At 34.2% G+C, this 72,089-nt stretch overlaps 4 protein-coding genes and 2 pseudogenes across 4 annotated transcripts; 4 read left to right on the top strand and 2 right to left on the bottom strand.

Annotated features, from left to right (window-relative positions):
• Positions 1–20,150: 20,150 nt before the first annotated feature.
• LOC116111630 (thioredoxin Y1, chloroplastic-like) lies at positions 20,151–23,613 on the bottom strand. The gene is made up of 5 exons (XM_031397788.1): positions 23,132–23,613; positions 21,551–21,639; positions 21,089–21,266; positions 20,496–20,565; positions 20,151–20,406 (listed from the first exon to the last, which is right to left on the bottom strand). Exons 1-4 carry the CDS (start codon positions 23,306–23,308, stop codon positions 20,500–20,502), a joined length of 510 nt encoding a protein of 169 aa, XP_031253648.1. The 5' UTR covers positions 23,309–23,613; the 3' UTR covers positions 20,151–20,406; positions 20,496–20,499.
• Positions 23,614–24,010: 397 nt separating this feature from the next.
• LOC116111612 lies at positions 24,011–25,499 on the top strand (annotated as a pseudogene).
• A 931-nt stretch (positions 25,500–26,430) lies between these two features.
• Positions 26,431–27,584, top strand: LOC116111609 (transcription factor MYB80-like). Its single transcript, XM_031397773.1, has 3 exons — positions 26,431–26,563; positions 26,657–26,786; positions 26,873–27,584. The coding sequence occupies exons 1-3, from the start codon at positions 26,431–26,433 to the stop codon at positions 27,582–27,584; spliced, it is 975 nt and encodes a 324-aa protein (XP_031253633.1).
• Positions 27,585–28,563: 979 nt separating this feature from the next.
• On the bottom strand, positions 28,564–32,998 carry LOC116111626. The gene is made up of 4 exons (XM_031397783.1): positions 32,696–32,998; positions 29,986–30,380; positions 29,273–29,466; positions 28,564–29,180 (listed from the first exon to the last, which is right to left on the bottom strand). Exons 1-4 carry the CDS (start codon positions 32,992–32,994, stop codon positions 28,782–28,784), a joined length of 1,287 nt encoding a protein of 428 aa, XP_031253643.1. The 5' UTR covers positions 32,995–32,998; the 3' UTR covers positions 28,564–28,781.
• An 18,807-nt stretch (positions 32,999–51,805) lies between these two features.
• On the top strand, positions 51,806–53,269 carry LOC116111611 (UDP-glycosyltransferase 74E1-like). Its single transcript, XM_031397775.1, has 2 exons — positions 51,806–52,450; positions 52,544–53,269. Exons 1-2 carry the CDS (start codon positions 51,806–51,808, stop codon positions 53,267–53,269), a joined length of 1,371 nt encoding a protein of 456 aa, XP_031253635.1.
• A 17,848-nt stretch (positions 53,270–71,117) lies between these two features.
• Positions 71,118–71,810, top strand: LOC116111635 (annotated as a pseudogene).
• The last annotated feature ends 279 nt before the right edge of the window (positions 71,811–72,089 follow it).

Here is a 72,089-nt window from a genome sequence, read left to right as displayed (position 1 = left end):
AAAATAGGAGTCATTCAGGAATCTGATTCTGTTACATTCACGGCCTGTTCGATCGGGTTGATACTTGGGGCCTCGATAAATCGGACAAGAATGCTATCCGATGCTTCTAAGTCTAGCGATAAGGCTATCCTTGCCAAGGCGTCTACCACAGAGTTGCTATCTCTGGGAATCTGAGTGATCGCGAAGTGTTTGAACGGCTCGAGTGCGGCCTTAGCTTCCTTCAGATAGTGGATCATATTTTCTTCCTTGGCTTGGTACTCTTCTAAGATCTGGTTAACGATCAGCATGGAGTCGCTGTGGATGCTGATCGAGGTTGCGCCCATTTCTCTGGCCAACCGCAATCCGACGAGCAGAACTTTATACTCGGCCTCATTGTTGGTTGCCTTAAATCCAAACCGGAGGATGCTGTGAACGCAAGCCCCTTTGGGACTCAAAAGGAGAAGACCTGCACCAGCCCTCTTTCTGTTCGATGATCCATAGACGTAGAGCCTCCAGGTCGATAGATTCTGAGCAGTTTCCTGAATGGCTTCGTTGGGCTGTTGCTTCGACTCACTTGGAAGATAGGAGAATTCTGAAATAAAGTTAGCAACAGCTTGCCCTTTGATAGTCGACCTTGGCTTGTACTTCAGATCGAACTGACTCAATTCCATGGCCCATTTAAGCAATTTACCCGATGCCTCTAGCTTCTGGAAGACCTGCCTGAGCGGGTAATTAGTCATTACATGGATCGTATGGTCATAGAAGTAAGGTCACAGCTTTCTGGAAGTGATCAGCAAGGCATAAGCTAATTGTTCCATTTTTTAATACCACATCTCGGCATCCAACAGACGCTTGCTCGCGTAGTATAATGGCCATTGGACCTTTTTCTCTTCCCAAACTAAGGTTGCACTGACCGCGAACTAAGAGACGGACAGGTACAGGTACAGGAGCAGGATCTCTTGCGGAAGAGGCTTGGACAGGAGAGGTGGCTTCTCGAGGTGTTCTTTTATCCTTTGGAACGCTTATTCACACTCGGGAGTCCACTCGAACTTCTTAGTGGCCTTCAGAGCATTGAAGAATGGCAAACAACGATCTGTTAGCCTTGATATGAAGCGACTTAACGCCGCTATTTGCCCATTAAGGCACATGACCTGCTTTTTGCTGGTTGGGCTTTCCATATCGAGGAGAGCTTGGATCTTCTCGGGGTTGATCTTTATTCCTCATTGGTTAACCATGTATCCTAGGAATTTTCCCGAGGATACTCCAAACGAGCACTTGAGAGGATTCAGCTTCATTTTGTATAGTCAGAGGATATCAAACATCTCAGTGAGATGCGCTATGTGATCTAAAGCGACATGGGATTTGACCAGCATGTCATCTACATAGACCTCCATTGACTTACCGATCTGGTTGGAGAATATCCGGTTAACCAATCGCTGGTAGGTTACGCCAGCGTTCTTAAGGCCAAAAGGCATAACTCTGTAGCAGTACAGTCCCCGATCTGTAATAAGAGATGCATGCTCTTCGTCCAGCGTATACATCAAAATTTGATTATATCCCAAGTACGCCCATAAAACTTAGCAGCTCGTGCCCCGAGGTGGCATCCACGAGCTAGTCGATTCTGGGTAGGGGGAATCTATCTTTAGGGCATGCTTTGTTAAGGTCACTGAAGTCGACACAGGTTCGCGACTTTCCATTGGGCTTCTTTACCAGAACCGGGTTGGCAACCCAGGTCGAGTAGAGTGCTTCTCGGATGGATCCGTTTTGGAGAAGGTTATCCACCTCTAGCTTTAAGGCAGCATACCGCTTTGGATCCATCGCCCTTCTTTTTTGGTGAACTGGCTTAGCTTCGTTGTCGATGTTCAACGCATGGCAGATGATATCTAGGTTGATCTCGACCATATCTGCGTGCGACCAAACGAACACATATATATTTTCTTTTAGGAAGCTGATCAGCTCGGAGGCGAGCTAGGGGTTGAGATTGCTCCCAATCCTTAACACTCCGCTCGGTTCGCTCATGTCGACCGACACTTGGGACAAATCCTCAACTGGCCCACTAGAAGGGCTTTTCTGAATTCGAGGATCTATATTATCCTCGGCTAGACCAAGCTGTGGCTCAATCCGGCTGATCGCCATAGCTTGTCGGGGAATGCCACGCGAAATACCCTTCCCTTTGCACGCCATCTGCACTGCTTTTATGTAACAGTCGCGAGATGCGCTCTGAGATGCGCTAACTTCCCCTATCCTCATCAGGGTGGAGAACTTCATCTTCAGATGGTATATCGAAGTGACTACCTTGAAGCTTTTTAGTAGAGGTAGCCCCAGGATTCTGTTGAATGCAAATGGGCAATCCACAACCAAGAATTCAGTAACCTTAGTCACTTCGTCATAGTCACCCAGCGTGATTGGAAGTTGGATCGTTCCTTTGGGGATCAGGTGGTCCCCTATAAAACCATAAAGAGGGATCGAGGCGAGCTTCAGGTTGGCCTTGTCCAAGTTCATTCTTTTGAAAGCAGTCTGAAACAAGATGTTTACAGCACTTCAGTTGTCCACTAGCATCCTACGGACGTTATGGTGCCCTATGAGGGGTAGGATCACAAGAGCGTCATCGTGGGGATGATTTAAATGGGCTGTATCCTTTTTGGAGAAGGTGATTGGCTCCTCCTTGTGAACCTTTTGTGGTCGCTGCGACGTGTTCACCACACTGATTGGGTCGTGATGAGCCGCGCGAGCATATCTTTCTTGGGGCCCCCCCAAAGATCAGGTTGACACTGCAATATCTTGTGTGATCACGATGCTTCTTTCCTTGCTCCCCTTGACTTTTCTCTTGTGCGGGAGCGGAGTCGTCAATATACTCCTTGAAATGCCTTGATGAGTTCTTCGATTGCCTGCTTGAGATCTCGGCACTTATCGGTGTGATGCCCGTTATCCCGATGGAAGCGATAATACTTTTTATTATTTCTGGCTGACACAAGAGTTTTCATGGGCTCGGACTCTCCAAGCAGGCTGGCTTCTTCGGATTTATCGAGAATAGCCGATATAGATGCATTCAGAGACGTATATTGGTCTCTGTCGCGATCGCGATGAGGGACAAGAGCATAAGACTTTTTAGGCTCATAGCGAGGTTTCTTTCCTTTTCGCTGATCGTCAGCGGCCTCTCTGCGATTAGCTCTTCTACTTTCCCCCCGACCAGGCGTACTACCTGAAGCATCGGGGTCGCGACGGCGAAGTGTCGCCAATGAATTTTCCATTCGGAGGTAAGGTTATAGAATCGGGTAAGGGAAACATTGTCCTCAGCCTGTAATTCTTTCCACAGGTCGGTTTGGGGACGAACTCCTGCTATGATGAGAGTCCGAACAAACTCTTCGGGAGTATGAGCCACCTTGTTGAGTTCTCTGTGGAAACGGTCGATGTAGGACTGGAGGGATTCATCCCTTTCTTGCCTTATATTGCTGAGGTAGCTCAAAGGCATCGAGAACTTTTGGTTCGCTTGAAAATGCCTTAGGAACGTCGCGCTCATCTGAGGCCATGAACTGATCGATCCCGCTGGGAACGACCTGAACCACCGTTTGGCATGGGAGGTTAAAGTCACTGCCAAAAAATAACATTTTGCTAGATCTGAGACCTGGTGAAGCTCCATCAGGTCGTTAAATTCATATAAATGATCATGCGGATCAGAATTTCCATCAAACGCCCGCATGTCGGGCATCCTGAATCTTGATGGGAGTGAAGCGGCTAGCACTTCGAGAGAGAAAGGGGACGTAGACGCGACCTGCCTTTGCTCATTTTGCTGAGCTCTTAGTCGGTCTAGAGCTCGCTGCAGCTCCTCAATTTGTGGCAATGGAGCCACTTGGGGATTGCTTTCACCTATGCGAGTTTGACCCTCGCGATTACAATTGAAGAAAGTCTGGAGATCGGGTTCCTCTTCGCCTCGGCCCGCGGTTCTGGCCACTCTCGACACATGCTGACTAGAGCCGTGTGATGGCGATGAATGGTGCAAGGTATTTTCATGACCTTCGCGGTGGTAAGAACCGCCCCGTAAAGTGTGGGACCCTCTCGTACGGTGATGATCAGGATCGTTTTGCTGGCGGTGATAAGAATCGCCCCGCCCAACACTTTTATGGGGGTGTACTTGCGACGTGGCATGGGACAGCTCTGGCTGCGTCCTTTCATCGAGTCTTAACGACATTGGTATTCTGCTCGGGACGCGGTCGGTGTTCGCTGGCCCTTTGGAGCCCGTGGGCCCCTTTTTTGCCACTTGCTTACCCTTTCGTCCATGCGCTGCAGTGCTCGCGATACAAGCTATTTCCCTTTGCTGCGCTTTCGCACGACCTGTAGGCATTTTTGGCGGTTGCGTCGCCCCAGCTGATTTGGATGGCGCGACTTGGTCCAAACGGTCCAACCTTCGGTTGACCATCTGGAGAGTATTGTCGAACCTCTCCAGGTAGCTTCTAATGGCAGGGTCAAGCTGTGAACTTGATGGGATATCCCCTGCAGTAGTTTGCGGAACTGAAGGTATTTTGGAAGAGGTGTCCTCTTGGACTTGGGGGATCCCCTCAGCACCTTGGTTGGTTCGCTCAAGTTCAGATTGGTGGGCCATTTGCTATTGCAGGACTAGTAAGTTAGAGATTCTCCTGATGAAGGATGAACACTAAATCAGGCCTTCCTTCTAGCGTCAAACTATTGATGCGTGATATTTACACCAACGAAAAGCACATGTAAAATGCTGAGCTGGCTCAGAAGACACACGTGAATGCAAGAAAAAGAGAGTAAATACAATGAGAAATGCGTTTTTAAAGTGGTTCGGATGCTCAACAAGCGAATCCTACATCCACTGTTATTTTATTAATGATAGGGGTCAGGTCGCATTAGCTGACTGACTTATAGATGATAGTACAAGCGAGTGAATGCTATAAATTATAGAGAGAGAGAGAGAGAGAGAGAGAGAGAGAGTAGCTAATCAAGAGTAAAAATGAGCGAAAATCCCCTGAATGAGAGAGGAACTCATAATTTATAGTGGGATGCATTGAGGCAATCATTACTGAATCTGTGAGTTGGTGGGATTATCCGTGCAAATCCTTCTTTATGTCACATTACCCACCTTCTAAAGTGATTTGCGTTATTTGGCGTAAGGATTGGACATGTGAGATCACCACAGCTTCTGGCTGGTCTGGCGCGCACCCTCTTTCTGACAAAAGCAGGCTGCGGGTGTACCCATGTTCTGACTTTTGCACGTTGACTGGGCCTTACGTCAGCCCTTATATTTTTCAGGTATAACACCAAATATATATATATGTTCCCGAAAAATCTATTTAAATATAAAAGTTTTGGTTACAAGTGTTTTTACTTTTTAGGTGGTTTTTATTAAAAAAGGAACTAACCATGTTTTCAGTAGATTCAAAAGCACACTAAATTTAAAGTTATCATATCCTAGAGAGTAAACGACTTTTTCCCACCCAAGGTTTGCTGCAATGACACTTTCCCACCCAACAAGGTTTCAAAATACTATATTTCTACCCAAAGTTTATATTCCGATAATACCCAAAATATACTTCATTTTCTTAGTCGGCGTTCAGTGAGTTACCAAGAGCCAAGGTAAGAAGGTTTTTGTAGAGTAGAGGCCGGTGGATTAAATGGTGGTGATCGATTGAATATTCGTTGCTGAAATTAGCTAAGAACAGGCAATCTTAGTTTTATGATAGTTGACAATCAACGAGAATTCAGTGTTGGAGTAAGAGAAGTTTTGTAGAGAGGAGACCGAAGGGTCAAATAGTGGTGGCGGAGATAATTTTTATCACCAGAATCGGTTTTGGATAGTAACGAAATATTAATTTTGGGTGAGAAAGTGGTATTTTAAAAAAAAAATTGGTGGAAAAGTGTCATTAAAGCAAACCCGGAAAAAGTCATTTACTCTATCCTGTACTTTAATTCTAAAAAATCGATTACATATTGCTAAGTTCTATAAAATCCTTAATCTTAAACTTGAGGCCTCAGCAAGTTTTCCAGAAGATAGACGTCTTTTTTTCATATGGTGGTCAACTCCGATGAAAGTTGAACCCTTGAGAGCATTAAGAATGAAGTTGATATTAGTGCACATCTTCTTAATTCTTCTAAATTCAGTAATTTACAATATCCAGAGTTCTGGGCCCATCCCTCCCCATTCAATCAGTCCTCAGCAACTTCAAATAATAGTGTCTTTTAAGATTTTCATCAGTAAAGGTGGAAAAGCAACCCGCCCGGCTCGACCCGACCCGGCCCGCGGCTGGTTGCTGCAAATGGCGGGTCGGTCCTGACCCGCCCGGCAACATTGGCGGGCCGGGTTAGGCCCGCCAACATTAGAGAATTGGTTGGCCCAACCCGGACCGCCAACCCTAACCAGCTAGGTTAGGCGCGGGTTAGGCCGGGGTAACCCGCTTTTTGACTTTTTTTTTAAATTTTGTTTTGTTTTATTTTATTTAAGTTTAAATGTTTAATTAACTTTTCAAATGAATAATTAACAATTTATAAATGTAATTGTTTTTAGTTAATTGTTAATTTCTTTTCAAATATCAATAATTAAATTAAATTAAATTTTTTTTTTGTTAACATTCTAAATATTAATTCAATTTTAATACATTAAAATTGTAATATAAGAATAATTAAATTTATTCATTTATTAAAAAATAAAATAAGAAATTACAATAATTATTGCCTTGTTAAAAACCTCACCAAGAAAAACTCAATAGGACAAACACTTGGTAAGTAAAAAAGAGTGCAATAATTGACAATTAATTTACAAGTTACAATTTACAAAACAACTAATTTTGGGGTTCACTAGGACCTCCCTCATCCGTATCATCTATATTACAAAATTGAAATGATTCTATTAAAGTATCGTCGACAACCTCGTATTGACCTTGATGGCGCGACCGTTTCCAATCTCGAAGACATGTGAGGACTTCAATCATTTGTGGTGTAAGTTTAGTCCTCCTTTCATTTAAAATTCTTCCACTTGCACTAAATGTTTGTTCGGATGAGACGGTTGAGACAGGAACAGCGAAAACATCCAAGGCAAGTCTTGATAATGCTGGAAAAATACATTTTCTGGCTCTCCAATAGTCTAAGAGATCAATGTTGGCTCTCTGTTGTGGATCTACTGGTAACATTTCAGGGGTTGCCAAATATTGTTGAAGCTCATTACTCTGCGACTGCATGGAAGACAGTACATTAGTTGTTGTTGTTGTTGGTGGTGGAGCCTCTGAAGAGGAGGTTGTGCTTCGGATTCGGGTCCTTTTTGGCCTATTCAGTGCACCCCAAGAGTAGAAGTCTTCATTTGTTTCTTCTGATGCAGCTTCCCTGGATGTTTCGCCTCTTTGCGGGTTCCCATACCTGTTTTCATACTAGAAATATACTTCGAAAAGTGTATTTTTTACCTCTCCTATTTGATTGGCGTATACTTTGGTTTGTAAATTTTCACATAAATTGTCAAAACCATTTTCTAAACCTGCTAATTTAATTCTAGGATCAAATATAGCACCTAAACAATAAAGAAAAGGAATGGGTTCCAATATTTTTTTTAAAAAAAATCCATTGCCTTTATTGGTGCATTTAAAATTACATTGTCTTTGTTTCTTATAAATAACTCAGAAATTTTGATAATTGTATGTATTACCAATGGACTAGTAGGATAATACACACCAGAAAGTTGTAAAGTGGATTGGTATAAAGTTTTAAGAAAAGAATGAAATACTTTAGCTATTTGCCAATCATTTTCTACCAAATAATGAGGACCTCTATTATTTGCTACAAAATAACTAATTATATTAGCATAAGGTAAACATGAATCAAGCATTAAATAAATATTATTCCATCTAACAGGCATGTCTAATGCAAAAGTTCTAGGAGACATATTTGATTTTATACAAGCGTCTTGAAATTCAGCATTTCTTTTATTACTACTAGTAATCCAAGCTAAACAATCCCTAATTCTATTAATATTTTCTTTAATTGTTTTCATACCACTTTTCATAATTAAATCAATAACATGGCATGCACAACGTTGGTGAAAAAACTTCAAATTGTTATATAAAGGATAATTATTTTGAAAATAATCTATAGCTTTACTATTAGAACTTGCATTATCTAAAGTTAAACTTATCACTTTACTAACAACATCATAATCTTCTAAAACTTCAATAATTTTATTATAAATTTGTTCACCACTATGATCAACATCCATTAATCTAAATCCTAATAAAGATTTATTTTTACATTCATTATCAAAATGATGACTAGTCACACAAATATAATCTTGTTTAGCTATACCACTCCAAATATCGGCAGTTAGAGCCACACTAACATGACAAGTATGTATTTTATTTTTTAATTCTAATTTCATTTTTTTAAACAATTTTATTAAATTATTTCTAGTTGAAGTTTTAGAATAACTTTTAAATCCTGGAAAAAATGAATTTTGAATAAATCTTTCAAAATATTTATCTTCAGCCATATTAATAGGTTGATCAGTTGCAGCAATATATAAAGCTAACTGTTTCCTATATACATCAGAACTATAACACCAATTAGTACCCATATTAGTTATTTGAGTTTGATTGCTTTCTCTATTTCCATGTTGATTAATATGTTTATTAGCATGCATTTTTAAAGTACTAGTACCATTACCTTAATCAGCTTTATAAATATTCCACAGTATTTGCATCTCGCTTTCTTCACTTGAACGCCATTTTCTGTCTCGTAAAACTTGTCGAAATGCGCCCAAACGTCTGATGTGTGTCTGTCTTCGCTTCCGACGGCAGTTGATGATCCCGCCTCAGCTTGAGATGAAGTTTGACGAGCACGACGATTACGAGGACGACTTCTAGAACCACCGAGAGCTGTTGGAATCGGGGGCATAGTTTGAGGTGTATCGGATTCTGAGAATGGGAAAGCGTGACTATTTGAATCTCCTCCTGCATTTATGTTAGTAAAATCAGCGGAACTAGGACTAGGATAGTAGTTTCCATCATCATTGTAATTGATGGGAGAGAAATATCTATCCATTGTAGTTGAAAAAAAAAATTGATGTAGAAGAAATAAAAATTAAAGAAAGAGAATTGGAGTATGGAAATTGGAATTTGGAAAATTGGAAATATGAATTAAAAATTGCAAAAACTAATAAAAATTAAAATATGAGCAAATTGCAAAAACTAATAAATGAATAATTGAGACTTGAGAGATTAGAGATTAGAGAATATGAGAGAATTTGAGTTGTGAGAAAAATGTGAGAGTTTAGGGCCAATTTATAGGAAAAAATGGGAAAGAAAAATGACGAAAAAGACCCCTCCAACGGCTATAACATGGCTATATTTTAAGGGTAAACAGGTAATTTGAAAAATAAAATAAAAATTTTTATTTTTATTTTTATTTTTTTTAGCCAACTCGCCGGGTTGGCTATTGCAACCCGGCGGGTTGGCCATTATAACCCGTCGGGTTGGTGGGTTGTAACATACAACCTGCCAGGTTGCACACAGCCAACCCGGCGGGTTGCCGGGTCTCTTGCAAAAGAGACAAAACAGCAACCCGGCCTGCTCGGGGGTCACTATCGGGTTAGGGTCAACCCAGACCGCCATCTTGGCGGTTCGGGTTTAACCCGCATTTTCTCGGGCCGGGTTAGGGTTGACCCGCCTAACCTGGCCCAAATTTTCCACCTCTATTCGTCACTAAAATAATAATCTATATGTTTCACAATTCAATTTCCTCCCATATCTCATTAACATAATTAATTATATAAAATAATTAGATATATAACCATTATCAATTTTTAAATGTTCGATAATTAAACAAACAATAAAAAATAAAAAACTACTTTTAAAAAACATTCTTGTTTAAATCTTTATAATCAAATTTCATCATTAGTTCGTAGATATGCATAACCTATGCAATACTAACAGTTAATGTTAAAGTAAAAATCACGTTCCAACTATCGATCAGCTGATTAATTTAAATCATGGTTAGAGCATGACAAATTATATCCACATTAACATCACTCAACCCTTAACACATGAAACTATAAACCTTGCATTTAAAATGGAAGGAACTTTGTATCTATAACAAGAGACTTGAAACTGCCCATTCAGGTAGTTAAAACCTTTTAATATGAAATTGGAACCATTAATAATAGTTGAAACTAAAGATTTAGTAAAGGAATTATATAATATTAAACTTTAATATTCTAACTTGATATCAAAAAGTACAAGTGACTTGAGACATTTAATGTGATTGAAATCTTTAATAGTAAAAATGATACTATTAACTTTATATTATACATTAGACTTGAAATGAAAAGAGTTTGACACTAAAATTATATAGTGATAAATTAATTTATTATTTTTTAAAAACAAATTACACTAAAAATAAATTTATTAAATATTTTAAATTAACTTTTAATTAATATCAAGCAATTACCTTTCTTTAATGAAATAATATGGCAAGTTTTAATTAATGATAAAAAATTTAGGAATTGCGTATCCTTACTCCAAAAAAAATAAATAAATTAATAATATGTTCATGAAGAATCTATTTAAATATAAAACTTCTGGTTGCAATTGTCTTTTAAGTGATTTTATAATAAATTGAAAAAAAAACACACAAAATTTAAAAGTTATCATAAACTTAAGACTTTAATTATAAAAAGTCGATTACATAATATCAAGTTTAATAAAAATCTTTGATCTTAAACTTAATTCTAGGAAATCAATGCAATTCCATTTCGTCAGGATTGTCTACGGATTGGCTTGAAGGGCCTCGGCAAGTTGTGCAACGTCTTCGTATCATATGCCGTTTAACCTCCGTTAAAGCTGAATCCTTGACAGCATTAAGGATGAAGTTGATATCAGTGCACATCTTCCTCATTCTTCTAAATTCAGCAATTGCTGATATGCAAACCCATCCCTCCCCATTCATCAGCGACTTCAAATAGTAGTCATCTCTAAGATTTTCATCGCTGAAATAGAACTCTATTTGTTTCACAATTCTCTCCTTCAATAGTGCTACTGTCTCTTCAGTTTTAGGATATGCAACAAAGGGAGGCACATGTGCATGAATGCGCTGTTGCATAGGAATATTTTCTTGGAGATGAAACGGTAGGTGATAATGCCAACCATGAGTTGGAATGGATCTTTTACCAGAGCAATTGACAGCAAAAGCATTATCGCCGTCAGTGACATTAGCTTGCAGAGGTGGAAAGAGTCTGGGGTAAGGTTGCCGGTAATTAGCAGAAGAATGAAACAATCCAGGGTAAGGTTGCTGGTAAGCAGAAGAATGAAACAAACCGGGGTAAGGTTGCCGGTAAGCAGAAGAATGAAACATACCAGGGTAAGGTTGCTGGTAATTAGCAGAAGAATGAAACAATGGAGACGACAGTGATGGCGGGTAATAGTAGGGTGAAGGGACAAGATCGTACGAATTTTTGTAACAGGGTTCGTTCACTAGGCCAATATTAGACATTTTACTCTTGACTCGATTTGGAAATTCGACTTTTTTCTTTTTTTGCAAGAGATAAAAACAGGAAAGAGAGGACGGAAGCTGAAGAGTTGAAGAAGAAATTACAGAAGAAAGGTAATGTAGAAGTAGAACACAGAACGTGTAGGAGCGATTAGGACTTAACATATGAAGGGTTAAAGGGTGTTATGAATATATAATATGTTGAGTCCTAATCATTTTAAAATTAGATTTCCTAATTCATCTTAATTAACTAATTTTAATTACATTACATTTCCTAAATGGACACTAACTTCGTTTATTTTAATTTGTTTTCTATTATTATTTTCATATGAATAAATACTGTTTTATTAATTTAGAAGGCGTTTTTGAAATTTGAATTAAACAACTCCATTTAATTACATCACTTTTCCTAAATCCATACTAAATTTGGAAATTCGGTTTTTTTTTCTTTTTTCAAGAGAAAAAAACACAAAAGAGAGGACGAAATGTTGAAGATCTTTAAAGAAGAACTTACATAAGAACGTAATGTATGAACACAAAAACTGTAGGAGCGATTAGAAATTAACATGTGGAGGGTGTTATGAATTTATAATATCTTGAGTCCTAATCATTTGATACTAACGTTGAACTTGGAATTCGAGATATTTAATATTAATGATATTATGTTTGAATTAACAATGTTATATTTGAAACTTTTAGAGTTAATTTGAAATCTAAAAAAACCTTAACCCACACCCAAAAACATTCTTTTGAAAGTCATAAAGGGTACTTGAAACTTTAACATTATTTAATATCTATATATAGTACTTGAAACCTTGAATATATACATGAAACTCATAATATAATTTTTGAAACTTAGAACAACACACAAGTTATGGAAACTCACAATATTTGAATTTGTAACATCAAACTTAATATTCTTAAATTTAAAACTATACTTTTTAATTTCTAAAAATAAATAAATTTTTAAATTTTTAGGATTGGTTGTCCCGTGTGTCATTTTTAGAATTTGATATTGTGTAAGTTAGGTTAAGGAAGAAAAGCGTAATTTACATTAAAATTATCCAAAGTTTGAATTATATTTCAACTAAAAGACTAATTGAAATTTGCAACTGATTTAACCAGTCGTGGAAAGATAAATTATTTTCCAACACTTAGATTACATACAGTCATCTAGATGGATTTTCGTAATTTAGTTATCCTATTACCTAATAAGCGAATGATCAAGTTTGAAAAATAGAAAAAAAAAAAAATTTAATGATTAAACAATAGTAGTATAATATATAGAGAGAGAGAGAGATGGAATTAAACTAATTATTTTAAAAGTGTAACTTTTATTATTAAATTAGTTGTTAATTGCTACCCAATTTCTAATGAAATCTATGTGAATAGTATGAGTTCGTTTTATAATATTATTGTGGTGCAAATAATTATTTTGTTGGTAAATATAAAAATTCTCAGTGAAAATGGTAAGCTTGAACTTGAAATTAAAATCCATCGTTAGAAATTTTTAACCTCAAATTGATACCCATGATATATTGAAAATTAAAACAATATACATAAAATATGAAACTAAGAACTTTTCATGTGAAATAGACATAATTTTGCATCCATAACAAGAGATTTGAAACTATTAGCACCAAGTTAGGAACGTTAACATACAATTAGAACCCATTAATGTACTAAAAATTAAAGATAACGTGAATGATATATACAATATAAAATTTGAATATTTTAACGTAAATAAAATTTTAGGAATAAAATGATATTGTTAACATAGAACATGAAATATTTCACATTAACCTGAAAAAAAAGTTTTGATACTGGAAACTAGAAATTTGAAACTTAAAATACTGTACTTAAACTTTTGAAAAATTATTAATATCAAGTTGTGCAGAAGCTGGATGTCTTCGTATATATGGTGGTCAACTCCGATGAAAGCTGAACCCTTGAGAGCATTAAGAATGAAGGTGATATTAGTGCACTCCTCTTATTCTTCTAAATTAAGAATTTATGATATCCAGAGTTATGGGCCCATGCCCATGGCGCCCCCCCCCCCCCCCCCCCCCCCACACTCAGTCATCCAGCAACTTCAAATAATAGTGTCTTTTAAGATTTTCATCACTGAAATAATAATCTTTTGTTCACAATTCAATTTCCTCCATATCATTAACATAATATTATATAAATAATTAGATATATAACCATTATCAATTTTTAAATGTTCAATAATTAAAAAAAAAAAAAGCACTTTTAAAAACATTCTTGTTTAAATATTTATAATCAAACTTCATCGTCCGTTCGTAGATATGCATAAACCTATGCAATACTAACAGTAAATGTTAAAGTAAAAATCACGTTCCAACTATCGATTAGTTGATTAATTTAAAGAAAAATGTTATCCATACAAAGAGAGCTACAAAGTGACATCATCCAGAAGAAAAAAACAAAGAAAAAACAGAAAAGAAAGAGAGAGAGAAATCATGAAAATCAAAGGTGGGGATTGTCTTGTATGTATTTCTAAAACTAGTATTGTTCTAATTTAAATCATGGTTAGAGCATGACAATTTATCCACACTTAACATCACTCAACCTTAAAACATGAAACTATAAACCTTGCATTTAAAATGGAAGGAAATTTGGATCTTAACAAGAGACTTGAAACTGCCCATCACGTAGTTAAAACCTTTTAACATGAAATTGGAACCATTAATAATAGTTGATGTTATGAACCTAAGCAACATCACACATATTTGATCTCACACATTCAACCAAACAAGAACTCAGGGATTACTGTGGTTCTCTATCCTTTTAGGATAAGCTACATCTACGTTGAACAGACAAAGTATGAGTCGTTGACATACTATTACTTCAAGAAACAAGATTACAACACCAAACCAACCAACTTAGAAACCTTACCCAGATACAATATCCCGTAATCAACCTCTAGAGAAACCCACTGAGAATCCCTAACCCCGAGAGAAAAACAATCGCACCAAAATGATTAAAAACCCCAACCATCTAATCAACCGATTACACAAAGCAACAGTAAAAACTTCTCAAACCTAACCGTCAATCGCACAAAGAAAACCCAACAGTGATTTGTTTGTTAATGAGAAAAGTTGAGTTTATATATGGTTGATTTAGTGACTAGATTCTGGCGTCGGATCTAAAGTGATCCTGTGGTCAGGATTCATCTGGTGGTATCTAAAACGATGAGTCGTCTCTTTATTCAAACGACACTGTTTCAGATTCCACCTCATCGGTTGAAACTAAAGATTGCGTAAATGAATTATATAATATTAAACTTTAATATTATAAGTCAAACTTAATTCTATAGGAACTTGATGTCAAAAAGTACAAGTGACTTCAGACAGTTAATGTGATTGAAATCTTAACAGTAAATGATACTATTAACTTTAAACATGAAATATTACATTAGACTTGAAATGAAAAGAGTTTGACAATAAAATTATTGTGATAAATTAATTTATTATTTTTTAAAACAATTACACTAAAAATAAATTTATTAAATATTTTAAATTAACTTTTAAGCAATATCCAGCAATTACCTTTCTTTAATGAATAATATGGCAAGCTTTAATTAATGATAAAAAATTTACGAATTGTGGATCCTTACTCCCAAAAAAATAAATTAATTAATAATATGTTCATGAAGAATCTATTAAATATAAAACTTCTGGTTTCAATTAAGTGATTATAATAATTGAAAAAAAAAAAAAACACACAAAATTTAAAAGTTACCATATACTTAGACTTTAATTATAAAATGTCGATTACATAAATCCAGTTCTATAAAAATTCTTAATCTAAAACTTAATTCTAGAAAATCAATGCAATTCATTCGTCAGGATTGTCTACAGATTGGCTTGAAAGGCCTCAGCAAGTTGTGCAAGTCTTCGTATCATCTGCCGTTTAACCTCCAAAGCGGAATCCTTGACAGCATTAAGGATGAAGTTGATATCAGTGCACATCCTCCTCTTCTTCTAAGAGGAACTTCTAATACTTCTACTCTGAAAAATCAATTACATATTATCTTCCGGTTGTGCCTTCCGCAACCAAGATATTGGAAGAAATCATCCTTCTTTCATTAGCAACTTCAAATAATAGTCACCTTTGAGATTCTCCGCACTAAAATAGTAATCTATTATGTTTCATAATTCAATTTCCTCCCATATCTCATTAAAAATTAATTATATAAATAATTAGATATATAACCATTATCAATTTTTAAATGTTGAATAATTAAACAACAATACAAAAGAAAAATATGCTACTTTTAGAAAGCATCTTTTTTCAAAATTTATAATCAAATTCACCATGAGTTTTTAAACATGCATAACTATGCAATGTTAAAGAAAAATTATGTTCCAACTATCAATTAGATGATTAATTTAAATCATGGTTAGAGCATGACAAATTGTATCCACATTAACATCATTCAACCTTAACACATCCAACTATAAACCTTGCATTTAAAACAAACAGACTTGAAACTGCACCACGTATTTAGAAACCTTTAACATGAAATTAGAACCATTAATAAAGTTAAAACTAAAGATAAGGTAATGAAATATAAAATAGAAACTTGAATATTCCAATGTCAAACTTGATATCAAAAAATACTAAAATAATATCATAATAAATTGAAACTAGTAAAAGGTTTCTCGAGGCATTCAAGCAATTGAAATCTGTATAGTAAAAAAGATACTATTAACATTAACATGAAATATTTTTCATTAATTTGACTTGAAATGTAGAGTTTGATACTAAAAACTAGAAATTTGAAACTTATAACTTTGTTCTTGAGACTTTTAAAAAATTATTTACTCTAAATTAATTTATTATTTTTAAAAATAAATTACACTAAAAAGAAATTTATTAAATATTCAAATTAATTTTAAGTAATAACCGGCAATTACTTTCTTAATGAATAATATGGCAAGCTTTAATTAATAAGCAAAATTTTAGGAATTGCGTATCTTATTCCCAAATATATATATTGTTCCCGAAAAATCTATTTTAATATAAAAGTTTTGGTTACAATTGTTTTTACTTTTTAGGTGGTTTTATTAAAAGAGAACTAACCAGTTTTCAGTAGATTCAAAAGCACACTAATTTAAAGTTATAATATCCGAGAGAGTAAACTACACTTTCCCACTCAACAAGGTTTCAAAATACCAATTCCTACTCAAAGTTATATTTCGATAATACCCAAAATGTACTTTTTCTAGTCAACATTCGGTGGTTACCAAGAGCCAAGGTAAGAGGGTTTTTGTAGAATAGAGGTCGGTGGATTAAATAGTGGTGATCGATGAATACGTTACTGAAATTAGCTAAGAACAGAAAATCTTAGTTTTATGGTGGTTGACAACAACGAGAATTTAATGCTGGAGTAAGAGGAGTTTTGTAAAGATGAGGTTGAAGGGTCAAATGGTGGGGACGGAGAGAATTTATCACCAGAATCGGTTTTGAGTAGTATTAAAATATTAACTTGGGTGAGAAAATGATATTTAAAAAAAACATTCGGTGGAAAAGTGTCATTAAAGCAAACCCGGAAAAAGTCATTACTCTATCCTGTACTTTAATTCTAAAAAATCGAAATATTCCTAAGTTCTATAAAATCCTTAATCTTAAACTAAGGCCTCAGCAAGTTGTCCAGAAGAAATATCAAGTTGTGCAGAAGCTGGATGTCTTCGTATCATATGGTGGTCAACTTCGATGAAAGCGAACCCTTGAGAGCATTAAGAGTGAAGGTGATATTAGTTCACATCCTCTTAATCTTCTAAATTCAGTAATTACGTATCCAGAGTTCGGGCCCATCCCTCCCCATTCAATCAGTCACAGCAACTTCAAATAATAGTGTCTTTTAAGATTTTCATCACTGCAATAATAATCTATTTGTTTCACCATTCAATTTCCTCCCATATCTCATTAACATAATAATTATATAAAATAATTAGATATATAGCCATTATCAATTTTTAAATGTTCAATAATTAAACAAACAATACAAAAAAAAAAAAAAAAAAAAAAAAGCTACTTCTAAAAAACATTCTTGTTTAAATATTATAATCAAATTTCGTCGTCAGTTCATTGATATGCATAACCTATGCAATAACAGTTAATGTTAGCATTGCATTAAAATGGAAGGAACTTTGATCTATAACAAGAGACTGAAACTGCCCATTCACATAGTTAAAACCTTTTAACAAGAAATTGGAACCATTAATATGTTGAAACTAAAGATTGCGTAAATAAAATATTAAATTAAACTTGAATATTCTAATGTCAACTATTCTATAGGAACTTGAACAAAAGTATATATATATATATATATTGAAACTAGTACAAGTTACTTGAGACATTTAATGTGATTGAATCTTTAATAGTAAAAATGATACTATTAACTTTAAACATGAATATTATACATTAGACTTGAAATGAAAGGAGTTTGACACTAAAATTTTAGTGATAAATTAATTTATATTTTTTTTAAAAATTACACTAAAAAGAAATTTATTAAATATTTTAAATTAACTTTTAAGTAATATCAAGCAATTACCTTTCTTAATGAAATAATTGGCAAGTTTTAATTAATGATAAAAAAAAATTAGGAATTGCGTATCCTTACTCCCAAAAAAATAAATAAATTAATAATATGTTCATGAAGAATCTATTAAATATAAAACTTTGGTTTCAATTGTCTTTAAGTGATTTTATAATAAATTTAAAAAAAAAAAACACAAAATTTAAAAATTATCATAAACTTAAGACTTCAATTATAAAAAGTCGATTACATATATCAAGTTCTATAAAAATCTTAATCTTAAACTTAATTCTAGAAAATTAATGCAATTCCATTTCGTCAGGATTGTCTACGGATTGGCTTGAAAGGCCCAGGAAGTTGTGCAAAGTCTCGTATCATATGCCGTTTAACCCATTAAAGCTGAATCCTCGACAGCAAGGATGAAGTTGATATCAGTGCACATCTCCTCATTCTTCTAAATTCAGCAATTGCTGATATGCAAACCCATCCCTCCCCATTCATCAGTGACTCAATAGTAGTCATCTCTAAGATTTTCATCGCTGAAATAGAACTCTATTGTTTCACAATTCTCCCTTCAACAATGCCCCTGTCTCTTCAGGTTTAGGATATGAACAAAGGAGGCACAGGTGCATTGATGCGCTGTTGCACAGGAATATTTTCTTGGGGATGAACGGTAGGTGATAATGCCAACCATGAGGTGGAATGGATCTTTTACCGGAGAAATTGACAACAAAAGCATTATCGCCGTACGTGACATTAGCTTGCAGGGTGGAAAGATCGGGGTAAGGTTGCTGGTAATTAGCAGAAGAATGAAACAATCCAGGGTACGTTGTGGTAATTAGCAGAAGAATGAAACAACAGGGTAAGGTTGCCGGTAATTAGCAGAAGAATGAAAAACCAGGGTAAGGTTGCTGGTAATTAGCAGAAGAATGAAACAATGGAGACGACAGAATGGCGGGTAATAGTAGGGTGAAGGGACAAGATCGTATGAATTTGTAACAGGGTTCGTTTACTAGGCCAATATTAGACATTTTACTCTTGACTCAATGGAAATTCGACTTTTCCTTTTTCAAGAGAAAAAAACAGAAAAGAGAGGACGGAATGCTGAAGAGTTGAAGACGAATTACAGAGAAAGGTAATGTGAAGTAGAACACAGAACGGTAGGAGCGATTGAAACTAACATATGAAGGGGAAAGGGTGTTATGAATTATAATATGTTTAGTCCTAATCATTTCAAAATTAGATTTCCTGATTCATCTTAATAACTATTTTAATCATTACATTTCCTAAATGGACACTAATCGTTTGTTTGAATTTGTTTCTATTATTATTTCATATGAATAAATACTGTTTATTAATTTAGAAGGCGTTTTTGAAATTTGAATTAAACAACTCCATTTAATTACATCACTTTTCCTAAATCCATACTAACTTTATTTAATTCAATTTGTAGATGTACTGATGATTATTATTTACTTCTAGATAAATATTGTTTATTAGTTTGAAGATACTTCTAATTAAACAAAGTTAAAGAATTTATTCTATAATATCCACTACCACCGCTGCGCTGAGAGATTTGGCAGTGTTTGAATTTAGTCACAATTGTCTGATTAATCAAATATTGATAATTCATCATAAGCACATAATTGATAAATTCAGCTCTTTCTTGATAAGAAAAAACTGGCTATATACCCATTCTTAATGAACATTAGGGGTTCAAGTAAATTATTTTCACCATTTGAGTTTTACTCAACAATTCACATAATTTCAAGATAAAATCAATAAATTATATTTAACTTAAACAAAATTACTGAGGAATTAATCATAATTGACGTAATCCCTTTTTTTCCCCCCTGTCCGATAGATTTTTACATTTATTTGAGATCCAAAAAAATTGGGATGTTTATTTTATAGGTATCGTATTACTCAGGCATCCTTAATATTTATTTATAATAATTACAAGTTAAAAACTAAATTACAATAACCCTATCCAATTATAGTTACACAAATTGTCGTCATAAAATTTGTCTAAAATTTTTTAATCGAAATTGAGTTCCAATGGTTACCTCTCAAGATCATTGAACGTAATAGTGCCAAGTGCTAGAATTCGACACCAAAATTTTGAAACAAAAAGCATCGTGCCAATTCTCAGGAGTCCTAGAAATAGTTCATCCAAAATTTTGTTTTCACAGAAATCAGCAAGATTGATAAGATGAACAAGTTATATCACGAACTTTTTTCTTTTGGTACAATACCAATTATTCAAATACACAAGAAAAGAAGAAGAGGTATCATCCTGCCAATTCTTCATTTACCAAATTCAATGTTCCCATCTAACAACTCGATTACACCAGTTTCCAGTAGAACCTGACCGTCTGCATGGGAGGGAGAAAGGCGAAAAGGTTGTTTGAGGGCATGATCAGTAAAGAAAAGGTTTTGCTATTTATACTTATTATGAACTCACCAGACTATTGCTTAACACTTAATGAATTTTCAATTCGTTCAATGAGCTGATCTTTGGTCAAAGCACCCTCCTGAGAAATAATCACATGAAAATCATTGATCAGCTCCAAACTCAAAAATAGATCTAAGAGTTCCCAATGGACAGAAATTTAAAAAAAGAAACAGTAATCGGAGAGGCAGAAAAAAATTCGACAATAAAATACATGCATGCTGCTGATGCAGCCTACAAGTGGCTTAAACTAGACAATGTACAAACCATTGGTTGATTCTTCATGCACGAAAGAGATCACCCATACGAAGCAACATATGCCAATCATTCTGGATCATCTCCAGAACTTACGCATTGAACATAACAGAATCCAAGAATGTGAAAGCTAATGTAGCAAGAATCACTTCCAGTGATCACGCCAGAAGCCACTAATCATGATACTCATAATTAAGGCGACTGACTAAAAATTCAACCATACAACTACGTGTAAGCAGGCATGGGAGAAAATTATCAAAGCTCATGCAAAGTACAATCAAAGGGTTATGTAAAGATGCAAAAGTTACAATATCCAGATAAACTAAAAATGAAATACTAATTCAACTTACAAAGCGATCAAAAGGTTTCCCATTCTTGAACAAAATGAAAGTTGGCAAGGCCTCTATTCTGTATTTATCAGCAATCTTTGGGTACTTCTCAGTATCAACTTTCACCACCTTAATCCTATCTTTTAAAGCAGCACCAACTTCATTAAGGATTGGAGCCATGAATTGACAAGGACCGCACCTGCAAACCATTATATGAGCTCTTTGCTTTTCAATATTTCTACCCTAGAGAATCTGTGCCCAAAGGATTAAAAACACAATCTTTCTTTATCTTTCCACTCAACATTTGCCAACAAGAAAAAACTCTATATTTGCAGATATATCACGGAAAAAAATCTATGAAATTGAGTGATCCAGCACACCATTCAAAAGAGAGATTATGTAAATTAAATATACTTGCATACCATAAAAAACTATTTTCCATGGAAAAGAAAAGAAAGAACAGAAAGGAAGAAAAGAAATTACCATGTTGCATAGAAGTCAACCAATACAGGGTTGTCAGAGTTTTCCAGCAAATCATCAAGGGAGGAAAATGTTTGCTTCTTTGCTTCAACCTACAGTAGTTATTTCACCCAAATAACGTGTCAGTGATCGTTTAACAAAAGCAGCTTGAACTTAAAAGTTCAATCAAATACAAATACCTTTTTTAAAAATAATATTTAAAAAAAAAAAAAAAAAAAAAAACAAATCAAAATATGTGAAATGTGCAAAGTGTCACCCACCAAGCATCCAACAAAGCCAGGCCTAATACAAACAACCAATAAAATCAATCCAAATAACTGAGCATATATATGCTCTCAAACAAAATAATTCTAAAAGAAAATTTACAAGAAGCTTAAAGAATAGAAATAAACATGTTATTTGGGATTCTTTTCCACAATGAAACCTACAGTAAAATCATATTTGCGTGAATACCCAAAATACAAAGTCAATATGTTGACTGCCTACTTTGATATAAAAAGCACATCACCACATGCTTGCAGTAACTGAGGATCAAACTTTATCAATATCATTAACACTGAATGGCATAACTACATCAGAGAGAAAAGTAATAACATACCTAACTGTTTCGAACTTAAGAACAACGATCAGCTTGGAATAAGTAGGCAAAATGAGAGAGTCGATGGGTACGTTAGTTAACATTTCATAGCCAAGAAATCATTTCCTTCCAGAAGATAAGGGATTAAGAGTCTTAATATACAAGTTTATCTGTACGGGCAACAAATCATTAATGAGGCAGATAGAGTCCATGCACTTGCAAGCACTAAAACATCACTTTGACATAAATGACTACTAGCAACAGCTCCCAAGATAAACTGAATACTCTCTTGAAACTGAGATATAGTTGTCCTTGACTAGATTCAAGCACATCAAACTTAAGCTAAGGCCCGATGAAAGATAACATATATCTCATCCTACAAAACTCAATATTAGAAGAAGACTTGAGGACTCGTCAAGACTAAAATTGAATAGGATGTTTGAAAATTTAAAAAAGGCGAATTCTCTAAACTTGAGGTACAATTTGACTCCTTCTGGTGAAGATATACAAACATCTAGAAAATGCCCAAAAGCTTTCCACACATGATGAACTTTACAGCTTATTTAAATAGCTATTAATGAAGCCATACTGTATTACTCTGGAACTCATCTCCACAAAGCCTTGATGCCAACAACTTCGGCCCTAATCCTATACATGGATCTTTCCTATCATTCATTGAATATAAACCAACATCACAAGTCAATACTAATATCATACATTCATACTATCTTGAAAATCATAGAAATTTACTCCCCGAGTTATTTTCTTTCACTGAATTACTTTTTCATCACAAGTAATTTCATTTATAGAGATTTTCGGCAATCTTGTGGCTAATATAGCTCCCTTTTTAGAATAAACGATTATTCACTATCCATAATGAATCTTTACATTACACATAATTCTATATCCTAAAAACAAAGCATTCTTCAGCCAGATGAGCTAAAAACAAGAATAATAGTAATAGTAATTATAATAACTGCCGAACAAAACACAAATCAAATAAGTACCGGAGGAAGGAAACGAGGCCCGGAGGGAGATGAAATCCGGCTGTTGTTAATAATTTGAATCTGACGGAACTGTACGGGGAACTGCAGAGAAGATAGCGACGAGAGTTTGGAGAGGTTTCTAGAAGAAGCTTTAGTGTTCAAGGAAGGAATTGTTGAAGCGGAAACTGAAATCGCCATTCCAATCTTTGAATTGAATCTCGAGAAAAGAGAATAAAAATATCTGTTTATTTGTTTGTTTGGTAGAGGGAGAGAGAGACAAACTGTTGCAGAGTTCAAAGCAGAGAGGAGGAGGTGAAGCAAAGATAAGCGTGTGCCAGTTGTATTGTTATGGAGCGACTGCTGGATTTGATGTGGGAGGGTGTTGAATAATTAGGTGGGATTGGTGGGTTGGGAGTCGTGGATGGTGGATCAGACGGTGGGAAAATGAGTAATTGATGATGATAGAGTGGTCGGTGGTTGGATTTTGGGACTATACTTAACTATCTCAAGTGAAGAAAATCTGTTGGAACGCACCAGTTTGGTGATATTTTGGCGCAGCCTTGGGCCTTGGCTCCGTTGATTTTGGAAAATTTCCTACTGCACGCGCTATCTAGACGTGTATTTCCATCATTTCTCTTTTATTTATTTAAAAAAAATATATTTTAAATAGTGAAAATGGCAGTAAATATCTCTATAATATGAGAATTGCGATATCACAGTAAATAGATAAAAAAAATTATAAGATATTATATATATAAATGAAATTGTGAGCTGATCTTATTCGAGATCTTATTAATTCACTAATAAACAATTAATAAAAATAAATTGTCATTGAGATAAAATTGGTGCATTGAAAAAGGTCACATCTAGCCATAGATCTAATATTTTCCAACAAGATCTATGGTAGATTTAGTTGAAAAATGTTATATTGGTATACGACCGACTAGATTCAGTCGATGGTACATCATTAGGATAGATTCCGCCCACCTTCCAATGATGGTAGTCAGAATCTGACAAATGTGGGTGGATAAGGGGTGTTTTTATCAATTTCTAAACTTTTTATTATAAAGAGTGTTTAGTTAAATTAATAAACTTAAGGAGTATTTTTATTAATTTTTAAATCCTACATCGTAATAACAATCCAACTCAACTTTTTAAAAAATCTTACTCTAAATAATAAAACAAATACAGTCATATATTTTTCAATAAAAATTTATAAATAAAATCAAATCATCATATTTTGTCGTTAATAATCTTAACATGTCCCCTAGATACACAAGTTTTAGGAGACATCGCCTTCACCTATGACCCGTATTCACTGATACCTATTGAGATTCAGGTGAGTTTTCGATACCATAGGGTACATCATCCATATAACAAGCCAATATATGCATGTAAAGACATTAAATAAAAATCTAGGCATTCGAGAGGCTGACTTGAATTATGAACTTTGCAAAAAATGAAGAATACCTTGAAGTCACCTCCACCAGAAAGCCAGACCATGAAAAAGGCCTCAACAATAGCAATAGTTGTGACAACCATTTTCTACCTCTTGTGTGGAAGCTTTGGATATGCAGCATTTGGGGACGATACTCCAGGAAACCTTTTAACAGGGTTTGGATTCTATGAACCATATTGGCTTATAGACCTCGCAAATGCCTGCATTGTGGCTCATCTTCTTGGAGGGTACCAGGTACCAATGCAATTATTCAATAGATTATATGTAATATGCTTATCTACCTCAATAGTAGGACTTGGAGCGTGTCCCACTATTTACCCACCTCAAATATTAGAGCTCAGAGTGTGTGCTCATTAGCTCGAACCCAACAACTTACTCAAATGATACTCTTGACTCATTTCCACGGACAATAAGCTCTGTTCAGTGTTCAAGTCAAGGGGATGCCCTCTGAGCCCCACTATTTAAGGTGGGTAAGAGACAAATCCAAGTTTCACTGGAGTTGTGGCAGTATAAATCAAAGTTTTTAAAATTTTTTTTCGGGGGTTTATATCTTTGTTGACAGGTTTATAGTCAGCCATTGTTTGCAACTATTGAAAAATGGATTTCTGGGAAGTTTCCAAACCATGGATTTTTATACAATGATTTCCATTTAAAACTTCCATTGATACCAGGATTCAGATTGAATCTTCTAAGGCTGTGTTTCAGAACAGTAAATGTTTTGTCAACAACAGCAATTGACTGATCAGAGCACTGAATCTTCAGCCTTTATCCATATATTTTCCGGTGGAGATGTACTTTAAGCAGAAGAATATTGAAGCCTGGACAAGAACATGGGTGACGCTTAGACTTTTTAGCCTTTTCTGCTTCATCGTCACATTGTTTGCATTAATTGGGTCAATAGAAGGCATTATAAGTGCCAAATTAAGCTAAGAAAAAAGGCATACTTGTCAATGATACGAAAGGAGAAATATCAGGATTGTATAGAATAGTTTGCTGTTGATATTCACATTCCTGCTCAAATTTCTTATGTTATGGGTTTGTTATTTATTTTTATTGTACCAAAACAACTATATTTGTAAAGATTCAATAGAGAATTATATTGTCATCCCTCTGGTTTTGCTCTATTTTCAATGATACTTATTTCAAATACTAAGTAACGTTTTGGTCTTTTAACTTGAAGAGAATTCCCCTTTATGAATTAACGAAAATTTGTTTTCTATACTATACCATTGCAAGTTAAACAATCAATGGTCAGCCAAATTTCGTTTAAGTCAAAGGATCAAAATGCTAATATTTGAAACAAGTGTCCTTAATGGAGTAAACCAAAACTACAGGGATCAAATGGAATTCCTTCAAGATTCACACGAGTCAAAGACTCAAAGGGCCCTTAAGATTTCCTTTGCTGTAAAGGTGTATATGAGCCTCACCTCACGTGCGACCTCCTAAACTGTTTATAACTAAAACCAAGTAGTTTATTTTGATTGCACGACGAGAAGGTGGCTTTGTGTGAGCAGGAGGAGAAAGTCAGCCACCCAAGAACTCAAAGCACAGTCAATGAAAGAGAGAGAGTTGACCAGGCGTCTCGTGGGTGAGCTACCGGCCTATCTCTCACACGCTCAATGGCGTTGAATTCTTTAATATAATCATGCACCTTTGATGTGATTTCTATCTTTCTTCGTACAAACAACAATTCCATGCACATTTCCTAACCCCATTTCACATATATATAACAATATCACTCACCATTTCTTTTCTCAGTGACCAAACAAACAATTCTTTCTCCCTTTTTCTTTACTATAACCACCATCAATATTTCTACTTAAAAATAAGCAAAGTGTTTAGAAAAAAGATTAAGTTAGAGATGGGACGCATACCGTGTTGCGAGAAGGACAATGTGAAAAGAGGGCAATGGACTCCTGAAGAAGACAGCAAGCTTTCTTTTTATATTGCCCAACATGGCACCAGAAACTGGCGCCTCATCCCCAAGAATGCTGGTTTGTTTACTCTCTAATTATAAAAGAATTTCTAAACCCAATTGAGTAGCTTGACTAATAAGTCGTTTTATTTTTATTTTTTTTATATGTTAGGTCTCCAGAGATGTGGGAAGAGCTGCCGGCTGCGCTGGACGAATTACCTTCGTCCTGATCTTAAGCACGGGCAGTTCTCAGACGCGGAAGAACAGGCTATTGTGAAGCTACACTCTGTTGTTGGCAATCGGTATGTCAATGCATATGCATGTTCTAAATGAGACTATGTAAATGACAGAGAATACTAATTGATTGATTCGAAAATGTGTAATGCAGATGGGCACTAATTGCAGCTCAGCTACCTGGCCGGACTGATAATGATGTTAAAAATCATTGGAATACCAAGCTGAAAAAGAAGCTTTCAGGCATAGGTATCGATCCAGTTACCCACAAGCCGTTTTCCCACCTGATGGCGGACATCGCCACCACGCTGGCACCGCCTCAGGTGGCTCATCTTGCGGAAGCAGCCCTCGGCTGCTTCAAAGATGAAATGCTCCACCTGCTAACTAAGAAAAGAATAGACTACCAGCTCCAACAATCAGCACCAATGAACACTACAGCCACTTACATTACCAGTAAAAATGATGAAAAAGATGACACTACCGTAAAGATCAAGCTAAATCTATCAAGGGTAATACAAGAACCTGAAATGCTGCCCTCGGACAAGCCCTGGGACCCTACAGGAGCAATGTCGGCAAATTTTGCCGGAGGCTGCAGCGGTTTCCCTATATCTGATAATGGATTTCACTACGGCACAGCATCATTTGGTAATGATGGAGCTGCATCATTACCATGTAGCCAGAGTATGTGTTCTGGAAGCACGTGTACAGCCGGAGAAAAACAAGGGCGGCTGCATGAAAAGGCTGAAGATGACAATGGCAAGGATTCCGAAGTTGGAAAAGGAATCAGGAATGGATCCACCGTATTCAATACAGAATGTGTCTTATGGGATTCACCATCTGATGATCTAATGAATCACATAGTTTAGGAATGCTTATAAAGCATAGGCAGAATTCCTACTATATGAAGAACAATAAACTCAACCTCAATGATAGAACATTTGTTGGTAGAGAGAGTGAGAGAGACAGACAAAATGTTGCAGAGTTGAAAAGGAGAGAGGAGGAGGTGAAGCGAAGATAAGCGTGTGCCAGTTGTTTTGTTATGGAGCGACGGTTGGATTTGGTGTGTGAGGGTGTAGAATAATTAGGTGGGATTGGTGGGTTGGGAGTCGTGGATGGTGGATCAAACGGTGGGGAAATGAGTAATTGATGATGATCGAGTGGTCGGTGGTTTGGGAGTGTACTAAACTATCTCAAGTGAAGAATATCTGTTGGAACCCACCAGTTTGGTGATATTTGGCGCAGCTTTTTTATTTTTAAACGGTGTGTGGAGTTAATTTATGCGAATCTCAAATAATTTTTTAAAATCTTAAAATTGATAATTAGATAAATTCCAGAATCATCCTTATTAAGGACTCAATTAATGAAAACATCTTGATAATATATCTAAAAATATTAATTGACCACTGCCCATATGGTTATTTTAGCGCAGCCTCCGTTGTTTTTTGAAATTTTCCAACCCCACGCGCTATCTAGTCGTTTATTTTCTATCATCTCTTTTCTTTATTTTTTAAAATATATTTTAATTAGTAAAAATGGCAGTAAATATCTTTGTAATATGAGATATCACAGTAAATAAATACAAAAATTATAAGAAAGATATTATATATATATATATATATATATATATAGACATTGTAAGCTGGTCTTATTCGAGATCTTATTAATTCACTAATAAACAATTAATGAAAATAAATTGTCATTGACGATAAAATTGATGCATTGAAAAATATATATTTTTCAAAAAAAATTATAAATAAAGTCGAAACATCATATTTTGTCATTGATAATCTTAACATGAAAACAACAGTTTAAAGAAAATTAACAAATGTTCAAGGATCCATCCGATGGTCAGATAAAATTTGCTACTAGTCATTCTTGTATGCAATAAATAAACGTGGTCAAGCCTCATAATTGACTCATTTCTGGGGCCATTTCTGACAAATACTCTAATGAAACGAACCCCATCAAACTTTCTGTAACAACAAAACATTGCATTACATAGAACTACAGTAAAGTCTAACCTCGAAAACCAGAGTCAGAATCCGTGTAAGACGACAATTAAATCATCCATCGCTTGTCCATGTGAAGGCAAGGAGAACGATAGCGAGAGCTGAGAAAATCGTTGCACAAGCGAACAACCACATGCCTTTGCTAGGGCCTTTGAGCTGGCTCTCTGGACTGCCCAACTCAACCTCTTTGAGAAACTCGTTGATCTTGTCCATGTCCGAGTCCTTAGCTGCCTGGAATAGTCTGCCTTGGATTTTCTCAAGTTTGTCAAGTCTTTTACCTTTGGCTGCGTCCTTGGTTGGCCAGATAAAACCAGTCATCTTCCAGAGCAGGATGCCCACATATATGGCTACAATACAGTCGACAGTGTAATGGTGGCGTTCACGTATTTCTCTCTGGGCACTGTGCAATACAAGTAGCCATATGAGAGCTGAGCTGAAGCCTCCATAAGCCTCCTGTAAACATTTTAATGACAAACAAAGGTTGTTAAGAATTGGCAATTACTCGTATAATGTTAGTGGCACTAGACAGTGGATGGGATAAATACCGTCCAAGCCATTGCGGTCAGTACAGCGACAAGCATGTGACCACTGTATATAAGGTCGTTGCAGCCACCTCCAGCCTTTGTCAGCAGACTGTACCATGAAGATCCTTCTGAAGCAGTAGGTCGTAGGAAGTCAATTAGGAAGCTCATTGAACCCCAATCTGGTTGGTAGTCACTAGGGTAGCTTCCAACGCCAGCTATCAACAGCACTTTCCAGTTAGAGTGAAACAACTAAAATGTATTTAAATATCACATACTATTGAAGGACATATGACTAAAAAACAAAATATTCATTATTTTTCACCAACAATAAAAATCAATTGACAGAAAGAACTGCTAGGAACTTGATTAAAAAATTTAGTCTATCTAAAAATGATAGGAATCTTGAATCTCAAACCAAACCAGAAAGCACTATCATAGCCATTATTAGATTGGATGAGTATTGACTGAACATTATAAGCAATTAATAAGGCACACATCTCATTTAGAAATTCACAACAAGAAACCAGCATGGCTTGATACATCCGAATGATCCAACTGTTTTTAGTTAAACTATAGTGGTGAATTAAAACAAAGACCACCATTCATTCATGTACTGCTGAAGTTGACTTGAGCACCGGCAAGGCAATTGGGGCCTATAGCAAATCAAAGAGAATCCAAACATATCCAGACAACAGAATAAAAAAAGTAAATTAATTTAAATAGAAAAGACATACCATAAGCTATATCCTGTTTTATTATCTGATTAATAGAATTAGCATCTTCAGCATAGGGGACATAATATTTCTGTGCCCAGGGATGAGGATAGTTAGGGACTCGAAACCGAGCTGAAGCACACCAAGGCCGAGCTGATGGAAGAATGGTAGACACAAATGTTATGGCCCGAAGGAGACGACCAATTGTCATGGTGAACATGTACCTTGCACCTAGCCCAAGGCCAGGAGCTTTCACAGAGTCAAATAAAACGGAAAAAGCTAGCATCATAAACAACATTAGATAATGATGCAACCCAATGATGCGAGCTCTCAATATCTTAACGACTGTTCCAGGAAGTTTCTCATTTAAAGCCAAGAGCAACCACTGACCAGTGTCAGGAAGTGGAGACGTTTCACTGTTGCAGATTGTGAAGCCAATCAATTATCTTGTTTTTAAGCCATAAAGTAATATTTGAAGAGGAAATAATTTAAGAACTGAAGGTATTTCCCATCAAGAAAAGTTGCAAGAGTAATGAAACATGAGATGACACTATTGTTCAAGCGCACAACACACAACAGAACAATTTGGGATCACTATGAGATAAAGATGCTCATTTGGCAATTTTTAAACAACTGAAAATGTTGTATGTTTGCTAATTTAAGCTGAAAAGTGAGAACTCAACAGTAAATGAACCAAGGGAATGAACATAAGATTACAAGGCCTATACTTATAGCAACTTACCAAGTGTTATGTTTAGTAAAATAAAAATATTGATGTCCTTGCTGGAAGTGCTGTGAAAAAGATATTTAATACAAATAACTGGACTTCCTTGGTAAACCTCATACTCAACACATGTGACCATGCCTACCATAGTAACACCATCTCATGAAGAGCGTGAAAACCCATAAATGCTCAACATGGTTCGCGATGAATCATGAAATTAAGTCCCTTTAGTGTATATTAATTGATACTTGGATTAATGAACAGTGAAAACAACAAATCAAGCTCCTCATCAAAGAGCTAAACACATAAATTTAAATCCAGCATCTCTAGTTCCCACCACTTCATATCTGTACAATCAGCCATCAGCCACTAACATTGATAATCCACAAAATTATGCCAAAAAAAAAAAAAATAAATAAAAAATAAAAAAAAACACCAAGGAAAAAAAACATCTCCGATGTCCTCTTTCACAAACCATTGAAAAGTGAAAGGCTTGTATTCTACTAAAAAACCTTATAAAAAACACAAATCAAACATGATTCCTCAAATTGAATTCACGATGACAGCAAGTTTTCTCTAACTCTAGTGGTGTTTAGAGTGCACTCAAAATTAGAGGAGGCTACCAAAATTGCCCCTAAAAAGACTAATGGCTACAGCTGGGGTCAAGTTGCAAAGACTACAAAGCAAATACCAGCACCTCAAATTTCACCATCTGGGTTACTCCACTTCCTGCTCGGAACCACTATTTTCAGCAAGAGAGACTCGGGCAAAGTCACAAAGAACAAATACAAATTTGAGCCATATAAGTGATCCAGAAACATTGTACACCAACACCTACCCAGATAATAATGCTAAAATCACACAAAACGAACAACCCTATTCTTCAAATTTATACTGATTCATCATCTAGTCAATTAATTTTCAACACAAAAATCATACCATAAAGTTCATACAAATAACAAGGACAAAATAGTAGGAGCAATTAACACTGGAAATCAGCACAGTGAGAAAGCATGAAACCATGAACAATATGGAAACAAGAAATGTTTTAGCTGCATTGGACTCAAAGGACCAGCAAATGTAAAAGGGAATGCTTTTGTGGCTACCATTCTCAGGCTGAGTCCTTGGCATTAGCTTTTTTGTTCCAGTCATGTTGAGATGTGCTTTAAGCCAAAAAAGCAAGAAATAAGAGAGAGAAAGAGAGAGAGAGAGAGAGAGAAGAGAACAAAAGGAGAAAAGCATCAATTGCTGCCCTAATCATAAATATTTTTCAGTTGTCAACTGAGACTTTCTCAATTCTTAAACAATCACACCCATGAATTTATCCATACACGGATATAAAACCCCCAAAATAGACATAATAACACTGTGGCGATCTAGACAATACCTTGAAATTAATGATTACAAAATGCCTTCAAAGATGCATGCAAATAAACAGTGGCACGATTGATATAAAACAAATAACCATGTGGGAAAAAAAATCTGGAAGAAATCATGATCCAGAAACTAATTACAGTCCATCAAGAGTACAAACGGTGGCATTGAAAGTCATTATAAACAAGAGTGATGCTTTGCAAACACATCAAATCTAAGTTCTCTCATCCACGCCCATAAAACCTCATTTTCCAACAAAATAAGATCAACCAAAAAGAATCAAACTCCACGCACCAAAACAAAATCCAAAACGAACACAAACCCAACTCAGACCACTGCAAGTAAGCGGCAAATAAACAAATATATAAACAATGCCACAATAATTTTCAATCAATTCACCATCTGGGTAGAAAAGCAGATCCGAAAATAACACAAAACAAAATTCGACCCACAAAATATCAAGCTTAACTAATCACAAAACACACAAATAAACAGGTAAAACTAGAACACAAATCAAGCTCGACACAGAGCCAAAAAAAAAATATACAAAACAAACTCGACCCACTTTAAATTATTCAAAACCAAACACAAAACAAAAACAAACTAAAAATGAAAGTCAAGTCAGTAATTTACCTGTGCCAATCGAGGCCAAGCACGGCGGTGACAAAACGTACGGACAAAGCCTCAAAGAGCAGAGCGGAGAGCATGAAAATCATAGAAGCGAGAAACGGAATTGCAGCTTTGAACTCGGCGGTCCAGTGTTTGTAAAAGGGCACGCGTGTTACGGCGATCAGAGCCAGTACAGTCCACAGCAACGGCTGCAAACGCGCGTGCCACGCCGGCGAAATGTGACGCAGGTAGTCTATTAAGACGTAAGACATGGCGGCGACGCCGAGGCCCCCGCCGGTTCTCGACGCCGCGGGGAACCGCATGGCGGTGCAGGAGAAAGAGTGTTGCTTTCTTAGTTAGTCGTTTAGAAGAGTTGAAGCTAAGGTCTGGGTCTTGTCTCTTAAGCCTCGAAGTCCACTTCTTGTAATAACTAATTAACTATCATTAATGGGCATTGGCATTGCTACCTTAAGGATACGGAGCTCCTAAATTTTTGCTCTTTAAGTAAAGCTTGCCATGGGCAATATTATTTCATTAAACAAAAGTTAATTTAAAATGTTTAATAATTTTCTTTTTAGTATAATTTATTTTTAAAAATAACAAATTAAATTATGAGAAAATAATTTTTTTAAACTCTTAATCACAATGTTACAAGTTTCAAATTTCTAGTTTTTAGTGTCAAACTCTTTTCATTTCATGGTTCTTAGTATCAAGTTTGGATAATTTCATATTTTGTTACATGTGTCAAGAACTTAGTTGAAAATTTCATAGAGTTTATTCTTTTTTTCAATTAAAGTTCCATTTAAAATATTAAAATAATTTAATTTAATTTTTTAAAGATAAGGAAAATAATTTTAGAGATTATAAATTAAATTGGAATTAGTAGGTTTTCAAAAGTTTCAAATTTCTAGTGTTTAGTATAAAAGCCTTTTATTTCAGGTTTAATGCGAAACATTTCATGTTTAACACAGTTTCAATTTAAATGTTCTTTGTATCAAGTTCATATAATTTCTTGTTTGACATTAAAATATTCAAGTTTTATATTGTATATTTCATTTACGTTGTCTTTAATTTCAAGAACTATTAATGGGTTCTAATTCTATGTTAAAGGTTTCTAACTTGGTGTTAATAGTTTCGAATCTATTGTTATGGATACAATTAAGTTCGGTCTATTTCATATGCAAGGTTTTTAGTTTCATGTCTTATATTAAATATTTCATGTATATTGTTTTAAGTTTCAATACATTTAATGGGTATCAATTTGAGGTTAAAAGTTTCCAATGAAGGATTTTTAATTTCAAGTTTAACATTACCATTTCCAAAGAGTTTTTTTATATGCACCCACGAAATAATTATTTGCACCACAAAGTATATATATTTTTTTATGCACCAACTTTTGTATTTTTCAAATTCACATAGAACTTTTTAGTATGAGCAAATATTAACATGTTTGGCACTAAATCAAATTTTTTTTCCTCAAATTAATTTGATATTTTTAAATACCTTTTCAAACATATTGAAGATATTAAGTAACAATAAAAATCTGTATCTATTTTTCATGATATTATGTATGAATCAGATACATCATATAATTAGTATTTATTTATGCCCCTTTTTGTTATGGAAGCTCAATAGGTCCAAATAGACTCTATCCAAGAAAAAACTTAACAAAAAGGAGTTTCAAAGCCCATTGAACTGGATTCAATATTGATAACTCTAAGCCTAAGATAAAACTTGCCCATAAATTTAATCGTAATCAATTAAAAGAACTTAATCCTAATATAACTAAAATATAAAAGCAATGGTAATAAATATATTGCATTTTTAAAAAGTAGTGAGGATTTTAGATTTTTGGTAGTAGTTAGCGTTTTAGATTTTGTGTGTGGTGTCATGTATATGGTTTTTGGTTTGGGCTTTGGCGACTATAAGCCTAATTTTTTAAGTAGTCCCTTTACTTGCCCTTGTTCAAATCAAAAGATTAGGGACGGGCATTTTTACTGAAGCCCATTCCTCAAATTTTATAATGGAACTCCTAATCTTTATTTTCTATTAACCATATTGAATTATAAATTATTTATTCATTTAATCTAATACACAGTAACTCTATGCTTTTACACCGTTTTATCCTTATTATATTTATATGCCAATTTAATTTACTTATTATGATATAAATATGTTAAATAATCTAATACACTTTTAAATGTTTTTATGGTTTTTTTTTTTTTTTTACAAGTTTAATCTTAATGAAAATTACTAGAAATGACATTATAAAATTCTAAATACACTTATACTTCATTTTATATTTTAGTTTTGATTTTTAAACTTTTAATTCTTATATAAAGCTCTAACCCTAAATTTTAATAATCATTGAAACTTTTGTTTTATTTCATGGAAATATATTACTAAAACTATGAAAATAAAAAAATGTAAGCTTCAAGTTTTAAATTGGGGAGGAGGGATGTAACAAAAAAAAATTGAATTAAGTTTAAAATTGAGGAAAATGACTAAACGAAAAATCTAATCAAGCTTAGGCTGCGTTTGGTTCAAGGTAAAATAAGATTACTTCGATAATCTTCGTTTAATTTTCAAAATTTCCTTGTTTGGTTTGTTAGTAATAAAATATTATGGTAATCTTTTATTGCAAATAGTGTTTACTATTGACAATATTGGGGATAATCAAATTATCTTACTAGGGGATGTTATTAAAAGATTATTGAGGTAATATGATTTTATACCTATTTTGCCCAAAATTAAATACCATTTAGATACAATTGCCTTCAAATATCTACCAAATAACAATTAGCCTAGACTCACTACATTTGAGAATTTTGCTAAAACACCCTAGCCACAAAAAAGTTTAAAAATTAACAAAATACTCTTAAGCACCCAAGACCATCGCCAGCCGTCGGTGGCAATTGCCATATCGGCACATGATCAGCGAGATCTGGCCAGCCGTGCACCGATTTGACAAAAAAAGATCAGATCTACGGCGATTTGGCCGTTTTCGGCCTTCGTTTTGGCTGGAAACAGCCAGATCATGGCCAGATTCGTGGCCGTTTCATGACCACATGTTTGGCTGTGAAACAGTCAGATCTGACCGTTTCTGATCATGAATCCTGACCACATCTTTGGCTGTGAAACAATCAGATTTGACCGTTTCTGACCATGAATCCCAATTGGTTGTACACCATTCAAGCGACTTCTAACGACGTCGACAGTAGTGGCTGGTTGCTAGCAATGGCTTGGGGTGGGTGCGAGTAATTTTGCTACAAATTAAAGTTTTATATAGTTTGAGTGTTTTAGCAAAATTTCAAATGTAAAGGTTTAAAAAAATGATAATAAAAATAATATTATATTAATATTTTAAAAGGACTACCCACCCATTTACCTCCCAACCAAAAATATGAATATAATATACACACCAATTTATTCCAGTCAACCAAACACATTTTCCTAAACATTCTCAATAATCTTCAATGTAATCTATCTTTCTATTAATATAACATTCCCAATAATACTACATTCCCTTAACTAAATGCTAGGGGTGTGCAAAAGATCCGACTGAAATTGGAACCGAGGGGTACTCTAGTTTTGGTTTCGGTTCCTACTCGGAATCGGCTCTCATAGGGTAGGTTCTGATTCTAGAAATTAGGAACCGATACTGTACAGGTTTGGTTCTTGTTCCACCACCTCAGGGACTGGGACTAAAAAATATTAGAAAAATATAGGGACCATTGTAAAATTTTACGATTCAATTGAAGTTCTACCTGATGTCTTCCGGAATTTTGTCATGTTTTGTTTGCTTTTTTTCAAAACTTAATTTAATGGATGTCCTTACCTTGTTATTAAAATTAATTCACCACAAATAACCTTTATTTCTTTATAAAAAAACTTTATTGTTCTATTCATATTATTCTCACTTATATTGAACACAGCAACACAAAAACCAATTTTTAAATAAAAATGACTCTATTTTTTCCTTCCATTTTCTTCTCATCATATTGAACACAACACACACAAAAAAAATAAAGTAAATAAATAAAGGAAAAACCATGAAATCCAAATCCAACAAATTCTGCCATTTAACATCAATATTAACAGAATGTTCATCACTCATACAAAAAACCAATTTGGCATAAAAAAATTTTCATTATTCATACAAAATATCAACAAAGCATAAAAAAAAATCAATTTGGCCAGACATTCAAATTCTTCCTGCTATATTTTAAAATTCGGCACAAATCCTCTTTTAATAACTACCAAAAAGGAGAAGAAGAAGAAGATAAGAAAAGAAAAGAGATCTACAATATGGGGATAGAACTTGGCTTAGTTTGTTTACAAGCGGTGCTTAGGGTTTTAGCTTATAAGAAAGCTTTTTCAAAGTGATTGGTACACGAGTTATAATCCAATGGTCAATATTCGTTGTGAGATGGGGGTGTATTTGTAACTTTTAAGGGTTTATCTGTTATTTTTTAAACAAATAGGGACCGCTTGAATTTTACCAGGTACCCAAACCAGAACCAGAACGTGTAAAACAGGTTTCGGTTTCAGCTATTAAGGAACCAGAACCGGTTCCTTCAAAAAAGGGCCGATATCCGAACCCGCACAGGATTATTTTTAATAGAGTAATACTACCCTTACAAAGAGACATACAAAGAGTCATACAAATAGTCAAATCCAACTCTTGAAATTCATGATTGCCTCTTTCTCTCTCTTTTTTTTTTCTTCTTTTAAGGGTTAGATTTGACTCTTTGTATAGCTCTTTGTATACCTCTTTGTACTTTTTTTTAATATTAGATAAAGTTTAAAGAGATATTTTAAATATAATAAATGTGTATTTAGTAAAAGTGATTATAAAAGGTCATTGAGCCATCAGCATAACTGGCATTCGCCCATTCAGAGAAATGCAGTGACACCGAATGAGCCGAATCCATGAAACAAACAAAAAGAAAAAGATAAATCCCATGAAACAAACCTCAATAGACACAGAAGAACAGAAAAACTTAAAAATGGCAAAGGACAAGCCAAACCGACAAAATACCTTAGCCATCTCCTTCAACTTAGACTATTTTAATCCAACAACTCTACAACAAGCTGCTGTTAATTAATTTGTCACTCATGGCTTCTCTATATATATATATATATATAATATATATATATAATATATATATATATATATAATATTATATATATATATATATATAATATTATATAATTGTATTTACGTACGTAACATCAATTTTAATACAAAACAAAAACATTATTGAAATTGACAAAGTATACCTCTTGTATATTTCATTTGGAGTATATGAAAACACCACAAATACAAATCTATCTCATGGTAAGTGCAAGAAATTTACCAAAACTAGAATAAAAAAAAAAAAAAAAAAAACAAAACTTAATTCGCCAAAATAATGTGAAAATTGGATTGTACACTTAATAGATTATATATGAAGACTTCAAGGAGGGGTGAAGATCACAAATTATAAAATATATATTATTGTAATTAATTCATACATTCCTAATTATTATTATTATTTATTCAAATCTCCATCTTGGCTTATATATTCTTCACTCGAAAATGAAAGCTGGGATATCTTCTTATTTGGGATATTGCTTACAAATTTAAACCACTTATTTTTTTGTTCATAAAATATGTGGCTTGCTGTCTTCTTTGAGAAATGTAATTGTTTTCTTTCTCAATTGAATTTGAATATGGTTTTGGAAAGTGGAAGGTTCAAATCATTTAATCCAGCTTGTCTACTATGATTAATACCATCTCTTCGGATAAGATTGTTAACAAAAAAGCAATAAATTTAATCCTTCCAATAATTTAATAAAATTTTAGAACAAGTTCATAATCAATATATATATACTGAAGATGGAGACATATATGAAAAAATTATATATACCTAGGAAGGATGTTAATTATATTTAAGTCTGAATTTTGTCTCTTCACGCAGTTGAATCCCATGGGACTGGGAGGCTAACTGTTTCTTTAGAAGGGGGAACGACTTATACATACCCAAAGTTTGTATAAAGACAAAGTAGTACTCAAAAGGTTTGAAAATGATAAACAACCCACTTTCTATCATGTTTTGTTAGAATTTTCATACTAAAAGACAAAAATGGTGAAAAGACTGAAATACCCACCGATTTTATTCCAACACAAGCCAGTAAAGGGTCAATGCCACTGTTTATTATCAAACTTCACAGAAAATGCTAAATCCGATCAAAAAATCGATCGATGATGCAAGAGGGCTGTGCAAACGGGCATGGGTTGAGAATAAAATTATATACATCTTTTAGCCTATATAATCCTTAACAAAATATGACAGAAAATATTATTGTCATTTCCAAACCTTTTGGGTACAATCTATCTTTATACCAACCTTTGGGTAGGTGGAACGTTCGGCTTCTTAGAATTATCTTTTGCCGTCATGACTATGGTGGTATTTATTTATTTTCTCTGAAATCTGAAATCTGAATAGGTCTAAATTTATCCAAAAATTGAATAAAGCTTAACATTTTACTGGACGAGTTATAAACTATAAATAAATACGAGCTCTACGATGAAGAAGAGAGTTCATTTCAAACTTCTCGATCTCTTGCTTTGTCTTCATTTTCTCTGCAAATTGGCTTCTCTCTGTACTAAAAATGGAGGAGAAACCTCACAAACCTCATGTTCTAATAGTTCCTTATCCAGCTCAAGGCCACATAAACCTATGCTTCAATTCGCAAACGCTTACTTCCCAAAGGAATAAAATCAACCTTAGCCACCACCGTCTCCACCTTCAAGCCATGCAGATAAACCCAGCTAACTCAATCGCCATTGAAACATTCTCCGATGGCTTCGACGAAGGCGGCTACAGCCAAGCCGAGAGCCTCGATGCTTATGTAGAATCTCTCAAGCGAGTTGGTCAGAAACATTGTCAAAGTTGATTAAAAAGCTTGATGAAAATGGTCAGCCTGTTACTGCTGTTGTTTATGATGGGTTCATGCCTTGGGCACTCGATGTTGCTAAGGAGTTGGGCCCTGGCGTCGTGTTTTTTACTCAAAGTTGTGCAGTGAACAATATTATTATCATGTTATTAAAGGGCTCTTCCTTTGCCACTCACGAGACTACTGTCTCCATTCCTGGATGCCGTGCTTCAAGCTTCTGAGAAGCCGTCGTTTATAAATGATTTTGGATCGTACCGGGTTTCTTCATACAGTTGTGAATCAATTCTCGAATATTGACGAAGAGATTGGTGTTTTTAACACTTTCTATAAATTAGAGGAAACGGTAAGTAGATATTTATAAATAATTCTCTATAATATATTGATTTTTTACAATCTTTAGGATGTGTTTCTATCGATTTTGTGGATCTTTGATAGGTGGTGGACTGGTGGCTAAGCAGTGAAACTGGGGACGATAGGGCCAACTCTCCATCAGTTTACTTAGACAAAAGACTTGAAGATGATAAAGACTATGAAATCACTCTATTCAAGCCAAAAACTGACGCTTGCATGACCTGGTTAAACGAAAACCTAAAAATTCAGGTTTACGTTTCATCGGGAGCATGGCGGAAGCCGAAGAGCAACAAGTTGAAGAGCTCGCATGGGGATTAAAATCAAGCAATGCTTCTTCCTGTGGGTGGTGAGGAGACAGAAGACAGAAAGCTACCAAAAAAGTTCAAAGAGGAAACATCAAGAAAGGTTAGTGGTGAGCTGGTGCCCGCAATTGGAGGTTTAACGCATGAATCGATCTGCTGTTTCGTTACGCATTTTGGGTTGAATTCGGTTCTTGAAGCTTTGAGCCTGGGGATTCCGATGGTGGCGATGCCACAATGGACTGACCAACCCACGAATGCGAAGTTGTGAAAGATGTTTGGAGGACAGGGATCAGAGCTTGGAGCGATGAGAGAGGATCGTGAGAGAGAGAGGTGTGGAGATTGTATTAAAGAAGTGATGGAGGGAGAGAAGGGGAAAGAGATGAAAGAGAACGCGAAAATCGGAAGAATTTAGCCAGAGAGGCTGTTGATGAAGGTGGAAGTTCTGATAAAGCATCGACGATTTATAGGTAAAATTTTATTATGTCCATGATCTTGTATGTACTATGATAAAATGTGTATGTTTGTACACCACATTGTATAGTTAGTATTATGGTATAATACTATATATACTATACGAGATTTTGTTATCTGTGTTTTTTTGTCGTCTTTATGCAATTGTGTTTTTATTATTAATTCAACTTTCAAGGGATTTTTTTAATTTTTCTATTTATTCTTTTTCTCAAGATTTAGAGGTTGTTGAATTTATTGATGTAGATTTGAAAAATAAAGATGTGAGAAAAAAATTAGAGAAATATATAGATCTAAATTGGCCAATTAAATTATTTTGGAAATAATCTTAAAGATTAATTTTTAATTTTTAAAAAAAATAAATTTGCTATATGTGTTATTCTAACAACCATATTTAAAAACATTCTAAATTCTTCTATTTATTTATTTGGTTTTTATAAGATGATGAAATGAGAAAAAAAATATTAGGATTTGGGCAAACCAAAAAAGCAGTTGACTGCAGCACAAAATAGAAATTTTTTTTATTTGAGATATTTCAAACAAATCGATAATAAATTTTTGGGAACCGAAGCCGAACGCGTTGTTAAGGTAAATGACACGTCATCCCTGATTAGTGTAAATATCACTTAAGTCCACTAAGATATCTCATTTTTTAATTTACTGAACCACAGGGGGTGTATCGATTAGCCATAAGAGGTATGATAGTCTCTTCTAAATAGTGAGCGGTTCTGGATACCCTGCATTTTTCGGGGAACAGAACCAGAACAGAACCAGAACCGCACATGCAGGTTCCCAAAAAGAGGAACCGGAACTGCCAGTGTAGGTTCTAAATTTAAGGAACCGAAACCTAAAATGCAGGTTCCGGTCTTTTCCGGGTACCCTATAAAAAATCAATTACCCCTTATTAGTTTAAAAAATGATAAAAATACCTTAAAAGTTTACAAATACACCCCTAACAATTTTGATACTCATTCATTTGTGTCCAATGTAACTCATAAATCACTAATCTCTAGCAACACTTGAATTCAATCAATTCATCACAATTTACATAAAATTTCTCAATCAAAACCAAGACACAAACAATTATTCATCTGTAAATTGTTAATTTAATGTTATAAATGTAATGTTATAATGTAATATATAATATTGTAATAATAAGTAATTATTTAGTTATAATGTAATATTATATAATTAAGTAAATATTATACATGTATAATATAATGTTATAATTAATTAAATTTCTAATTATTTATTAAATATTGTACTAATATTTATAATGTAATGTTATAATTAATAAGTAATCATACTATAAATTTATAATGTAATGTTATCAATTAATTAGATTTTTAACCATTTAATTAAGTAATGTACTAATGACTAATGGTAAATTAATAATGTTTATAGTAATGTTATAAATTTATAACTAATTAAGTAATCATTTAATATGTAAGCTATAATAATTAAGTGATCATATTAATATAACGTAATGTATAATGTTATAATAATTACGTAATAATTTGATTAAGTAATCATTTGTTTATAATGTAATTTACAATTAATTATAATCATACATAAATTTATAATGTAAGTTAATATGTTTAATTAATTAAATTTCTAATAATTTAATTAAGTATTGTGTTAAGTTTATGTAGTAATTACTAATGTTTATATATAATGTCATGATCAATTAAGTAATCATTAATTATATAATGTTATAATTAATTATGTGATCATAACCATAATGTAATGTATAATAAATTAAGTATTATACTAAATCTATAATTAATATTGTAATTAATTAAATTTTAATCATTTAATCAATTACTATTATAATGGAATGTTATAATTGATTAAGCAGCATCTCTAAATCTATAATGGAATATTATATGAGTAAGTAATCATACTATAACTCTATAATGTAAGTTATAATTAATTAAGTAATAATAATGTAGTAAATTACTAATGTTATAATGTAATGTTATAAGTTTATAACTAATTAAGTAATCATTAACTAGTAATGCTATAACAATTAAATACTAATATAATGTAATGTAATAATGTATAATTTAATTAAGTAATTATTTAACTATAATATAATGTTTAATTAATTAAATTTCTAATCATTATTTATAATGTAATGTTATAATTAATTGTTATATATATAATGTCATATCAATTAATAATCATGTAAATGTAATGTTATAATTAATTATGTAATCATGCTATAATGAATTAAGTAATCATACTATAAATCTTTAATATATATTATAATTATTTTATTTATAATAGAATGTTATAATTAATTAAGTAATCTTTAATTATAAGTAATGTTATAATTAATTAAGAATGGTATTATAAATTTAAATGTACTGTTATAATTAATAAATTTATAATCATTTAATTAAGTATGTGCTAATGTTATATAGAAATTAGAATTACTAATGTTTATAATATAATGTTATAATCAATTAAGTAATTATTTAATTATATAAGTATAATTAATTATGTGATCATACTAAATATAATGTTATAGTGAATTAAGTAATTATGCTATAAATCTTTAATGTAATATTATAATTAATTAAATTTTAATCATTTAATTAAGAATGTAATAATATAGTAAATTACTAATGTTATAGTGTAATGTTATAAATTTATAACTAATTAAGCAATCATTAACTATGTAATGGATAATATAATTAAGTGATCATAATATAAGAATGTAATAATGTAACAATTAATTAAGTAATTATTTAACTATAATGTAATGCTTAATTAATTAAATGTATAATCATTTAATTAAATAATCATTGTTTATAATGTATGTTATAATATAATGTCATAATCAATTAAATAATCATGTAATTAATTATAATTAATTATGTAATCATACTTAATGAATTAAGTAATCATACTATAAATCTTTAATAAATATTATAATTTATTTATTTATAATAGAATGTTATAATTAATTAAGTAATCATTTAATATAATGTAATGTTACAATTAATTAAACAATCGTATTATAAATTTATAATGTAATGTTATAATTAATTAAATTTATAATCATTTAATTAAATATGTGCTAATGTTTATGTAGTAAATTAGTAATTACTAATGTTTATAAATATGTCATAATCAATTAAGTAATCATTTAATTATTATATATAATTATTATGTGATCATACTATAATGTAATGTTATAGTGAATTACGTAATCATACTATAAATCTTTAATGTAATATATAATTAATTAAATTTTCATCATTTAATTAAGTATTGTGCTAATGTTTGTAATGAAATGTATAATTAATTAAGTAATTAATAATATACTCTAAATCTATAATGAATGCATAATTAATTAAATTTCTAATTATTTAATTAAGTAAATACTAAATGTTATAAGTCAATTAATAAATAGTAATCAATTAATGTAATGCTATAATTAATTACTATAAATCAATTAAGTAATGTTATAACAATTATAATTAATTAACTAATCATTTAACTATAATGTAATGTTATAATTGATTAAGTATGATATTTAACTGGTAATTAAATTTATTAATGTTTATCAATTTATCATATATAATTAATTAATTGCTAATTTACTATAAATATACTCAGAACTTGATAATTGAAGTAAATAACTAAATATATTATTATTCAATCAAATATACTATTTTATTAAAAAATGATTCTTTTAATAACATTAAAACACTTTTAATTGGATCCTAATTCCAATTATACACTTAATTAATCAAAACTTTAATATTAATATGTTATAAAATATTAAAGTTTTTAATATGGTGTAGTTTATATGTAATAAGTATCATTGTATATTTATTTAATTAGGTTATTCTAAAATTTTAACCTTTTCTATTTTAAATTTTTTATATGTAAAATAATGGAACCCCCAATTATTCACAAATATTTCATTGGAGCTCAGGTTCCAAAACAGGTTCCAAAGCAGGTTCCAAAATAGGTTCCAAAACAGGTTCCAAAACGGGTACCCGCTACAGGTTCCAAGCAGGTTCTAAACCGGGTACCCCTTTCAGGTTCTTTTTCCAGGTTCCAGTTCCGGTTCCTCCACACATAAGAACCGAAACCGGAACCGCACAGTGTCGATTCCAATAAAATGGAATCGAAACCTACCCGCACAGTGCCGGTTTCAGGTAGGTTCCGGTTCTGATTCCAGTTCCAGTTCTACCCGCAGGTTCCAGTTCTACCCGCTACCCGTGCTCACCCCTACTAAATAGGCCGACAAGTTGTTTACTTTTATATTAAATAGGTGACCAGTTGCTCACAATAAATAGCTGACATGTCCATTATCTTTTAATTATAAGGATGATATTTAGTTTTCTTGAACGGACTAGATTGGTAGTGAACTTGGATGAGAGTTTCTCTTAAAACAATAACGTGTTGATCTAGCTGTCGTTTGAGTTATACAGGACTATGTAAATTGATTTTTTTTTTTTTTCTGCCAATAAACTCTTGTCATTTCTTTGAAGTGTCGTTCATTTGCTTAATATCAATATAATCTCCTTGTATTTGAATTATATTTGATAACCCCCTATTTTAGTCAACCTTAAGGACTTAAGTGATATTTATCATAAAGAATATTCTTAGATTCGTTTTCTGATGACATGTCGTTTGCATCTTGGATGACATGTAAACGACATATCATTTTATGGTGGATGTCACAACCCCTTGTTGATGTGGAAATATCTAAAAATCCCTAATCTTGCTTATCTTCGTTAGAGGTTGAAAATTAACGGCCCGTGGTGGGTTAGACCAAATTGTTGGTCAAGCCTAATTTGGCCCGCCTCTTTGGCCAAAAGGGTTGGCCCAACTCGGCCCACCAACCCTAACTCGGCGAGTTTTTGTGCATTTATTTTTTGTAATTTTTTAGCTAACTTTTCAAATATCAATTAAATTAAATTAATTTTTTTTGTTAACATTTCAAATATTAATTCAATTTTAATACAATTAAATTGTAATATAAGAAAATTTGGATTTATTCATTTATCAAAAAATAAAATAAGAAATTACAACAATTATTGCCTTGTTAAAAACATTACCAAGAAAAACCCAATTGGGACAAAAGCTTGGTAAGGAAAAAAGAGAGCAATAATTGACAGTTAATTTACAAATTACAAAGTTACAATTTACAAAATTACAAAATTGAAATGATTCTATTAAAGTATTATCGATAACCTCGTATTGATCTTTATGGCGCGATCGTTCCCAATCTCAAAGACATGTGAGGACTTCAATCAATTTTATTGAAAGTTTAGTCCTCCTGTCATTTAAAATTCTTCCACTAGCACTAAATGTTTGTTCGGATGAAACGGTTCAGATAGGAACAGAGAAAACATCTAGGGCAAGTCTTGATAATACCCGAAAAATATATTTTTTGGTTTTCCAATATTCTAAGACATCAAAGTTGGCACTTTCTGCTGGTAGCACGTTGGGGGTTCCCAAATCTTGGTGAAGCTCATTACTCGGTAGTTGCATGGAAGACAATATATGTTAGTGTATGCCCTAGGAACCAATCGTGTCATCGATTAAAAGGAAATATGTTTTGTATATATATGTGAATGTATATAGTTTGTATATACATTTTATCTTATCAATAGAAGAAAGTGTTCTTATTTCACATGTGGTTTATTGCTTCATTTATATATATGTATTACATGTGAAATGTCCGGATGATACAAATCTTTAGAAGATCAAAATCATCAAAGTATTCCGGTGGGGAGAGAACGAAGACGAAAGCTACCAAAAAATTCAAAGAGGAAACATCAGAGAAAGGTTTAGTGGAGACTGGTGCCCGCAATTGGGGTTTTAACCATGAATCGATCTGCTGTTTCGTTACGCATGTGGGTGAATTCGTTCTTGAAGCTTTGAGCCTGGGGATTCCGATGGTGGCGATGCCACAATGGACTGACCAACCCACGAATGCGAAGTTTGTGAATGTTTGGAACAGGGATCAGACTTGGACGATGAGAGAGGGATCGGTGAGAGAAGGTGGTGAGATTTGTATTAAAGAAGTATGGGGGAGAGAGAAGGGAAAGATGAAGAGAACGCGAAAATCTGGAAGAATTTAGCCAGAGGCTGTTGATGAAGGTGGAGTTCTGATAAAGCCATCGAGACGATTTATAGGAAAATTTATTATGTCCATGATCTTGTATCGTACTATATAAATGTGTATGTTTTGTACACCACTTGTATAGTAAGATATTATATGGTATAATACTATATAATCTATACGAGATTGTTATCTGGTTTTTTGTCGTCTTTATGCAATTGTGTTTCTTTTATTATTATATCAACTTTCAAGGGATTTTTTTAATTTTTCTATTATTCCTTTTCTTTCAAGGAATGTAGGTTGTTTGAATTTATGGATGTAGTTTTGAAATAAAATGGTGAGAAAAATTTAGAGAAATATATAGACTAATTGCCAATTAAATTATTTTGGAAATAATCTTAAAGATAATTTTTAATTTTTAAATAAAATAATTTGCTTATATGTTTTATTCTAACACCATTTATAACATTCTAAATTCTTCTATTTATTTATTTGGTTATTTAAGATGATGAAATGAGAAAAAAATATTAGATTTGGGCAACCAAAAAGCGAGTTGACTGCAGCAAAATAGAAATTTTTTTTTTTATTTGAGAATATTTCAACAAATACATAATAAATTTTTGGGAACCGAACGAACGACGTTGTTAGATGACACGTCATCCCTGATTAGTGTAAATATCACTAAGTCCACTAAGATATCTCATTTTTTATTATTACTGAACCACAGGGGGTTATCGATATTAGCCATAAGAGTATGATTGTCTTCTCAAATAAGTGAGCGGTTCTGGATACCCTGCATTTTTCGGGGAAACAGAACCGAACCAACCAGAACCGCACATGCAGGTTCCCAAAAGAGGAACCGGAACTGCACAGTGTATTTTCTAAATTTAGGAACCGAAACCTAATGCAGTTTCCGTCCTTTCGGGTACCCTATAAAAAATCAATTACCCCTTTTAGTTTAAAAATGATAAAATACCTTAAAAGTTTACAAATACACCCCTAACAAAATTTTGATTACTCATTCATTTGTGTCCAATGTAACTCATAATCACTAACTCTAGGAAACTTGAATTCAATCAATTCACAATTTACATAAAATTTCTCAATCAAACCCACCACACACATTCATCTGTAAATTGTTAATTTAATGTTATAAATTGTTAATGTTTAAATGTAATATAAAATATTGTATTAATTAAGTATTATTTAGTTATAATGTATATTTATTTAATTAAGTAATCATATTATACATGTATAATAATAATTAATTTAAATTTCTATTATTTAATTAAATATTGTACTAAATTTATAATGTAATGTTATAATTAATTAAGTAATCATACTATAAATTTTAATGTAATGTTAATTAATTAGATTTTTAACCATTTAATTAAGTTGTACTATGACTATGTAGTAATTAATAATTTTATAATATGTTATAAATTTAACTATTTAATCTATTTAACTATGTAATGCTATATTAATTAAGTGATCTATAAATATAACGTAATGTAATAATGTTATAATTAATTAGTAATAATTTGATTAAGTAATCATTTGTTTATAATGTAAGTTAACATTAATTAATAATCTACAATAATTTATAATGTAATTTAATATGTATAATTAATTAAATTTCTAATAATTTATTAAGTATTGTTTAATGTTTATGTAGTAAATTACTATTTTATATATATGTCATGTCTTAATAATCATTTAATTATATAATGTTATATTAATTATGTGATCATACCATATGTATTGTTATAATAAATTAAGTAATTATACTAAAATCTATAATTTAATATTGTATAATTAAATTTTAATCATTTAATCAAATAACTAATGTAAAATGGATGTTATAATTGATTAAGCATTCATACTATAAATCTATATGTGATATTATAATTGATAGTAATCATACTATAACTCTATAATGTAATGTTATAATTATTAAAGTAAGTGTATATGTAGTAATAACTAATGTTTATAATGTAATGTTAAGTTTATAACTAATTAGTAATCATTTAACTAGTATGCTATAACTAATTAAATACTCATCTATAATGTAATGTAATAATGTTATATTTAATTAAGTAATATTTAACTATAATTAAGGTTTATATTAATTTCTAATCATTTATTTATATGTAATGTTATAATTAATTTTTATAATATAATGTCATAATCATTAAATAATCGTAATATGTAATGTTATAATTAATTATGTAATCATGCTATAATGAATTAAGTAATCATACTATAAATCTTTAATATAATATATAATTATTTATTTATAATGAATGTTATAATTAATTAAGTAATCATTTAATTATAATGAATGTATATTAATTAAGTAAGGTATTATAAATTTATAATGTACTGTTATAATTAATAAATTTAAATCATTTAATTAATATTGTGCAATGTTTATATATAATTAGTAATTACTAATGTTTATAATATAATGTTATAATCAATTAAGTAATTATTTAATTATATAATGTTTAATTAATTATGGATCATACTAAATTATAATGATAGTGATAATTAATTATGCTATAAATCTTTAATGTAATATTATAATTAATTAAATTTTTAATCATTTAATTAAGTAATGTATATATAGTAAATTACTAATGTTTATTGTATGTTTAAATTTATAACTAATTAGCAATCTTTAACTATGTTGGTATAATTAATTAAGTGATCATATATATATGTAATGTAATAATGTAACAATTTATAAGTATTATTTACTATAAGGTAATGCTTAAAAATTAATGTCATAATCATTTAATTAAATAATCATTGTTTTATAATGTAATGTTTATATATAATGTCATTCAATTAAATAATCAGTAATTATGTAATGTTATAATTAATTTGTAATCATACTATAGAATAATAATCATACTATAAATCTTTATATATATATAATTTATTATTTATAATAGAATGTTTAATTATTAAGTAATCATTATAAATGTAATGTTACACATTAATTACAATCGTATTATAAATTTTATGTAATGTTATAATATTAAATTTATAACATTTAATTAAATATTGTGCTAATGTTTATGTAATAAATTATATATATGTTATATATATGTCATAATCAATTAGTAATCATTTATTTATTTAATATTAATTATTATGTGATCATACTATAATGTGAATGTTATAGTGAATTACGTAATCATACTATAAATCTTTAATGTAATATATAATAATTAAATTTTTCATCATTTAATTAGTATTGTGCTAATGTTTTGTATGAAATGTTATAATTATAAGTAATTAATATTACTATAATATCTAAAATGAATGCTATAATTAAATTTCTAATTATTAATTAAGTAATATACTAAATGTTATAAGTCAATTAATTAATAGTAATCAATAATGTAATGCTATAATTATTATACTATAAATCAATTAAGTTGTTATAAATTATATATTAATAATATCATGTACGATATCTTATTGTATTTACGTACGTAACATCAATTTTAATACAAAACAAAAACATTATTGTAAATTGACAAAGTATTACCTCTTGTATATTTCATTTTGGAGTAATATGAATAACACCACAAATCACAAATCTATTCCATGGTAAGTGCAAGAAATTTACCAAAACTAGAATAAAAAAAAAAAAAAAAAAAACCAAACCTTAATTCGCCAAAATAATGTGAAAATTGGATTGTACACTTTAATAGATTATATATGAAGACTTCAAGGAGGGGTGAAGATCACAAATTATAAAATATATATTTATTGTAATTAATTCATACATCTCCTAATTATTATTATTATTTTATTCAAATCTCCATCTTGGCTCTTAATATATTCTTCACTCGAAAATGAAAGCTGGGATTATCTTCTTCATTTGGTGATATTGCTTACAAATTTAAACCACTTATTTTTTTTGTTCATAAAATATGTGGCTTGCTGTCTTCTTTGAGAAATGTAATTGTTTTCTTTCTCAATTGAATTTGAATATGGTTTTGGAAAGTGGAAGAGTTCAAATCATTTTAATCCAGCTTGTCTCTATTGATTAGATACCATCTCTTCGGATAAGATTGTTAACAAAAAAGCAATTAAATTTAATCCTTCCAATAATTTAATAAAATTTTAGAACAAGTTCATAATCAATATATAATATATACTGAAGATGGAGACATATATGAAAAAATATATATATACCTAGAGAAGGATGTTAATTATATTTAAGTCTGAATTTTGTCTCTTCACGCAGTTGAATCCCATGGGACTGGGAGGCTAACTGTTTCTTTAGAAGGGGGAACGACTTATACATACCCAAAGTTTGTTATAAAGACAAAGTAGTACTCAAAAGGTTTGAAAATGATAAACACCCACTTTCTATCATGTTTTGTTAGGAATTTTCATCTACTAAAAGACAAAAATGGTGAAAAGACTGAAATACCCACCGATCTTTATTCCCAACACAAGCCAGTAAAGGGTCAATGCCACTGTTTATTATCAAACTTCACAGAAAATGCTAAATCCGATCAAAAAAATCGATCGATGATGCAAGAGGGCTGTGCAAACGGGCATGGGTTGAGAATAAAATTACTATACTATCTTTTAGCATATATAAATCCTTAACAAAATATGACAGAAAATATTTATTTGTCATTTCCAAACCTTTTGGGTATCAATCTATCTTTATACCAAACTTTGGGTAGGTGGAAGTCGTTCGGCTTCTTTAGAATTATCTTTTGCCGTCATTGACTATGGTGGTATTTATTTATTTTTCTCTGAAATCTGAAATTCTGAATAGGTCTAAATTTATCCAAAAATTGAATAAAGCTTAACATTTTACTGGACAGAAGTTATAAACTATAAATAAATACGAGCTCTACGATGAAGAAGAGAGTTCATTTCAAACTTCTCGATCTCTTGCATTTGTCTTCATCTTTCTCTGCAAATTGGCTTCTCTCTGTACTAAAAATGGAGGAGAAACCTCACAAACCTCATGTTCTAATAGTTCCTTATCCAGCTCAAGGCCACATAAACCCTATGCTTCAATTCGCCAAACGCTTACTTCCCAAAGGAATAAAATCAACCTTAGCCACCACCGTCTCCACCTTCAAGCCCATGCAGATAAACCCAGCTAACTCAATCGCCATTGAAACATTCTCCGATGGCTTCGACGAAGGCGGCTACAGCCAAGCCGAGAGCCTCGATGCTTATGTAGAATCTCTCAAGCGAGTTGGCTCAGAAACATTGTCAAAGTTGATTAAAAAGCTTGATGAAAATGGTCAGCCTGTTACTGCTGTTGTTTATGATGGGTTCATGCCTTGGGCACTCGATGTTGCTAAGGAGTTTGGGCTCCTTGGCGTCGTGTTTTTTACTCAAAGTTGTGCAGTGAACAATATTTATTATCATGTTTATAAAGGGCTCCTTCCTTTGCCACTCACGGAGACTACTGTCTCCATTCCTGGAATGCCAGTGCTTCAAGCTTCTGAGACGCCGTCGTTTATAAATGATTTTGGATCGTACCCGGGTTACTATCATACAGTTGTGAATCAATTCTCGAATATTGACGAAGCAGATTGGGTGCTTTTTAACACTTTCTATAAATTAGAGGAAACGGTAAGTAGATATTTATATAATAATTCTCTATAATATATTGATTTTTTACAATATTTAGGATGTGTTTCTATCGATTTTGTGGATCTTTGATAGGTGGTGGACTGGCTGGCTAAGCAGTGGAAACTGGGGACGATAGGGCCAACTCTTCCATCAGTTTACTTAGACAAAAGACTTGAAGATGATAAAGACTATGAAATCACTCTATTCAAGCCAAAAACTGACGCTTGCATGACCTGGTTAAACGACAAACCTAAAAATTCAGTCGTTTACGTTTCATTCGGGAGCATGGCGGAAGTCGAAGAGCAACAAGTTGAAGAGCTCGCATGGGGATTAAAATCAAGCAATTGCTTCTTCCTGTGGGTGGTGAGAAAGACAGAAGACAGAAAGCTACCAAAAAAGTTCAAAGAGGAAACATCAGAGAAAGGATTAGTGGTGAGCTGGTGCCCGCAATTGGAGGTTTTAACGCATGAATCGATCGGCTGTTTCGTTACGCATTGTGGGTTGAATTCGGTTCTTGAAGCTTTGAGCCTGGGGATTCCGATGGTGGCGATGCCGCAATGGACTGACCAACCCACGAATGCGAAGTTTGTGAAAGATGTTTGGAGGACAGGGATCAGAGCTTGGATCGATGAGAGAGGGATCGTGAGAAGAGAGGTGGTGGAGACTTGTATTAAAGAAGTGATGGAGGAAGAGAAGGGGAAAGAGATGAAGAAGAACGCGAAAATCTGGAAGAATTTAGCCAGAGAGGCTGTTGATGAAGGTGGAAGTTCTGATAAAGCCATTGACGAATTTATAGGTAAAATTTTATTATGTCCATGATCGTAGTATAGTACTATAATAAAATGTGTATGTTTTGTACACCACATTGTATAGTATAGTATTATATGGTATAATACTATATAATACTATACGAGATATTGTTATCTGTGTTTTTTTGTCGTTTTTATGCAATTGTGTTTCTTTTATTATTATATTCAACTTTCAAGGGATTTTTTTAATTTTTCTATTTATTCCTTTTCTCTCAAGGAATTTAGAGGTTGTTTGAATTTATTGATGTAGATTTGAAAAATAAAGAATGTGAGAAAAAAATTTAGAGAAATATATAGATCTAAATTGGCCAATTAAATTATTTTAGGAAATAATCTTAAAGATTAATTTTTAATTTTTAAATAAAATAAATTTGCTTATATGTGTTATTCTAACAACCATATATTATAAACATTCTAAATTCTTCTATTTATTTATTTGGTTATTTATAAGATGATGAAAATGAGAAAAAAAAATATTAGGATTTGGGCAAACCAAAAAAAGCGAGTTGACTGCAGCAAAAATAGAAATTCTTTTTTTTATTTGAGAATATTTTCAAACAAATAGCATAATAAATTTTTGGGAACCGAAGCCGAACGACGTTGTTAAGGTAAATGACACGTCATCCCTGATTAGTGTAAATATCACTTAAGTCCACTAAGATATCTCATTTTTTATATTTACTGAACCACAGGGGGTGTATCGATATTAGCCATAAGAGGTATGATATGTCTTCTCTAAATAAGTGAGCGGTTCTGGATACCCTGCATTTTTCGGGGAAACCAGAACCAGAACCAGAACCAGAACCGCACAGTGCAGGTTCCCAAAAAGAGGAACCGGAACTGCACAGTGTAGGTTCTAAAATTTAAGGAACCGAAACCTAAAATGCAGGTTCCGGTTCCTTTTCCGGGTACCCTATAAAAAATCAATTACCCCTTATTAGTTTAAAAAATGATAAAAATACCTTAAAAGTTTACAAATACACCCCTAACAAATTTTGATTACTCATTCATTTGTGTCCAATGTAACTCATAAATCATCTAATCTCTAGGCAACACTTGAATTCAATCAATTCATCACAATTCACATAAAATTCATCAATCAAAACCAAAACACAAACAATTATTCATCACAATTCACATAAAATTTCTCAATCAAAACAAAGACACAAACAATTATTCATCTGTAAATTGTTAATTTAATGTTATAAATTGTTAATGTTTATAATGTAATATAATAATATTGTAATTAATTAAGTAATTATTTAATTATAATGTAATATTATAATTAATTAAGTAATCATACTATACATGTATAATATAATGTTATAATTAATTAAATTTCTAATTATTTAATTAAATATTGTACTAATATTTATAATGTAATATTATAATTAATTAAGTAATCATACTATAAATTTATAATGTAATGTTAAAATTAATTAGATTTTTTAACCATTTAATTAAGTAATGTACTAATGACTAATGTAGTAAATTAATAATGTTTATAATGTAATGTTATAAATTTATAACTAATTAAGTAATCATTTAACTATGTAATGCTATAATTAATTAAGTGATCATAATATAATATAACGTAATGTAATAATGTTATAATTAATTACGTAATAATTTGATTAAGTAATCATTTGTTTATAATGTAATGTTACAATTAATTAAGTAATCATACAATAAATTTATAATGTAATGTTAATATGTTATAATTAATTAAATTTCTAATAATTTAATTAAGTATTGTGATAATGTTTATGTAGTAAATTACTAATGTTTATAATATAATGTCATGATCAATTAAGTAATCATTTAATTATATAATGTTATAATTAATTATGTGATCATACCATAATGTAATGTTATAATAAATTAAGTAATTATACTATAAATCTATAATTTAATATTGTAATTAATTAAATTTTTAATCATTTAATCAATATACTAATGTTTATAATGGAATGTTATAATTGATTAAGCAGTCATACTATAAATCTATAATGGAATATTATAATTGATTAAGTAATCATACTATAACTCTATAATGTAATGTTATAATTAATTAAAGTAATGTAATAATGTAGTAAATTACTAATGTTTATAATGTAATGTTATAAGTTTATAACTAATTAAGTAATCATTTAACTATGTAATGCTATAACTAATTAAATAATCATAATATAATGTAATGTAATAATGTTATAATTTAATTAAGTAATTATTTAACTATAATATAATGTTTAATTAATTAAATTTCTAATCATTTAATTAAGTAATCATTTGTTTATAATGTAATATTATAATTAATGTTTATAATATAATGTCATAATCAATTAAATAATCATGTAATTATGTAATGTTATACTTGATTAAGTATAATTTTACTGTATTAAATTTATTAATGTTTCAATTTATCAATATATTAATTAATTGCTATTACTATAAATATACTTAAAACTTAATATTGAAGTAAATAACTAAATATATTACTATTCAATCAAATATACTATTTTATTAAAATGATTCTTTAAATACATTAAAACACTTTTATTGGATCCTAATTCCAATTATACACTTAATTAATCAAAACTTTAATATTAATATATTAAAGTTTTTATATGATGTAGTTTATATGTAATAAGTATCATTGTATATTAATTAACTTTTTCTATTTAAATTTTTATATGTAAAATAATGAAATCCCCAATTATTCACAATATTTCATTGGAGCCCCGGTTCCAAACAGTTTCTAAAGGAGGTTCCAAAATAGGTTCAAAAACAGGTTCCATACATGTTTCAAATCGGGTACCCGCTACAGGTTCCAAGCAGGTTCTAAACCGGGTACCCCTTTTAGTTTCTTTTTCCAGGTTTTGGTTTCGGTTCCTCCACACATAAGAACTGAACGGAACTACACAATATCAGTTCCAATAAAATAGAACCAACCTACCACTTCCCATGCTCACCCTACTAAATAGGCCGACAAGTTGTTTACTTTTATATTAACGGGGACCAGTTGCTCACAATAAATAGCTGACATGTCCATTATCTTTTAATTATAAGGATGATATTTAGTTTTCTTGAACGGACTAGATTGGTAGTGAACTTGGATGAGAGTTTCTCTTAAAACAATAACGTGTTGATCTAGCTGTCGTTTGAGTTATACAGGACTATGTAAATTGATTTTTTTTTTTTTTCTGCCAATAAACTCTTGTCATTTCTTTGAAGTGTCGTTCATTTGCTTAATATCAATATAATCTCCTTGTATTTGAATTATATTTGATAACCCCCTATTTTAGTCAACCTTAACGACTTAAGTGATATTTATCATAAAGAATATTCTTAGATTCGTTTTCTGATGACATGTCGTTTGCATCTTGGATGACATGTAAACGACATATCATTTTATGGTGGATGTCACAACCTCCTGCTGATGTGGAAATATCTGAAAATCCCTAATCTTGCTTATCTTCGTTAGAGGTTGAAAATTAACGGCCCGTGGTGGGTTAGACCAAATTGTCGGTTAGGCCTAATTTGGCTCGCCTCTTTGGCCAAAAGGGTTGGTCCAACTCAGCCCACCAACCCTAACCCGGTGGGTTTTTGTGCATTTATTTTTTGTAATTTTTTAGCTAACTTTTCAAATATCAATTCAATTAAATTAATTTTTTTTTTTTGTTAACATTTCAAATATTAATTCAATTTTAATACAATTAAATTGTAATATAATAAAAATTGGATTTAGTCATTTATCGAAAAATAAAATAAGAAATTATAACAATTATTGCCTTGTTAAAAACATTACCAAGAAAAACCCAATTGGGACAAAAACTTAGTAAGGAAACAAAGAGCAATAATTGACAGTTAATTTACAAATTACAAAGTTACAATTTACAAAATTACAAAATTGAAATGATTCTATTAAAGTATTGTCGACAACCTCATATTGATCCTAATGGCATAACTGTTCCTAATCTCAAAGACATGTGAGGACTTCAATCAATTTTATTGAAAGTTTAGTCCTCCTGTCATTTAAAATTCTTCCACTTGCACTAAATGTTTGTTCGGATGAAACAATTGAGATAGGAACAGAGAAAACATCCAGGGCAAGTCTTGATAATATCCGAAAAATATATTTTCTAGTTTTCCAATATTCTAAGACATCAAAGTTGGCACTTTCTGCTGGTAGCACGTTGGGGGTTCCCAAATCTTGGTGAAGCTCATTACTCTGTAGTTGCATGAATGACAATATATTAGTTGTTGATGCTTCTAAAGAGGAGGCTATGCTTCGGGTTCGGATCCGTTTCGGCCTATTAAGTGCACTCCAAGAGTCGAAGTCTTCATTTGTGTTTTTTGAAGCTACTTTCTTGGGTATTTCGCCTCCTCGCTAGTTCCCATACCTGCTTTCATATTGCAAATATACCTTTGCAAGACACTATCTTATCTCTCCTAGTTGATTGGCATATGCTTCATCTCGTAAATTTTCACTTAACATGTCTAAACCATTTTCTAAACCCGTTAATTTAATTCTAGGATCAAATAGGGCAGCTAAACAAAAAAGAAAATGAATGAATTTCCAATATTTTTTAATTTTAATTTCATTGCCTTTATTGGTCCCGCTAAAATTTCATTGTTTCTATTTTTTTTAAATAAATCTGAAATTTTTATAATTGTATGCATTACCAATGGACTAGTAGGATAATACACACCATAAAGTTGTAAAGTGAATTGATAAAAATTTTTAAGAAAAGAATGAAATTTTTGAGCTATATGCCAATCACTATCTACCAAATAATGAGGACCCCTATTATTTGCTACAAAATAACTAATTAAATTTGCATAACGTAACATGAATCAATCATTAAATAAGTACTATTCCATCTAATAGGCGTGTCTAATGCAAAATGTTTAGGAGACACATTTGATTTTATACAAGTATCTTGAAATTCAGCATTTCTTCTATTACTACTAGTAATCCAAGCTAAAGAATTCCTAATTCTATCAATATCATTTCTAATTTTTTTCACAATTAAATTAATAATGCAACATGCACAACGTTGGTGAAAAAACTTCAAATTGTCACAATTAAATTAATAATGATAAGCCATGAATGTATATATTCATGGGTTATCATTAAATTGGAAGAGAAATAAGCTCAAGTATTTTTTGGCAAAATTGTGTCTTAATGCCACTATCTATTGGATTTGGAGGGAGAGAAACAATAGGGTATATGGAGGGGAGTGTAAAGATGCACTAACTATCCACAATATCATTAGGTTAGTGGTGAGGGATAAGGCCATGGGGCTTAGGAAGATGAAGAGGACCACGGGAAATAGAAGGCTTGCACAAATTTGGGGGTTACCAATGTCTATTTTTTATGGATGATCACTCTGGGTTTTGTGGTCTTGGTGGTGGTGAGGTCCTAGGACAAACTTGTTATTAAGGCTTTTGTAGTGAAGCTTTTTGTCGAGCACTTGGAGGGCTATGAAAGTAAGGGTGTTTTCTTTGGCTCTTAAGAGTTGGATTGGCCAAGGCAGGCAGGCCCTGGGGAAGGTTTCCATGCTTTGGGGAGGAGTGGAAGGTGGGCATTAGCTTTCTTTGGTTTTGTTCCTAACTCAAGGCATGTCCCGAGGTAGGAAGAGTTTTTTTGTGTTTTTCATAGTCTTGTATAGGCTATTTTTTGGGTCCTCACCCAAGGGATTTTCCTGAGGTAGGCTAGGCCTTTTATAGGCCTTTTGTACATTCTTTTTCTTTTTCTTATAAAAGCTTACTTATCCCAAAAAAAAAAAAAAAAAAAGGAAAATTACTTTAAAAAAAATTTATAGCTCTACTGTTAGCACTTGCATTATCTAAAGTTAAACTTATTACTTTGTGAACAATATCATAATCTTCTAAAGCTTCAACAATTTTATTATAAATTTGTTGATCCCTATGACCTACATCCATTAATCTAAATTTCAATAAAGATTTATTAATTTACATTCGTTATCAAAATAATGAATAGTTACACAAATATAATCTTGTTTAGCTCTACTACTCTAAATATCGATGATTAGAGCCACACTAACATGACAAGCATGTATTTTATTTCTTAATTCTAATTTCATTTTCCCAAACAATTTTATTAAATCATTTCTAGTTGCAGTTTTAGAATAACTTGTAAATCCTGGAAAAAATGAATTTTTAATAAATCTTTCAAAATATTTATCTTCAGCCATATTAATAGATTGATCAGCTACATCAATAGATAAAACTAATTGTTCCCTATGTACATCAAAATTATAATGCCAAGTAGTATCCATATTAGTTATTTGAGTTTGATTAGTTTCTCTATTTCCATGTTGATTCATATGTTTACTAGCATGACTTTTAAAAGTACTAGTACTATTACCTGCATCAACATTATAAATATTTCCACAATATTGCATCTTGCTTTCTTCACTTGAACTTCATTTTCTGTCTCGTAAAACTTTTTGAAATGCACCCAAACGTCTGATGTGTGTTTGCGTCGGTTCCGACTACAACTGATGAACCCGCTTCTGCTTGAGTTGAAGTTGGACGAGGATGATGATTATGAGGACGACTTCTAGAACCACCAGGAGCTGTAGCAGCATGGGGAGGAAGGAGGGAATATTATGAGGTGTATTGGATTCTGAGAATGGGTAAGCGAAACTGTTTGAATCTACTACATTTACGTTAGTAAATTTAGGGGGACTAGGATAATTTTCTTCATCATCAAACTTGATGGGATGGAAATATCTATCAATTCTAGTTAAAATAAATAAATAAATAAATAAAAATAAAGAATTAAAGAAAGAGAATTGGAATTTGGAAATATGAATTAAAAATTGCAAAAACTAATAAAAATTCAAATGAGAGCAAATTGACAACAAAGAGATTGAGAGATTTCAATGGAGAAAAATGAGAGAATTTGGGATGTGAGGAAATATGAGAGTTTAGGCTTTATTTATAGAAAGAAAAAAAATGACCAAAAAGACCCCTCCATCTGCTATAAAACGGTTATATTTCAAGGGTAAAATGAGTTTTTGCAAAAAAAATATTTAATTTTTTTTTTTTGTCCGCCAGCCCGCGGGTCAACCTGGCAGGTTGGATGGGTTTTGGGGAAAAAAAAAAAAAACAACCCATTGGGTCGTCGGATTGGCCTATGAAGGCCCAATCCGCTTGACGGGGTATACCCAGGTTGAGGCAGGGCCGGGTTAGGGTTGACCTGCTTAACACGACCCATTTGTTCCACCTCTAATCTTTGTGGACTAGAATGATAATCTGTATAGTTCCCCGCAAATTTAGCTTTACCAAAAGTATGGAGGGCAAAGTTAATTTCTCTCTTTCTGGTTGGTGAAGTGATTTTATTGAGCTGTGCTATGCATTCATAATTTTGGTTAGTGATGTTTTTGTAATCAATAAGTAGGCACCATTATTAGATCTCATTGCCTTGTATCAAACCCTGAATTTAAGTTCGATATTTGAATTTAAAGAGCCAAGATTCCTGGAAGGCCAACTATGGCTTTTTCGAGATTACTGATGTCTACTAGTTTCATCACCTCATCCACAAAAACCTGCAAATGGTATCCCAGTAAGTCATTTCTCTTATGAACCAAATCCTAATATCACATTTTGTTGATACGTGATTTTGACACCAACTAAACGCACGTGTGAAATGTTGAGCTAGCCCAGAAGACACACGTGAATAGGGATTGAGAATGTAGATGGTAGCAAGACAATGTTTAAAGTGGTTCGGATGCTTAAACAAGCGAATCCTACATCCACTAATATTGTATTTATATTTGAAGGATCAGGTCGCAGCTTAGCGAGCTGACTTTGGAGTGTTGAGAATACAAGTGAGGGAGAGAGAGCTATTAAAGAGCGAAATTAGCTAATCAAGAGTGAAAATGAGCAAATCCCCACAAACAGGAGATAAGCTCTCTATTTATAGTGAAATACATTGGGGTAATGATTGTTAAATCCGTAAAAAGGGGTCAGATACTGTGCAAATCCTTCTTTGCATCCTCTTCTTCACCTAGTCGCATGATCTCCTTGGTTCATGCAGGGATTGGACACGTGGACGACCTCCAACCTTTCGTTAGTCTGGCGCGCACCCACTGCACTAGTAGGAGCATGCTGCTCACGCTAGCATGCGACGTGGCCATGCTTGAATGGCTGTAGGATCTGCCAAGACTCTGACCACTTATGTTGACTGGGCTTTGCATCAGCCCTACTTTTTCAGGCATAACAAAAGTCCCCTAATTTTTAAGGTTTGAGAATAGAACCTTGGAAATTATAAATGCCTTGATTTGATGTGTTTGAACAGATGTTGTTCGAAGAGACTTGATTGCGAAGGAGGTCGAGAGGACGTCTCCTCGCATGCGACTTAGGATGATTTTTGCCCTTACAATCAACGACCTGGATTTGGGTACCTAGTGCTGTAATGATGATTCCGACCTGGATGGAATCCTCGACCTGTTTACACTTGGCAACTTTCTAGAGGTTAAATGGTCGCTGCTTCACAGCCAATGTCCGTCAAGGTCGAGGGATCACGTCGCTTCGCAACTGACATGAGACAATATTGAAGAGTTACGTCGCTTGACGACTTAAAAAAAAACGAAGTGTTTTTCATAACGACCTCTTTAGATGTTATCTGTAGCACTTTTGCAGCGGATACATTAAATGAACACCTTGTGCTCTGACAGACGTGTCTTGAGCATAATAAGTGCCAGCCATGCGCATTAAATACGAGCCATGCTTAAACGACATTCCCTATCAGAGCATTAAATAAGGACGTGGGCCCATTAAATGTGGAGGAGGGAAAACGTGCCATCGCTTGAGCGTTTCAACGGAAGGGGATGACGATCTGATTTCTTGAGGCGTGACGGTCACTCTTCCTCACTGATCTGTGACACGTGGTCGCGATCAACTATCGGATGTGTTTTTCGCCCAAACGTCGTTGGACTTCAGGAAACCAAAGTGCCACCTCCTCAGCTATATAAACCCCAAGCTCTCTGCAGGCAAAGTCACAATACTTTCATTCTTAGAGAGAGAAAGAAATTTTTGCAAATCTTGGTTCTTTGCCTTCCAGAGTGGCGTTTGTTTGAGATTCGGAGCAGAAGAGCCAATCTTTCTCATTTCAAGAGGTAAAAATGATTCCCTTCTCCTATTTTTGGTTTGATTTTGCTTTCGACAGTCGCCATGCAACGATTATCTGTTGGTAGCTCATCGGAGATGAAATATCCTCCGTTGGGTTAGGTCCATTAATGGTGGCTCTTTAAGTATTCTGTTAAGGTTTTTCTAGGGTTTAAGGGAGGAAATATTTATTCTCCTCCACGTCATCGTACGAGATAGTGTACGAGGACTGAATGGTTCCCTGCTTATCGCTTTTGCAGACATAGGAGAATGGACCCTTTAACGACCAGAGCCGAGGAAGGGACCAGTTCACCCATGCAAGATGCTCCTGCGAGTCCCATTCGAGAGATCTTCTCAGTACTTACCGAGAAGGAGCTTGAAAGGGTGATAGACCAGTACGCTATCAGCGTGGAGGTCTTCTGTGACAGGACATGCACAGCTTGGTATCTGCCACGAGGGTTGGCCGCGATCTCCAAGGACATTTTTAAGGGTGGGGGGTTGATCCCTTTCCACCCTTTTGTCAGGTCAGTCTTGGATCATTTCGAGATCGCGCCAATGCAACTCATGCCAAACGATTGTCATTGTCATGTACATTACGTGTCGTGAGAACGGGCTAGGCGAGCTAACCACAGTAGAGCTCGGTTGCTCGTATATCCTAAAAAAGAGCAAAGACAAGGATTCCTACTACTTATCCAAGCGAACTACCATAGAAGCGGGGATACATAGTTACCCGAGTAATGTAGGACCGTATGAGATGAAGTTTTTTTTCTTTCGTTATGACGCCCTTTGCCGTTTCCAAGAGACGAGTAGGTTCTTTTTCCTTTTGAATTTATTGACTTGATTTTTGCTCTTCACTAACGAGCTATTTATTTTTATGGTAGTTAACAAAACGACCAATTTGGATCTGCTCGCAAACCCGGACAGAATCACAACCTTCAATTTTTTGCCCGAAGCAAGTCGTGATGCGAGGCTGCTTGTGACAATCGCGAATCTGTGAAAATACGGTTTCTTCAATTCAGAAGCGACCCTAAAAACCATACCGAGTAAGCTTCTTGATTTTTTTTTTTTTTTTTGACTTCGTGTGTAGTGAACTGTTTTACTAACGACATCCATGTGCAGCGACCATGCCTCCCAGAGTGCCCAAGACATCGCGACCAAGGCAATTTTCCTTCCCCTGAAGGGGTACCATCGGACCAAATGGAACGGCTCCCAGCGGGGGCACATCGATGGCCGATTCGGCCCGACCTGAGGGCGCTGCTCTCCCTAAGTAGAAAACCACGGCCTAGAGGCCTAAAAAGAGGAGGCTGATTCAGACCGAAGAATCAGAGTCTGAACCAGAGGGTTTGGGCGTCTAGCCCGAATCCTCGCAGCCTTACCGATCCTTCCGCTTGGGAGGGCCAGCTATGGGTGCGATCGGCATCTCCATCACTCCCGAGGGTCAGCAAGTGAGGCAACAGGTGAACTCTATCCCCGGGAGGAGGTCTAGCAAAGAGCTGGTAGGGGGGACTCTACCCGCCACGGGCACTGGCACCCTTATCCTGGAGCCAATGGGACATCTACCGGACCATCTGCAGTCGGTGGTCTTTGCATTGCTCGACTGCGAGCTTGTAGAGGCTTTCCAACAGTTCATGGCTTTCGGTACCATGGACCTGATGACCACGTTCTTCCACCACCTGAGCCAGGTAAACAAGTTGCCCTTGGCGAGGACATTTGCTTATGCGATATAAATAACTTTATTCTCTTCGCTATGCAAGCCCTGCTCTCCATGCACCTGTTCCTGTAGAAGGTCCAGCTCGGGATTGCTGAGGGATTGGTGGATATGAGGGAAGAGAATGCGTGGCTTAAGCGGGACTTGGCGGTCGCTGAAGCAGAGAAAGATTTGTCCATCACCTCGGCGAACCAGTACCTGTACGAGAGAAATGCTGCTCTTCACATGATGGACTTTCAGAAGGCCAAGCTGGAGAGGCACATGGAGGAGATGAATGAGCTCCGGAGGACGGTGACCATGCTCACCAGGGAGGTCGGTGAGAAAGACTGGGAGCTGAAGACGGCCTCTGAGCGGGCCATGCGAGTAGAGAGGGAAAGGGGCGAGCTGTGGGAGAATACTGAGAAGCAGCGATCAGCGCTTGAGGCTGAGCTCCACTTTACTCGGGGCCGTGTCACTCGCTGAACGCAGAGATGCAGCAACAAGAGGCGGAGATCGAGAATAAGGCTGCAGAATGGACGATTCAGTCCATCTTTGCCCTTTTTTCGAGGAATCCTGATATGGATCTATCTGACCTCCCTAACGATTACCGAAATGAGCTTGCTTCCATGGCACAGGCTAAAGCTGAGGAAGTGGCTTGGGGTCCCAACCCGGAAGAGGAATAGGTTGAGTTCTTTCCACAGGAGCCTGCACCCGATCAGGTGGCTGGTGACCAGCCTGGGGAGGAGGATCAGTGATGGGAATACAAAATGTCATATTTACCCCCCCTTAATGTTTAGTATTTTATACATATTTGTTGCCTAAATGTACTCATTATTATTCTATTTTGATTTAGGATGCAAATGGAGGCGTTAATTGCAAAATGGAACTAATTAAGTGAATTCAAACAGTTTCGACGTTGTTTCGTAATCTGGGCCTAACTCTCTCATCCAAGCTTCGATTGAGATGATTCAAAATTCTTTGGAATGCTAAGAAATATATCTACAACTTTCATGTTTTGAGTTTTGAGAGATACTCACTGCATCAAGGTTGTAATCGAGCTTGAATTTGACACATCTGCATAAAGTGGTTCGGATCTTGTTCGCAAGGTCCTTGCTTCGACCTTGTCATTGGGCAAGGTCCCATCTCTGAGATACTGAATGATAGGGATCATCCAGAAAACTGATTCTTCTACATTCACAGCTTGTTCAATCAGGCTAATACTGGGGGTCTTGATGAACCGAACAGGAATGCTTTCTGGTGCATCTGAATCCAACGACGAGGCTATCCTTGACAAGGCATCTGCCACAAAGTTGTTATCTCTACAAATCTGTTTGATCATGAAGTGCTTGAACGGCTCGAGTGCGGCCTTAGCTTTCTTCAGATAGTTGATCATGTTTTCTTCCTTGGCTTGGTACTCCCCCAAAATCTAGTTAACGACCAGCATGGAGTCGTTATGGATGCTGATAGTGGTTGAACCCATTTCTCTGGCCAACCGCAGTTCAGCGAGCAGAGCTTCATACTCGGCCTCATTATTGGTCGCCTTAAAATCAAACCGGAGAATGCGATGAATGTGAGTCCCTTTGGGACTCAAAAAGAGAAGACCTGCCCCGACCCTCTTTCTATTCGATGATCCATCGATGCAGAGGCTCCAAGTCGATAGATTTTGGGCAGTTTCCTGAATGACTTCGCTGGGCTGTTGCTCTGACTCATTCATCGGATGATATGAGAATTCTAATATGAAGTCGACAACGGCCTGCTCTTTGATGGTTGCCTTTGGTTTGTACTTCAAATAGAACTGACTTAATTCCATGTCCCATTTAAGCAATTTACCCGATGCCTCTGGTTTCTGCAGGACTTGTCTGAGCAGGTAATTGGTCATTACATGGATCGTATGGGCGTGGAAGTAAGGTCGAAACTTTCTAGAAGCGATCAGCAGGGTATAAGCTAATCGTTCTATTTTCGGATACCACATCTTGACATCCAACAGACGCTTGCTCGCATAATACACTGGCCATTGGACCCTATTATTTTCTTGAACTAAGGCTGCACTAATTGCGAACTAAGAGATGGACAGATACAGGAGGAGGATCTCTTGCGGGAGAGGTTTAGACAGAAGATGTGGCTTCCCAAGGTGTTCTTTAATACTCTGGAACGTATGTTCGCACTCGAGAGTCCATTCAAACTTCTTGTTGGCCCTTAGTACATTGAAGAACGGCAAGCAGCGGTCTGTTGCCCTCGATATGAAGCGACTGAGTGCCACTATTCACCCATTGAGGCTCATAACCTACTTTTTGTTGATCGGGCTTTTCATATCGAGGAAAGCTTGGATTTTCTCGAGGTTAATCTCTATTCCCCTTTGGTTAACCATATATCCCAGGAATTTTCCCGAGGATACTCCGAATGAGCACTTGAGATGGTTTAGCTTAATTTTGTATTTCCAGAGGATGTCGAACATCTCAGTGAAATGCGCTATGTGATCTGAAGCGACATGCGACTTGACTAGCATGTCATCTACATAGACCTCCATTGATTTCCCGATCTGCTCAGAGAACATTTGGTTAACCAGCCGCTGGGAAGCTTAACCAGCCGCTGGGAAGCTGTGCCAGCATTTTTTAGGCCAAAGAGCATAAGTTTGTAGCAATACAGCCTCCGATCTGTAATAAAGGATGTATACTCTTCGTCTGGTGCATACATCAGAATTTGATTATATCCCGAGTACGTATCCATAAAACTCAGCAACTCGTTCTCGAAGGTGGTGTCCACAAGTTGGTCGATCCTGGGCAGGGGAAAACTATCTTTTAGGCATACTTTGTTGAGGTTAGTGAAGTCGACGCAGGTCTGCCATTTTTTGTTAGGCTTCTTTACTAGAACCGGGTTGGTAACCCAGCTCAGATAGAGCGCTTCTCGGATGGATCCAATCCGAAAGAGATTATTTACCTCAAGTTTCAAGGCAGCATATCACTCCGGATCCATCGCTCTTCTCTTTTGGTGAATCGGCTTGGCTTCACTGTCGATGTTCAATGCATGACAAATAATATTTGGGCTGATCCCGACCATATCTGCATGTGACCATGCAAACACATTGATATTCTCTTTGAGGAAGCTGGTCAGTTCGGCGGCGAGCTGGGGGTTGAGATTGCTCCCAATCTTGAACACTCTGCTCGGCTCACTCTGGTCGATCGGTACTTCAGATTGATCCTCAACTGGCCCACTGGAAGGGCATTCCTGAATACGAGGATCCATATTATCCTCGGTTGGGCTAGGCTGCAGCTCGATCCAGTTGATCATCATTGCCTGTCAGGGAATACTGTGTGAGATGCCTTTCGTTTTGCACGCTATCTGCACTGCCCTTACATAATAGTCGCGAGATGTGCACTGAGATCCGCTAACTTCCCCTATCCCCGTTGAGGTGGGGAACTTCATCTTGAGATTGTATATCGAAGTGACCATCTTGAAGTTTCTCAGCAGAGGTCGCCCCAGGATACCATTAAAAGCGGATGGGCAATCCATTACCAAGAATTCAGTTACCTTGGTCACCTCGTTAGAGTCACCCAGCATGACTGAAAGCGAGATCGTTCCTTTGGGGATCAGGTGATCCCCTGTAAAACCTTATAGGGGGATCGAGGCGGGCTTCAGGTCAGCCTCATCCAAATTTATTCTCTCGAAAACTGTCTGGAACAGGATGTTTACAGCACTTCCATTGTCCACCAATAGTCTGTGGACGTCAAAGCGCCCTATTAGGGGCGTCATCACAAGAGCGTCATCATGGGAATGATGCAATCGAACTGCGTCCTTTTCGGAGAAGGTAATTTCCTCCTCCTTGTGAATCTTTGGTGGTCGCCGCGTCGTGTTCATCACACTGATAGGATCGTAATAGGCTGCGTGAGCATATCTTTCTTGGGCACCTCGTGAGTTCCCCGCGAGTTGCAATCCCCCAAAGATCATTCTGAAGCTGCAGATACCTTTACGATCACAACGCTTCTTTCCTGGTTCCCCTTGATTTTTCTCCTACACGGGAGTGGAGTCATTAATATACTCTTTGAAATGCCCCTGCTTGATGAGATCTTTGATTGCCTGTTTGAGAGCTCGGCACTCATCGATGTGACACCCATTGTTCGAATGAAAGCAATAGTATTTTTTACTATTTCTAACTGATAGGGGATTTTTCATGGGCTCAGGCTCTCCGAGCAGGCTGGCTTCTTCTAATTTGTCAAGAATAGCCAATACAGACGTATTCAAGAGAGTATATTGATTCCTGTCGCGATCGCGATGAGGAACTGAAGCATAAGGCTTTTTGGGCTCGAACCACGGTTTCTTTCCTTTTCGTTGATCGTCATTAACCCATCTGCAATCAATCTCCTACTTTCCCCCCAACCAGGTGCACTACCTGAAGCGTCGAGGTCACGACGGTGGAGCGCCAGTACGAAGTTTTCAATACTGAGGTACTTCTTCGCAAGGTTGTAGAAGCGGGTAAGGAAAACATTATCCTCAGCTCGTAGCTCCTTCTACATGTCAGTTTATGGGCGAACTCCCGTTATGATGAGAGTCCGAACAGACTCTTCGAGAGTGTGAGCTACCTTGTTAAGTTCTATATGGAATCGGTCAATGTAAGACTGGAGGGATTCATCCCTCTCTTGTCTTATGTTACTGAGATTGCTTAAAGGCATTGAGAACTTTCAGTTTGCTTGGAAGTGCCTCAGGAACGTCATGCTCATCTGAGGCCACGAGTTGATTGATCCTGTTGGGAGCGACCTGAACCATCGTTTGGCATGAGAGGTTAGAGTTACTGCCAAACAATGACACTTTGCCAAGTCTGAAACTTGGCAAAGCTCCATCAGGTCGTTGAATTCATACAAATGATCATGCAGATCAGAATTTCCATCAAACGCCTGCATATCGGGCATTATAAATCTTGATAGGAGAGGGGCGGCTAATACTGCTGGAGAAAAGGGAGACGCTGTTGTGACCTGAACTTGCTCATTTTTCTAAGCTTTTAGCTGATTTAGAGCTCGCTACAGCTCCTCAATCTGAGGCAGTGGAGCTATCTAGGGATTGCTTTCCCCCGTGCAAGTTTGACCGTCGCGATTGCGGTTGAGGAAAGTCTAGAGGTTGGATTCCTCTTCACCTCAGTTGGTAGTTCTGGCCGCTCTTGACACATGCTGGCTAGAGTCATGTGACTGCAATGAATGGTGCGAGAAATTTTCATGACCTCTGTAGTGGTACGAACCGCCCCGTGAAGTGTGGGAACCTCCCGCACAATGACGATAAGGTTCGTTTTTCTGACGGCGATGAGGATCGCCCCGCCTAGCACTTTTATGGGAGTGCTCATGCAACATGGCATGGGACGGCTTGAGATGCGACCTTTCACCAAGCCTTAACACCATAGGTATTCTACTTGGGACGTGGTCGGTGTTTGCCGGCCCTTTGGAGCCTTTAGGCCTATTGTTCGTCATTTGCTTACCTATTCTTCGACGCGCTGCAGTGCACACGGCCTGGGTTATCACCATTTTCCATGCTTTCGCACAACCTACATGCGTTTTTGGCAGTTGCACTACCCCATTTGATTCGGGCGGCATGCCCTGGTCCAAACGGTCTAACCTTTAGTTGACCGTTTGAGAGTATTGTTGAACCTCTCCAGGTAGCTCATGATGGCAGGGTCAAGTTGTGAACTTGAAGGGATATCCCCCGCGACATTTTGTGGAACTAAGGGCACCTTGGGAGAAGTGTCCTCCTGTACTTGGGGGATCTCCTTAGCACCATGGTTCGAATCAGCGAGCCATTTGCTATTGTCGGACCAGTTAGCTAGAGATTCTCCTGATGAAGGACGAATACTAAATCAGGGCCCTCTTTCTAGTGCCAAACTATTGATGCGTGATTTTGACACCAACTAAATGCACGTGTGAAATGTTGAGCTAGCCCAGAAGACACACTTGAATAGGGGATTAAGAATGTAGATGGTAGTAAGACAATGTTTAAAGTGGTTCGGATGCTTAAACAAGCGAATCCTACATCCATTGATATTGTATTTATATTTGAAGGATCAGGTCACGGTTTAGCAAGCTGACTTTGGAGTGTTAAGAATACAAGTGAGGGGGAGAGAGCTATTATAGAGCGAAATTAGCTAATCAAGAGTAAAAATGAGCCAATCCCCACAAACGGGAGAGAAGCTCTCTATTTATAGTGGAATACATTGGGATAATGATTGCTGAATCCGTAAAAAGGGTTAGGTACCATGCAAATCCTTCTTTACGTCCCGTTCTTCACCTACTCGCGTGATTTCCTCAATTCATGCAGGGATTGGACACGTGGATGACCTCCAGCCTTTCGTCAATCTAGCGCACACCCACTGCACTGGCAGGAGCATGCGACGTGGCCACGCCTGAATCACTGCAGGATCTGCCAAGACTCTGACCACTTATGCTGACTGGGCTCTGCGTCAGCCCTACTTTTTCAAGCATAACACATTCAATTAACATAGAAAGTGTCAAAATGAATGTTATTTTTTTACCATCTTTTCTTTTTTGAGAGCCTCTTTATTTGTAGTCTTAGAAAAGCTGATTAAATCAAGGACTCTCTTACTCACTTGAGGACAATGAATACACAAGTTCTTGCAAATGTTTCTTGGCTTTCCCAATGTATTATCTAATATGGCAATATAGGAGATCCTATACTCTTTAAATATGAGTTTGGCCCATGCTACACATGACAGATGCCTAAGATTAAGAATTTCCAAATTTCCAATTCATTAATGCCTGTGCCTCATATATCATATTAGCATTTTGCTTTCTTTGGTTCTCCTAGCTAGTAAACAATGTCATCCTGACCTTGGCTTTGAGAAGAATTTATATTCCCACGTTGGTTGGACAAAACAACAATAGCATAAGTCCAAACAGAAGTTTAGAATCTCCCCAAATTTCAGCACTATTACAAATTGAATTGTACCTACTTCAATTATATATATCTACACTCTACTACACTACTTCATAGAGCTTTTACTCCATTCCAAGAAGAGTGAATGAGGATCATTAAAATGTCCTACTTCTATATGCTTTTCTTTCCAGCTCTTGGAGCCTTATTGAACAGCTTCAATCAATGTCATGCTGATCCTACTGATGGCTTCTGCCTTGTGCCACTAACACAATCGAACTTTAGATTGTAGAAACCATATGATACGCCACTCGAGCAGTGCTACATTAATTTGTGCTGATGACAAGCCACATGATCCTAACAGTCACACTCAACCGCGCACTGAAATTGGCATACAAGTATCCCGCATTAATCTTTCTCATTAGTATAATTGTTCATGACAAGTACTAACAGTTTAATCTTTGTGCAGTGTCTTGACTATTCATCCGGAGTTTGGCAATTTGAAGGCTATGTTTTTGTGCCAGACGGAACCTCTGGCGCTACAATAGCTCATATTCATGGCACTGCTCATGGCGCCACCATGTTTATTCTAAGGATCTATGACAGAGACATGAGGTACTACAGCCGAGATTTGGTGGCTACTAGTATGTATGACAAGTGGTTTTGACTCAATGTAATCCACGACGTGGATGGCGGGACAGTGACTGTTTACATTGATGGTGTTCAGAAATATTCAACAAAGGATAAAGGGCCAGGAAGTGGCATGTATTTCAAATGTGGAGTTTATGTAGCACCAGCTAATATAAGCTTCTACATGGAATCCATGTGGAGAGACATCAAGGTACATAAGAAGTGATAGTGAAGAATCGAGAATAATGTTGCTAATTAGCTTTGTGTGACAATAAACTGCAATGAATATAATTCTAATGAAATTGTTGAGATTTCAGCAATATTTCCTAAATATTTTTAGGATCTTCTTATTTTGTCAATTTTATGATACTCATAATGTCTTTGATATCTTGTAATCTCCTAATTATGTCTGTATATTGTAATTGACATAATTAGGAGATTCCGTAGATTGTATTCACCCTATATAAAGTTCATAACTCTTATTGAATTAATCGATGAATTGAAA

The sequence above is a fragment of the Pistacia vera genome, unplaced genomic scaffold, assembly GCF_008641045.1.
Source record: "Pistacia vera cultivar Batoury unplaced genomic scaffold, PisVer_v2 Contig646, whole genome shotgun sequence".
NCBI lineage: Eukaryota > Viridiplantae > Streptophyta > Magnoliopsida > Sapindales > Anacardiaceae > Pistacia > Pistacia vera.
This window is presented reverse-complemented; position numbering and strand designations above follow the sequence as displayed.

Excerpts from the sequence above, each read along its gene's own strand:
- LOC116111630 (XM_031397788.1), bottom strand. The coding sequence starts at position 23,308 with ATGGCGATTTCAGTTTCCGCTTCAACAATTCCTTCCTTGAACACTAAA. Across the intron at positions 21,640-23,131 it reads GGCCTCGTTTCCTTCCTCCG|GTTGAAGCAAAGAAGCAAAC; the intron begins GTACTTATTTGA and ends TAACTACTGTAG. Across the intron at positions 20,566-21,088 it reads GGAAACCTTTTGATCGCTTT|GAGGGTGCTTTGACCAAAGA; the intron begins GTAAGTTGAATT and ends ATTATTTCTCAG.
- LOC116111609 (XM_031397773.1), top strand. The coding sequence starts at position 26,431 with ATGGGACGCATACCGTGTTGCGAGAAGGACAATGTGAAAAGAGGGCAA. Across the intron at positions 26,564-26,656 it reads CCTCATCCCCAAGAATGCTG|GTCTCCAGAGATGTGGGAAG; the intron begins GTTTGTTTACTC and ends TTTATATGTTAG. Across the intron at positions 26,787-26,872 it reads CACTCTGTTGTTGGCAATCG|ATGGGCACTAATTGCAGCTC; the intron begins GTATGTCAATGC and ends TGTGTAATGCAG.
- LOC116111626 (XM_031397783.1), bottom strand. The coding sequence starts at position 32,994 with ATGCGGTTCCCCGCGGCGTCGAGAACCGGCGGGGGCCTCGGCGTCGCC. Across the intron at positions 29,467-29,985 it reads AAAACAGGATATAGCTTATG|CTGGCGTTGGAAGCTACCCT; the intron begins GTATGTCTTTTC and ends TGCTGTTGATAG. Across the intron at positions 29,181-29,272 it reads TGACCGCAATGGCTTGGACG|GAGGCTTATGGAGGCTTCAG; the intron begins GTATTTATCCCA and ends AAATGTTTACAG.
- LOC116111611 (XM_031397775.1), top strand. The coding sequence starts at position 51,806 with ATGGAGGAGAAACCTCACAAACCTCATGTTCTAATAGTTCCTTATCCA. Across the intron at positions 52,451-52,543 it reads TCTATAAATTAGAGGAAACG|GTGGTGGACTGGCTGGCTAA; the intron begins GTAAGTAGATAT and ends GATCTTTGATAG.